Source organism: Theobroma cacao, chromosome 5 (assembly GCF_053813885.1).
Source record: "Theobroma cacao isolate CCN51 chromosome 5, ASM5381388v1, whole genome shotgun sequence".
In the NCBI taxonomy this organism is placed as follows: domain Eukaryota; kingdom Viridiplantae; phylum Streptophyta; class Magnoliopsida; order Malvales; family Malvaceae; genus Theobroma; species Theobroma cacao.
Window position 1 is genome coordinate 10,670,750 of NC_142643.1, and position 72,089 is coordinate 10,742,838.

Below are 72,089 nucleotides of genomic sequence, written 5' to 3' on the forward strand. Positions count from 1 at the left end.
GTACCGCACCTATTTCTATCCCTCCATATAGAATGGCTCCGACAGAGTTGAAGGAGTTGAAAGTACAATTGCAAGAGTTGGTGGACAAGGGTTTTATACGCCCTAGTATATCTCCGTGGGGAGCACCGATTTTATTTGTGAAAAAGAAAGACGGTACACTTCGGTTATGTATCGATTACCGACAGCTTAACGGAATGACCATTAAGAACAAGTATCCGTTACCGAGGATTGATGATCTTTTCGATCAATTACAGGGAGCTACAGTGTTTTCCAAGGTTGATCTAAGGTCTGGGTATCATCAGTTGAGGATTAAAGAACAGGATGTACCCAAGACAGCGTTCAGGACTTGGTACGGTCATTATGAGTTCTTGGTCATGCCTTTTGGGTTAACTAACGCACCGGCAGCTTTTATGGATCTCATGAATAGGGTGTTCCACCCTTACTTGGACAAGTTTGTTATTGTGTTCATTGATGACATATTGGTTTACTCGAGAGATAATGATTAGCACGCTGCCCACTTGCGTATAGTATTACAAACTTTGAGGGAAAGACAATTTTATGCAAAGTTTTCGAAGTGTGAGTTTTGGTTACAGGAAGTGGTATTCTTGGGACACGTAGTATCGAGAACTGGAATATATGTTGATCCTAAGAAAGTAGAGGCAATTTTACAATGGGAGCAACCTAAGACAGTGACGGTGTCACGACCCGGAACTCCCCATCGAGCTCGTGACAACCGCCGCGAAGCCTCGACAAACATTCTTCACCCCGAATGTCGATCGAAACCTCACAAGGCTCTCGTATCAGCTTTCGCACTTCCCCGGTGAGCAATAGTTATCAAATAATCAAAATACGAAGGATTACAAATCATTTCCAAATTATAACATAACATATTGTTTTTTTTTTGCTCACAGGGGCATTTTCGTCATTTTTATCGAAAACCTCGAAACTTGCTAAAAATGTAGTAGGTAAGCCGAAAATATATATTTAATGATTAAAAAAAATTAAGTATCTAAAACGTTCATTTGAAGTGAAAATTTGACCATTTGAATATGATAAAAATATTCAATAAAATAAACTATTTTCTTGTAAAATAATTTTCATAAAACTATCGGTACATAATTCTTATAGCGTAAAAGATAATTATATTCATATATACTATAAAGCAAATAGCCAAAGCATAAAATTTCTTTTACAATGACACGTGGGCCCATATCTATCCAAAATGCATCGGAAGCTGGAAACCTACAGCTTTTACCGATTCGAGTCCAAATGAAGGTCCTTGTTCAAGTCAGCTAACTACGAAATTCCCTGAGCCTGAAATTTGAGGAAATGAGGGTGGTGAGATTATAAAATCCCAGCGAGTAAACAGACACCATCTAAACTATCTAAAGTCGAGTAAATGGAGACAATTAAAATAAATCATCATACTGTAATTTCATTACCATTCAACTCATTTCAACCAAATAAAATCAATCCATAAAAATCGAGTAATCAACTTGGCTTATGAATTTCTTAAAACTTTGGCTCGTGCCAAAACTCATACTCGGTGATACCTTACGCAGGGCATCTAACCGAGTCCGCCAAGGCTGTTAAAATTTTGTGTACACTTAAAATATATTTTTGTTTGAAAAAATTACAGCCGTTCCTTGGCGTTGGCTGAGTTCCCTTTCACGTGGTGGTTTGGCGTGAAGTGAACCCTAAGCTATACCCCAGGAGATACCCTACGCGCCTCTCCGTTCGAGGTAATAATATAATGGAGTTTACCATGCCCCTCTAATAGGCTGGTCCACGGAACCCCCTCTGTAGTAAATAATTAATATATAATCCACCAATCAATAAAATTCATTCTAGCATGTCATGGTAATTTATCACAACCTAGCCTCTCAAGGCTGAATACACAGTATAAATAATTGTAACACCAAAATCAGTTTAGCCATTCATGCTCATTTATTGTCATAAGCCATTCAATTCAAAACCATAAATTTGCAACACAAACTAGCAGTCTCCAATTACTCTATTTTCAAAACCAATATTCGATTTTTCAGAAAATTTATAAAATCATTTTATAAAATCACAATTTCCCTTAAAACATAACAATTTACCATTTAAACCCATTTTTCATAAAATCACATAGTTGTATAAAACTACTCTAGATAATTAAGACGATAATAAGTTTACTCACAATGTCTAGAATGCAGACTTTCGAAGCACTCTGTCTACTGGTCCTCAGATGTAATTTTCTTGCCTTTATTAGAGGACTCACCACCTTGACACAGTACAAAATCGAGAATTCACTAAGTTGGTACTAAATCAAAATTAAACTAATTTGGACTACCAATGCATGATATGGAATGCAAAAATGCACTGGTAACTATCTAAATCCGGTATTAGCCTAATTCGTCTTATCACCCGATTAAATTCCTAACGGGTTCGTTTAAACTCCAATTTAATTCTTTTCAGTTTCTATACCTCAATTGCACCCAAATTAACTTAATGTCCCTCAGTGTGATGCAATTTATCAGTCCCAATAGCAAATTACGAAAATACCCCTAGTGGGTAAAAATTCGTATTTTTGCTCCGAAAATTCCCATTATTTTTCTAGGCTCATAATTCATTATTCCTTAACCAATTCTCCTAGAATAAAATCAAACTCATCCTCACTCACTACATGGTAAATTCAGCCATTAATGGTTGGGGGAGAAAATAAATTCTTTTCTTGTTGTTTTGTTTCTAAATATGCTAAACTAACTAAAAACACTAACATAAATTAAAATCAAATAAATCCAACAACTTTCTCTCTCCTAACCCATTTTTTCAGAATTGAATTCATCATGAAAACATGTAATTTAATCATGGAAAATAAAGAGAAATGCTTGGGAATAAGAAAACTCAAGCTTAATAGAAAAAATCTCACCTTTTTCACTTAATTTCTTTGAAAATTCACACTTTTTCTTTGATTTTCTCTCTCTAGGGTTTTGTTTTCTCCTTTCTCTCTCTTGTTTCTTGCTTGGCCGAATGTTGAAGAAGAAGAATGGGTGGGCTGATTTTTTTTATGCATTTTTATTGTTTAATGAAATAATATTATTTTATTCATATTTTAAATATTTTATTAATTCATTTCTTTTTTCTAGCCATCCACTTGTCCTATTTTCTTTCACCATGCATTCCCTTTGACTTATCCAAGTCTTAAGTGATATTTCCAGATTTTTCCAAAGTTTTGGTGGAGCAAATTTTTCAAAATTACACTTTTGCCCCTGAACTTTTCAAAAATTACATTTTTACCCCAAAAATTGAAAATTTTCCATAATGCATAATTTTCACTCCTCATACTCATTTCACACTCCAAATAATTAAATTTGATCAAAATCCTTTCAAAAAATTAAATTTTCGATTCCGAATGGTAAAATTACCATTTTACCCTTTTACTCCAAATTATACCGAAATTAAAATTTTTCACTTCTAAACCTCAAATCTTACTCCAATAAGTCAAATGGGGCCAAAAATCTTTTCTAAAAATTACCATTTTGTCCTCAGGTGGCAAATGACCATTTTACCCCTGGATAGCGAAAATTTCGATTGGACTCCAAATTGATCCTCGAACTCCGAATCACCATATTAAACCATTATGGGACTTTAAAATTCTTAATTTCATCGTGAATTCTATATTTGATCTAGTTCGAGGCTTAAATCAACTTTGTTGTACGTCTAGGTACAATATCGACTTTTGTAATTAATTTAATTTTTTTTTTGGGACTCTCCTAGTATGCAAACATGCTATCCATCACATGTATGTCATGATAAATATTTTTATAGAGTCGGGCTTGTCATCTTCTCCCCCACTTGGATCAACCATATGATCTTTCTTCTTGATTGATTTCGACATCCGGCTAAATATTAATATTTTAAAAATTTTATCTTGTCTCCTTGGTACCTGAAATACCTTATTATGCCTCACTTGACTTCTGAATCGCCTTGTATCTCACAAATTCTCCTCTGATAAAATTATTATTATTTTATTATTATTTTCTCACTTGCGAAATATTTTATCCTAAACTACTACTTTCGTCTTTTATCACTTCTAAACATTTTAATTGACTTCAATTTGTATTCGATCAACTTTATTTATCACCATATCAAAGTATGGGGTATTTCAATCTCCCCCACTTAAATAGAATTCGTTCTCGAATTCCCATCGATGTTGCGTTATCAATATCTTTCTATGATCCTACTCCTTGTTCCTTCTATAGGGACATTTAATTTATTTACCTCGTTCACCTTCAGTTCAATTAAATGCTTTATTTATGGCAATTATCATCCTTTGGAACCGGATCAGTAATACTTTTCACAACCATGATCTCTATATCTAGACACTAAGCATGCCTTTATCACCATTATTAAATTTGAACCATAACTTCACCTCAATTATACTGATTTTGATCACATATCATACTTACTTATGTATACCTAATCATCGTTTTATTAATTTGCTCCATACCAAATTTCTCAACCTTGATTCATCCATCTTATACTGGTCTATACCCTTCCTTTATTAGAGTTCCATTAAGAACTTAAACAATCCAAGGTTTACCTTCAAAGTCATTCATAACTTTAATCGTTCATTACATGTTCCTTAACACTTTAGCTCACTGACCTCTCTGGACACTATTTCAAAATCTCCCAATTACTGATAACCATTCTTCACTTTAGTTAATAAAATTATCAATTTCATATATACATAGATACATGCATTTTCAAATGTCAACATCTCTCTTTATATATAGGAATCCATGTGTTCACATGCCTTGGACTACATTCCCCCTTTATTCATCCGTATCCCAATCCTAGTTTCAATATAATAATTCTTATAGTGCATGTCAACCTTCTTATTATACTTGTGTATAACTTCATATCATTCATATCATTTCCAACCATATGTTTGAGTTTCCTTATACTATATATCATTCATCACAATGTCATCTCCATTGAATTATAATCCATTATGCGTGTATGCTTTATAATCCTATTGATGCCTCAAAGATTTATCTCAACTTGATCATTGCATCTCATGCAATACCACAATTCCTAAGAGTCATCCTTTTGTCCATAATCATCTTTCATGCCTCTATATTACCTTGTATCTTTCTTGCATTACGATATTGATTTGTCACTTAAGACTCGAACCCATTTGAATCATGTATGCCTTAAGCATTTTCGAATTCCAATTTCCATAATATATTAGGAAAGTTTCATTATCTGACTTCATTTTCAAGGTCAACTTCTATCATCCTTTGTTCCACTCCTTCATATGAACATAACATCATTCTTCCTTAACTAATTTATAATTTGTACTTGAAATTGTAAAACTTAAAACTAGATTCTTCTCAAGTATTTTTCAATACTAATATTAATATCACTCTCAGCTTACAACTTCCTTTTTATAATCACATAACTTAGTGCTTGCTTTAACGAGATCCAGAGCAAAACTTCTCTTGAGTATTTCCTTGGGAATATCTATCTTAAACTTATGTCTCACAGCATGTGATCCCTTAACTTGTGATTTAGCCGTTAGGCTTCTCAGCAAGTTTTAAAAATTTTACGTTTCATACTTGTTGTGTATGATTAGAATCTCTTCTCAAAGATGTTTATGTATTCCTAAAACACTTACTCTTAAAGATATATAAATACGTACTCATCCATTCAATCCCTAACTCATCTTCATAGGTTTCTAGGGTGTCACACAATTAGCCTCATGTTGTTTCTAACTCTTGTCATTTTACTGTATCAAAACAGATATTACAAATTCTCGTAATGATATTCTATATAAACTGATTTCCTATACCAGTCTCGTAATTCTTCCTTCACACTTTCATTATTTGGTATCTCATCTCAATATAGTCATCTCAAGAATCTTTCAAATTTTTTTCTTTTAATTATATGCCTATATACAAGGCAATAAAGAAGTTTTTCAATTCATTTGGGTAAACATTCTCCAAAATATTTAAGACTCCTAGATAACAAAACACAATGACCAACAACCAAAATTCAATTTGTAAGCTCATTATCGTGTCACTCTCATCTTACTCATGCATCATAGGCGTGAGGTATTTGAAGTAGTATAGCGTTGAACAGTCAATGCTGAAGTATTGTAGCTATAAAAATTTTCTCATCAAAGCTATTTGTTTGCATTCAAAGTCACCACATCAATCATTCTCAACCAGTGGTTTCCCTTTTAGATATATATCATGAGTTCCATAAGTATAGGTACCTTCTATTTTCTTGTCATACACACTAAGCCAGATTAATACTTTCATCTCATGTCATCTTTTGACGTTTATCAACATTCATAAAATTCCACCTCAAAACATCCTTTCCATACAGTGTAATAAATTCATGATACATATACCACTCCACACATAAGTTGCTTACTATCTACAACTTTCCTCAAATTTATTGTCATCCTTATCCCATTTATCTTCTTTGTCTTATACTCCAATAATCTTATTGACTTTCGGTATAATTAACTACGAAAACAGCTCAGCTTCCTCCTTATTTTATTCTCACAATCCTTACTGAATCAAAATTTTATATTCCCCATATTCCATAATTTAACTTCATTGGGTTATATTTGTGCCCGACTATTACCTCATAGTGTCATAACATCACTGAATAATCCCCTTCATGCTTAAATTACAATCATTAACTTAATCACATTATCCATTCCGAATGTCATTTATAACCTTATTGCTTCCTTCTATAACCTTCCTCAATAATTATATTACCAATTTATCCCTATCATACTAAAGATTCCCATATACTTTCAGTTACTTAAACAACCATTTTATAATACATTCTAGTCCTATACTTTAAAAGCCAAACTATTTTTACTTCCTTGTATAGATAATTATTATCTCTTTTACACAACATCTACTTAGAGTTAAGGTAGTTTAAAATCCTATGAAAATATTACATGTCTTTGGGATCATCATCTTAATCTGATATTATCGGAAGATTCTACTCCGAGTCCTCCTAAAGATCCTCTTCTGGGTTTTCCTCATCCTGAGATTTTTTTCTTTGCTCCTTAATCCAGGCTTGTTGTATTCTCCTATATTCTTCATCACTCACCGGTGTAGCATTTCTTCCACAACCAGGAGGAAAATGTCGTACACCTGACACTTTTCTAAGGGGTTTACTCGCCACTGTTACTTTCTCCTTATCCTTTTCTGGTTGTCCCCTTACATTTCTCCCACAGCCTGGTGAAAAAGTGTCGGACTACTGTCACGCTCTTCCTAGAACGAATACCTCCTTCGGCTATCCTTAATTTCCCCCTTTCTTTAACATGTTCCTTAGATTCTCTCAAAAGGGAACCTCTCATGCTTACATTAATATTATTACTATCTGCACTTTTTGGACAACTCGGTTCGGTCTGCTATCGGCTCCTAGCAGTAGAATCTAGCGATCCCTCGCTAATACTATGAGAGGTATCGGGACTACCACCTCTTCTAGACATGGTGTGTATATCACCAGTGTACCTCAAAACCTATATGCAATCAAATAGTAATTATTTAATTATTTATGCATCTCAAAAGTAGGCAGATTTCTATATGTAGATGCATACATTCTATTCAATCTAACCTAACATAACTTATCTTAACTTAATTGGACTTGGGGCCACGCAGTGTCAATGTGAATTTCTTAAAACAACCTTAAAATCAAAAACTTTAAAATCCAAAGCTTTAAAACCAAAATCTTTGATCTTTAAACCATGCTCTGATACCAATCTAAATTGTCACGACCCGGAACTCCCCATCGAGCCCGTGACAACCGCCGCGAAGCCTCGACAAACATTCTTCACCCCGAATGTCGATCGAAACCTCACAAGGCTCTCGTATCAGCTTTCGCACTTCCTCGATGAGCAATAGTTATCAAATAATCAAAATACAAAGGATTACAAATCATTTCCAAATTATAACATAACATATTGTTTTTTTTTTTTTTTGCTCACAGGGGCATTTTCGTCATTTTCATCGAAAACCTCGAAACTTGCTAAAAATGTAGTAGGTAAGCCGAAAATATATATTTAATGATTAAAAAAAATTAAGTATCTAAAACGTTCATTTGAAGTGAAAATTTGACCATTTGAATATGATAAAAATATTCAATAAAATAAACTATTTTCTTGTAAAATAATTTTCATAAAACTATCGGTACATAATTCTTATAGCGTAAAAGATAATTATATTCATATATACTATAAAGCAAATAACCAAAGCATAAAATTTCTTTTACAATGACACGTGGGCCCATATCTATCCAAAATGCATCGGAAGCTGGAAACCTATAGCTTTTACCGATTCGAGTCCAAATGAAGGTCCTTGTTCAAGTCAGCTAACTACGAAATTCCCTGAGCCTGAAATGTGAGGAAATGAGGGTGGTGAGATTATAAAATCCCAGCGAGTAAACAGATACCATCTAAACTATCTAAAGTCGAGTAAATGGAGACAATTAAAATAAATCATCATACTGTAATTTCATTACCATTCAACTCATTTCAACCAAATAAAATCAATCCATAAAAATCGAGTAATCAACTTGGCTTATGAATTTCTTAAAACTTTGGCTCGTGCCAAAACTCATACTCGGTGATACCTTGCGCAGGGCATCTAACCGAGTCCGCCAAGGCTGTTAAAATTTTGTGTACACTTAAAATATATTTTTGTTTGAAAAAAATACAGCCGTTCCTTGGCGTTGGCTGAGTTCCCCTTCACGTGGTGGTTTGGCGTGAAGTGAACCCTAAGCTATACCCCAGGAGATACCCTACGCGCCTCTCCGTTCGAGGTAATAATATAATGGAGTTTACCGTGCCCCTCTAATAGGCTGGTCCACGAAACCCCCTCTGCAGTAAATAATTAATATATAATCCACCAATCAATAAAATTCATTCTAGCATGTCATGGCAATTTATCACAACCTAGCCTCTCAAGGCTGAATACACAGTATAAATAATTGTAACACCAAAATCAGTTTAGCCATTCATGCTCATTTATTGTCATAAGCCATTCAATTCAAAACCATAAATTTGCAACACAAACTAGCAGTCTCCAATTACTCTATTTTCAAAACCAATATTCGATTTTTCAGAAAATTTATAAAATCATTTTATAAAATCACAATTTCCCTTAAAACATAACAATTTACCATTTAAACCCATTTTTCATAAAATCACATAGTTGTATAAAACTACTCTAGATAATTAAGACGATAATAAGTTTACTCACAATGTCTAGAATGCAGACTTTCGAAGCACTCTGTCTACTGGTCCTCGGATGTAATTTTCTTGCCTTTATTGGAGGACTCACCACCTTGACACAGTACAAAATCGAGAATTCACTAAGTTGGTACTAAATCAAAATTAAACTAATTTGGACTACCAATGCATGATATGGAATGCAAAAATGCACTGGTAACTATCTAAATCCGGTATTAGCCTAATTCGTCTTATCACCCGATTAAATTCCTAACGGGTTCGTTTAAACTCCAATTTAATTCTTTTCAGTTTCTATACCTCAATTGCACCCAAATTAACTTAATGTCCCTCAGTGTGATGCAATTTATCAGTCCCAATAGCAAATTACGAAAATACCCCTAGTGGGTAAAAATTCGTATTTTTGCTCCGAAAATTCTCATTATTTTTCTAGGCTCATAATTCATTATTCCTTAACCAATTCTCCTAGAATAAAATCAAACTCATCCTCACTCACTACATGGTAAATTCAGCCATTAATGGTTGGGGGAGAAAATAAATTCTTTTCTTGTTGTTTTGTTTCTAAATATGCTAAACTAACTAAAAACACTAACATAAATTAAAATCAAATAAATCCAACAACTTTCTCTCTCCTAACCCATTTTTTCAGAATTGAATTCATCATGAAAACATGTAATTTAATCATGGAAAATAAAGAGAAATGCTTGGGAATAAGAAAACTCAAGCTTAATAGAAAAAATCTCACCTTTTTCACTTAATTTCTTTGAAAATTCACACTTTTTCTTTGATTTTCTCTCTCTAGGGTTTTGTTTTCTCCTTTCTCTCTCTTGTTTCTTGCTTGGCCGAATGTTGAAGAAGAAGAATGGGTGGGCTGATTTTTTTTTATGCATTTTTATTGTTTAATGAAATAATATTATTTTATTCATATTTTAAATATTTTATTAATTCATTTCTTTTTTCTAGCCATCCACTTGTCCTATTTTCTTTCACCATGCATTCCCTTTGACTTATCCAAGTCTTAAGTGATATTTCCAGATTTTTCCAAAGTTTTGGTGGAGCAAATTTTTCAAAATTATACTTTTGCCCCTGAACTTTTCAAAAATTACATTTTTACCCCAAAAATTGAAAATTTTCCATAATGCATAATTTTCACTCCTCATACTCATTTCACACTCCAAATAATTAAATTTGATCAAAATCCTTTCAAAAAATTAAATTTTCGATTTCGAATGGTAAAATTACCATTTTACCCTTTTACTCCAAATTATACCGAAATTAAAATTTTTCACTTCTAAACCTCAAATCTTACTCCAATAAGTCAAATGGGGCCAAAAATCTTTTCTAAAAATTACCATTTTGTCCTCAGGTGGCAAATGACCATTTTGCCCCTGGATAGCGAAAATTTCGATTGGACTCCAAATTGATCCTCGAACTCCGAATCACCATATTAAACCATTATGGGACTTTAAAATTCTTAATTTCATCGTGAATTCTATATTTGATCTAGTTCGAGGCTTAAATCAACTTTGTTGTACGTCTAGGTACAATATCGACTTTTGTAATTAATTTAATTTTTTTTTTTGGGACTCTCCTAGTATGCAAACATGCTATCCATCACATGTATGTCATGATAAATATTTTTATAGAGTCGGGCTTGTCATCTTCTCCCCCACTTGGATCAACCATATGATCTTTCTTCTTGATTGGTTTCGACATCCGGCTAAATATTAATATTTTAAAAATTTTATCTTGTCTCCTTGGTACCTGAAATACCTTATTATGCCTCACTTGACTTCTGAATCGCCTTTTATCTCACAAATTCTCCTCTGATAAAATTATTATTATTTTATTATTATTTTCTCACTTGCGAAATATTTTATCCTAAACTACTACTTTCGTCTTTTATCACTTCTAAACATTTTAATTGACTTCAATTTGTATTCGATCAACTTTATTTATCACCATATCAAAGTATGGGGTATTGCAGACGGAGATTCGTAGTTTCCTTGGATTAGCCGGTTATTATCGGAGGTTTGTTCAGGGGTTTTCCTTAATAGCAGCTCCTTTGACCCGTCTAACTCGTAAGGGAGTTAAGTTTGTGTGGGATGATGTTTGTGAGAATCGATTTCAGGAGCTAAAGAACTGGTTAACCTCCGCTCCCGTTTTAACACTTCCTGTTAATGGTAAGGGATTTGTAGTATATAGTGATGCTTCAAAGTTGGGGTTGGGGTGTGTATTGATGCAGGATGAAAAAGTTGTGGCTTATGCTTCTAGACAACTAAAGAGGCATGAAGCAAATTACCCTACCCATGATTTAGAGTTAGCAGCAGTGGTGTTTGCTTTAAAAATCTGGAGGCATTACTTGTATGGTGAGCATTGTCGGATATTTACGGATCACAAGAGTTTGAAATATTTGCTCACCCAAAAGGAGCTTAATTTGAGGCAAAGGCGATGGTTGAAGTGGATAAAAGATTATGACTTGGTGATAGACTATCATCCGGGAAAGGCGAACGTTGTAGCTGATGCCTTAAGTCGTAAGTCTTCATCGTCTTTAGCAACACTTCAGAGTTGTTATTTTCCAGCATTAATAGAGATGAAATCTCTTGGGGTCCAGTTGAGAAATGGTGAGGATGGATCCTTATTGGCAAACTTCATTGTGCGACCTTCGTTACTTAATCAGATCAAGGACATTCAGAGGTCTGATGATGAGTTAAGAAAAGAAATTCAAAAACTGACCGATGGGGGAGTCAGTGAGTTCAGATTTGGAGAGGATAACGTCTTGATGTTTAGAGATCGAGTTTGTGTTCCTGAGGAAAACCAGTTAAGACAGGCGATCATGGAAGAAGCCCATTCATCTGCCTATGCATTACATCCCGGAAGCACCAAGATGTATAGGACTATCAGGGAGAATTATTGGTAGCCGGGTATGAAGCGAGACGTAGCAGAATTCGTAGCAAAGTGTCTCGTATGTCAGCAAGTTAAGGCGGAGCATCAGAGGCCAGCAGGTACACTTCAGTCTTTACCTGTTCCCGAGTGGAAATGGGAGCATGTAACTATGGATTTTGTTTTGGGATTACCGCGGACACAGAGGGGAAAGGATGCGATCTGGGTGATCGTAGATCGGTTGACTAAGTTCGCTCACTTTTTAGCTGTCCATAGTACATACTTTATTGAGAAGCTGGCTCAGCTCTATATAGATGAGATTGTGAGGCTACATGGAGTTCCCGTTTCTATAGTGTCAGACCGAGATCCTCGATTCACTTCTCGATTCTGGCCGAAATTTCAAGAAGCTCTCGGAACCAAATTGAAATTTAGCACTACTTTTCACCCACAGACGGATGGTCAGTCAGAGAGGACTATCCAGACCTTGGAGGATATGTTACGGGCTTGTGTCATTGACTTTATTGGGAGTTGGGACAGACATTTGCCATTGGTGGAATTTGCTTACAACAATAGCTTTCAGTCTAGCATTGGTATGGCACCATACGAAGCTTTATATGGAAGGAAATGTCGTACTCCACTTTGTTGGGATGAAGTGGGTGAAAGAAAGTTAGTGAGTGTGGAATTGATCGAGCTAACTAATGACAAGATCAAGGTTATACGAGAGAGGCTAAAGGTAGCCCAGGATAGGCAGAAGAGCTATGCAGATAAACGAAGAAAAGACTTGGAGTTTGAGATCGATGATAAAGTTTTTCTTAAAGTTTCTCCTTGGAAAGGTAATAATTTGAATACTTTGAAGTATTAAATCTTATTGATTATATTATCATTATAAATTATGGTGTTTTATTGGATAATGAAAGGTGTGATTCGATTTGCGAGGAGGGGAAAGCTCAACCTGAGATATATTGGACCCTTTCATATCATTGAAAGGATTGGGCCAGTGGCTTACAGACTTGAATTACCCCCGGAGCTAGATCGAATCCATAATGTCTTCCACGTCTCGATGTTGAAAAAGTATGTTCCCGATCCTTCCCACATTCTAGAGACACCACCGATTGAACTGCATGAAGATTTGAAATTCGAGGTGCAGCCGGTACGTATTCTAGATCGAAAGGATCGAGTGCTGAGGAACAAGAGCATTCCAATGGTGAAAGTATTGTGGAAGAGTGCTCGAATGGAGGAAATGACGTGGGAAGTAGAGCATCAGATGAGGAACCAATACCCGCATCTATTTGTCGAATCTGGTAAGTGAAATTTTGAGGTCAAAATTTTATTTTAAGGGGGGTAGAATTGTAAAACCCGACCCTATAAATACATGTCATGACATACATGCACTGAGTAGTATGTTATTATGCTAGGAAAAGCACCTAAGAATAGACGAAACTCGGTATTGTACCTAATGGTACACTTGAGTTGATTTAACCTCGAACTAGTTCAAATAGGAATTGTAGGATGAAATTTAATATTTTATAGTCCAGCAATGACTAAAAATGATTGTTCGGAGTTCGATGGTTCATTTGAGGTAAAATTAGAAATTTTGATATTCAAGGGTAAAATCGTCATTTTGCCACCTAAGATAATAATTTGATCATGGAGTGAAATTTTTGATGAAGATTAACTATTTGGAGTATAATTTAATGATAGGAAGTGAAAAAGTTTAATTCTGGTGATTTTTGGAGTGTAGGGGAAAAATCGTAATGTTGCCACCCATGGACAAAATTTGAGATTTTGAGAGAATTTAGATCAAATTTGACAAATTGGAGAATGGTATGAGTATAAGGGATGAAAAATATGTCTATGGGCAATTTTTCAATTTTTGGGGCAAAAATGTAATTTTTGACTTTTACGGGGGTAAAAGTGTAAATTTAAAAAATTACTCCACCGAAACTTTGGATGAGTCTGAGAATTTTATCTAAGCTATGAATATATGAGACAAGTGTATGGTGAAAATTTGGAAACAAATGGATGAAATTTTAAAAATGGGCCAATGGGAAAGTGACATGTGGCATTTTTTTAATGATATAATATTATTTTAATGAAAAGTCAGCCCATTTAAACCAAAATTTTAAGTGCTGGCCGGCCATAAGGAAGAACAAGAGAGGAAATAGAGAGGAAAGGAAGAAAAGAAGAAAAACCAAAGAGAAACAAGAAAATTCAAAGGGAAATTCGTGGTTTTCGATCATTTACGCGTCTAACGGTAAGATTTTTCGATTTTAGCTTGATTTCTACCTTTCCTATGCCTTTATTTCCATTTAGCATGCTTGAGGAGAGAGATCAAAAGGTGATATCAAGGGCTGGACAAAATTCTAGGGGAGAGAAATTGAAATTTTTAGGTTTTGATTTTTAGTTAAATTGATAGTTTTAATTAGTTAAATGTGTTTAGAAATTAAATTGGGCAAGAAATCATTGAATTTTCACAATACCCACTCTTGGCTGGATGCTTAATGCTGTACAATGATGATGAATTGATTTTATTCTAAGGAAAATGAAGAGAAAATGATGAAAAACGATTAAACGTGATAGAAAAACAAAGTAGAAAATTAACCGACTTAATGTCCCATTTTTGGCCGAATTTTCCAAGGAAGGGAGTGAGCTGATTTTGTTGTTTTTAGAAGGTTATTGGCTGATATTTAATGGTTAGAAATGTTGGAGAGAGAATAGGATGATTTAGAGCTAAAATGGAGCGCGTTAGCAATTTATCGAGCAAAGTGCCAAAAATAGGTTAATACCGCGTTTAAGCCGTTTTAGGCTATTGCATTTCATACCATGCATTAGTATAGGATTTAAGTTAATTATATAGTGATTTAGCATCAATGTGATGAATTGTGTAAATTTTTGTAATGTGTCTAGGAGGAGAGCCTTCTGGAAAAGGCAAAGATGTCGTACCCGACGAGTAGTGATCGGGGCGCTTAGAAAGCTTTTAGTTTGTACAAACGGTGAGTAAACTTATTATTATTGTAAATTATCTAGAGTTTATTTTTAAATGCCCTTTATGTATTTTATGAAATGAAAACGAGATTAAAACGGGATTTTTGATGTTTTAGGAATAAATGTGACAAATAAAATTATATTGTGTTGATTATGAAATTGAGTAATTGGAGGCTGCAAATTTACTTGAAAAATATATATTTTCCTAAGAATGGCTTATGAGAAATGAGTATATGTGGCTATATTTTGTGAGTGCATTGGGAAATTTATGTAAGTTGTTTTTACTATGCAGGCTGGATAAATAAATAAAAGCCACGTTATACTGTCGAAATTTTATTAAGATTGGTGGGTTAGTCACTGCAGTGACGAGTTTCCGTGGATTGCCTATTAGAGGGGCACGATAAACCCAGTTATATAGTTACTCCGGTTGTAGAGGCGAGGAGGGTAACTCCCGGGGTAGTATTAGAGCTCACTTCAAGTCGAACACCCACGTGAATGTGTAACTCGGCCAACGCCAAGGAACGGCGGGTTTTAAAAATAAAAATGTATTTCACGTGTGAATATTTTAACACCCTTGGCTGACTCGATTAGATGCCTCGGCCAAGGTATCCCCGAGGATTAGTTTTGGCTTGAGCCTTGTTTTAATAAAAGACATAAGCCTTAACAACTGTTTTGGTAAATTACAAATATTTTATGATTTAAGAAACAAATTGAAAACATTATGAAATGGGTTGAAATTTGTTGTTTAAACTTGCCTCCATTTTACTCGCCTTTAGATAGTTATGATAATGTCTGTTTACTCATTGGGATTTTATAATCTCACCACCCTCATTTCCACTAATTTCAGGTTCAGTATAGACTGTAGATAGCTGATCTCATCGAAGACTACCATTGGATCTGCATTTTCCAAACCGTAGGTTCACAGTCCTCTTTACTTTTGTTTATTTGGGGGCCCTCTTGTTATTGTAAATTAAATTAAATATTTTGGCTTACTGTATTTCAGTATGTATAAATTTATTTAGCTTTTACGCTATAAAATTTATTCACGTATAACTCTATAAATATTGTTTTATAAGAAAATAGAATATTTTCCTTAATATTTCTTTTATTTTCTTATTATATTCAAATAACCGTAATTTCGTTTTAAATGAAGATTTTAGACTTTTAAACTCATTTTGAATATGAATTATGTGTTTTGTACTTGTATATTATGTTTTAGCCAGTTTTGAAATTTTTGAGAAAAAAATGACCAAAATACCCCTGTGTGGCGAAAATTTTATTTTGATTGTTTTTGATCTAAAATAGTGTATATTCTCTAAAAACTCGATATTTAACAACGATTGCTCACAGGAAAAGAAAGAAACTGATATGTAAGCCTTGCGGGGTTCCGGTTGGCATTCCGGATAATGAGTGTCAATAAGGGACGTTGCGGCGATTGTCATGGGCCTGAGGGAGGTTCCGGGTTGTGACAAAAATAAATTCATACATGCAATAATTTACAAAGTTATAATGTACAATAATAATTACAATGACAAGTGACCCCTAAATACACCAAGTGTTAGTGATAATAACCTACTGTCTGTGATATAGAGGGGTCAACTAGAATCCTCGACAAAATCGGTATCTACAAGCTACCACAGGCCTGAAATATAGCAAAAATAAGCTAGAGAAATAATTTTCTCCCATTGAAACCCATTATGCCGAATTTTCTAGGGGGATATTGGCTGCTGATCTTGATGTTTATTTGAGGAATTATGATGAATAATGATGAATTATGAGCCTAGAAAAATAATAGGAATTTTTGGAGCAAAAATATGAATTTTTACCCACTAGGGGTATTTTTGTAATTTGCTCTCGAGACTGATAATTTGCACCATACTGAGGAACATTAAGTCAATTTGGGTGCAATTGAGGTATAGAAATTGAAAAAAATTAATTTGGAGTTTAAATGGATGCATATATCGATTTATCGGGTAAAAGATCAAAATAGGGTAACATCTCGTTTAGGCAAAATTTAGATATTTTGCACTTCATATTATGCATTAGTAGTATAAATTAGTTTATTTTGGTTTAGTACCAAAGTTGTAAACCTCTTAATTGTACAATTTGTCAAGGTGGCGAATCCTCTAGCAAGGGCAAAGAAATCGCACTCGAGGAGTAATAGTTGGAGTACCCGAATTTAGTTTTCAGAAACTGTGAGTAAACTTATTATCGTCTTAATTATCTAGAGTAGTTTTATACAATTGTGTGATTTTATGAAAATGAGTTTAAATGGTAAATTGCTATGTTTTAAAAGAAATTGTGATTTTATAAAATGATTTTATAAATTTTCTGAAAAATCGAATACTGGTTTTGAAAATAGAGTAATTGGAGACTGCTTGCTTGTGTTGCAAATTTATGGTTTTAAATTGAATGGTTTATGACAATAAATGAGCATGAATGGCTAAACTGATTTTGGTGTTAGAATTATTTGTATTGTGTATTTAGCCTTGAGAGGCTAGGTTGCGATAAATTGCCATGTCATGCAGAAAAAGATTTTATAAATCAGGTGGTAGATAAAAGATTAGCTACTGCAGTGGTGGGGGGTTCCGTGGGCCAGCCTATTAGAGGGTTACGGTAAACTCCTTTATATTCTCACCTCGATCGTAGAGGCGCGTAGGGTATCTCCTGAGGTGGGCTTTTTGAGTGCACTTCACGTGGACCACCGCGTGAGAGTGAGACTCAGCCAATGCCAAGGAACGACTATGTTTCAAAATAAAAATATGATTTATGCGAAATATGAATTTTTAACAGCCTTGGCGGACTCGGTTGGATACCCTTGGTCCAGGTGTCACAGAGTACAGGATTTGGCATGAGCCAAGTTTTGAGTAATTCACAAGCCATATTGATTATTTGGTTGAGATGAATATTCGTGATGTGAAAAATTTACTGAAGTTAATTATTTTTTAATTGTCTCCATTTACTCGCCTTTAGATAGTTTAGATGGTGTCTGTTTACTCACTGAGATTTTATAATCTCACCACCCTCAATTCTCCACATTTCAGGTTCGGGATAGCCGGTAGATAGCCGATTGCATCAAGAACTTCTGTTAGTATTGCATTGACAAAATTATAGGTTCACAGACTCGCATCTTATTGATTAGTTGGGGGCCCATGTGTCGTTGTAAAAGTAATTTTATACTTTAGTTATTTGATTTAAAATATGTATGAACATATTTAGCTTTTACACCATGTTTTTGGCGGGTTTCGGTATTATAGAAAAAAAATGACGAAAATGCCCTTGTGAGCCAAAAAATAATATTTTATTATTTTGATTTGGAAACGATTTATGATTTCTTGAAATGCAAGATTTAATAACTATCGCTCATCGAGGAGATGCGAAAGCCGATGCTAAGCCTTGCGGGGTTCCGATTGGCATTCAGGGTAATGAGTGCCTATCGGGACGTCGCGGCGATTTTCACGGGCTAGATGGGAGTTTCGGGTCGTGACAATTTATTTCTTAAACCATAAAATATTTGTAATTTACCAAAACAGTTGTTAAGGCTTTTGACTTTTATTAAAAACAAGGCTCAAGCCAAAACTAATCCTCGGGGATACCTTGATCGAGGCATCTAACCTAGTCCGCCAAGGTTGTTAAAATATTTACATGTGAAACACATTTTTATTTTTAAAACAAGTCGTTCCTTGGCATTGGCCGAGTTACACATTCACGTGGGGGTTCGACGTGAAGTGAGCTCTAACACCACCCCGAGAGTTACCTTCTTGGCCTCTACTACCGGAGTAACTATATAACCGGGTTTATCGTGCCCCTCTAATAGGCAGTCCACGGAAACCCGTCACTACAGTGACTAAACTCACCAATTTTAATAAAATTTCGACAGTATAACGTGACTTTTATTTATTTACCTAGCCTGCATAGTAAAAGACAGCTTACATAAATTTCCAATGCAATTATAACATATAGCCACATATACTCATATATCATAAGCCATTCATAGGAAAATATATATTTCAAAATAATTGGTAGCCTCCAATTACTCAATTTCATAATCAACACAATATATTTTTATTTGTCACATTTATTTCTAAAACATCAAAAATCTCATTTTAATCTCATTTTCATTTCATAAAATCCATGAAGAGCATTTAAAATAAACTCTAGATAATTTACAATAATAATAGTTTTACTCACCGTTTGTACAAACTAATTGCTTTTTAGGTGCTTCGATCACTGTTCGTCGGGTACGACTTCTTTGCCTTTACCGAAAGGCTCTCCTCCTAAACACATTGCAAAATTTACCCAATTCACGACATTGATGCTAAATCACTATATAATTGACTTAAATCCTACACTAATGCATGGTATGAAATGCAATAGCCTAAAATGGCTTAAACGCGGTATTAACCTATTTTTTGCACTTTACCCGTTAAATTGCTAACGCGCTCCATTTTAGCTCTAAATTGTCCCATTTTCTCTCCAACATTTCTAACCATTAAATATCAGCCAATAACCTTCTAAAATCACCAAAATCAGCTCACTGTCCTCCTTGGAAAATTCGATCAAAAATGGGACATTTACTCGGTTAATTTTCCACTTTATTTTTCTATCACATTTAACCATTTTTCATCATTTTCTCTTCATTTCTCTTAGAATAAAAATCAGTTCATCATCATTGTACATCAATGCATATTCGGCCAAGGGTGGGTATTGTGAGAATTTCATGTTTTCTTGCCCAATTTGATTTCTATACACATTTAACTAACTAAAACTACTAATTTAACTAAGAATCAAAACCTAAAATTTTCAAAATCTCTCCCCTTGAAATTCGGCCAGCCCTTGGTTTCACTTTTTGATCTCTCTCCTCAAGCATGCTATGTCACGACCCGAAACTCTCCATCGGGCTCGTGACAACCGTCGCGAGGCCTCGACAAACATTCTTCACCCCGAATGCCGATCGAAACCTCACAAGGCTCTCGTATCAGCTTTCGCACTTCCCCGATGAGCAATAATTATCAAATATCAAAATTCGAAGGATTACAAATCATTTCCAAATCAGAACATAACATATTATTTTTTGGCTCACAAGGGCATTTTCGTCATTTTTGTCAAAAATCTCAGACCTTGCTAAAAATGTAGTAGGTAAGCAGAAAATATATATTTAATGATTTAAAAACAAATTGAGTATCTAAAACGTTCATTTGAAGTGAAAATTTGACCATTTGAATATAATAAAAATATTCAATAAAATAAACTATTTTCTTGTAAAATAATTTTCATAAAGCTATCGGTACATAATTCTTATAGCGTAAAAGTTAATTATATTCATATATACTATAAAGTAAATAACCAAAGCACAAAATTTCTTTACAGTGACACGTGGGCCCACATTTATCCAAAATGCATCGGAAGCTGGAAACCTACAGCGTTTACCGATTCAAGTCCAAATGAAGGTCCTTGTCAAAGTCAGCTAACTATGGAATTCCCTGAGCCTGAAATGTGAGGAAATGAGGGTGGTGAGATTATAAAATCCCAGTGAGTAAACAGATACCATCTAAACTATCTAAAGTCGAGTAAATGGAGACAATTGAAATAAGTCATCATACTGTAATTTCATTACCTTTCAACTCATTTCAATCAAATAAAATCAATCCATATAAATCAAGTAATCAACTTGGCTTATGAATTTCTTAAAACTTTGGCTCGTGCCAAAAATCATACATGGTGATACCTTGCGTAGGGCATCCAACCAAGTTCGCCAAGGCTGTTAAAATTTCGTATACACTTAAAATATATTTTTAGTTTGAGAAAAATACAGTTGTACCTTGGCATTGGCTGAGTTCCCCTTCACGTGGTGGTTTGACGTGAAGTGAACCCTAAGCTTTACCCCAGGAGATACCCTACGCGTGTCACGACCCGGAACTCCCTATTGAGCCCATGACAACCGTCGCGAGGCCTCGACAGACATTCTTCACCTCGGATGTCGATCGAAACCCCGCAAGGCTCTCGTATCAGCTTTCGCACTTCCCCGGTGAGCAATAGTTATCAAATAATCAAAATACGAAGGATTACAAATCATTTCCAAATCATAACATAACATTTTTTTTTGCTCACAGGGGCATTTTTGTCATTTTTGTCGAAAACCTCGAAACTTGCTAAAAATGTAGTAGGTAAGCCGAAAATATATATTTAATAATTTAAAAAAAAATTAAGTATCTAAAACGTTCATTTGAAGTGAAAATTTGACCATTTGAATATAATAAAAATATTCAATAAAATAAACTATTTTCTTGTAAAATAATTTTCATAAAACTATCGGTACATAATTCTTATAGCGTAAAAGATAATTATATTCATATATACTATAAAGCAAATAACCAAAGCATAAAATTTCTTTTACAGTGACACGTGGGCCCACATCTATCCAAAATGCATCGGAAGCTAGAAACTTACAGCTTTTACCGATTGGAGTCCAAATGAAAGTCCTTGTCAAAGTCAGCTAATTATGGAATTCCCTGAGCCTGAAATGTGAGGAAATGAGGGTGGTGAGATTATAAAATCCCAGTGAGTAAATAGATACCATCTAAACTATCTAAAGTCGAGTAAATGGAGACAATTAAAATAAATCATCATACTGTAATTTCATTACCTTTCAACTCATTTCAACCAAATAAAATCAATCCATGTAAATCGAGTAATCAACTTGGCTTATGAATTTCTTAAAACTTTGGCTCGTGCCAAAACTCATACTCGGTGATACCTTGCGCAGGGCATCCAACCGAGTCCGCCAAGGCTGTTAAAATTTTGTATACACTTAAAATATATTTTTAGTTTGAGAAAAATACAGCCGTTCCTTGGCGTTGGCTGAGTTCCCCTTCACGTGGTGGTTTGGTATGAAGTGAACCCTAAGCTTTACCCCAGGAGATACCCTACGCGCCTCTCCGTTCGAGGTAATAATATAATGGAGTTTACCATGCCCCTCTAATAGGCTGGTCCACGGAACCCCCTATGCAGTAAATAATTAATATATACTCCACCAATTCAATAACACTCATTCTAGCATGGCATGACAATTTATCGCAATCTAGCCTCTCAAGACTGAATACACAATACAAATAATTCTGACAGCAAAATCAGTTTAGCCATTCATGCTCATATATTGTCATAAGCCATTCAATTTAAAACCATAAATTTACAACACAAGCAGGCAGTCTCCAATTACTCTATTTTTCAAAACCAATATTCGATTTTCCAGAAAATTTATAAAATCATTTTATAAAATCACAATTTCTCTTAAAACATAGCAATTTACCATTTAAACTCATTTTCTATAAAATCACACAATTGTATAAAAGTACTTTAGATAATTAAAACGATAATAAGTTTACTCACAGTATTAGGAGTAGAAATACTCCTATCTTTCGCTTTCGGGTGCAGTCTCTTACCCGAAACAATTGACTCACCACCTATCCATAATCCATGATACAAAATTCAATAAATTGTGTCAATTTATCATAAATTATTTCAGGCTCTTATCCATGCGTGTGCACTAGATAGGATTTGAAATGTCTAGACAATCGCTTAATTGCGGTGTCCGACCTAACTCGCCTATACACGGTGTAAATTCCTAAAATCCCAAATTCGACTCCAATTCCATCCATTTCAATTTCAATTATCCAATTATATCCACAATACCTCAATGACTGTGAATTTCGTTCAATTTATCAGTCCGGACTATAAATTACGCTTTTACCCCTAGTGGGTAAAAATTTCAATTTATTGCACTGAAAATTTCCATTTAATTTCCAACCTCATAATTCATCATTTTTCCACTCAATTCTCTTAAAATAAAGTCAACCTCATCCTCACATACCATTGGCTAGATTCGGCCTAGAGAAATTCATGGAGAAGATAAATATTTTTCTTGTTGTTTTGCTCATAAACATGCTAAACTAACACTAAACACTAAAATAGCTCAAAATCAAATTAATCTAACAACTTTCTCTCTCCTAACCCATTTTTCAGAATTGAATTCATCCTCAAATCACATGATTCAACCATGGAAAATGATGGGAAATGCATGGGAAAGGTAAAGCACAAGACAAATTTAAGAAATGTTAGCTTTTTTTCACTTGATTTTTGAATTTCCACCTATTTTCCCTTTAAATTTCTTGGCTAGGGTTTTATTTTCTCCTTTCTCTCTCTTGTTTCTTGCTTGCCCGAATGTTGAAGAAGAAGAATGGGTTATGGGCTGATTTTTTTATGCCTTTTTTTATTAGTTTAATGAAATAATATTATTTTATTCATATTTTGAATATTTTATTAATTCATTTTTTTTTCTAGCCATCCACTTGTCCTACTTTTTCCACCATGCATTCCCTTTGACTTATCCAAGTCTTAAGTGAAATTTTCAGATTTTTCCAAAGTTTTGGTGGAGTAAATTTTTCAAAATTACACTTTTACCCCCGAACTTTTCAAAAATTACATTTTTACCCCAAAATTTGAAAATTTTCCATAATGCATAATTTTCACTCCTCATACTCATTTCACACTCCAAATAATTAAATTTGATCAAAATCCTTTCAAAAATTAAATTTTCGATTTTGGATGGCAAAATTACCATTTTACCCTTTTACTCCAAATTATACCGAAATTAAAATTTTTCACTTCTAAACTTCAAATCTTACTCCAATAAGTCAAATGGGGCCAAAAATCTTTTCTAAAATTCTCATTTTGTCCCTAGGTGGCAAATGACCATTTTGCCCCTAGATAGCGAAAATTTCGGTTTGACTCCAAATTGATCCTCGAACTTTGAATCGTCATATTAAACCATTCTGAGACTTTAAAATTCTTAATTTCATTGTAAATTCTCTATTTGATCTAGTTCGAGGTTTAACTCAACTTTATTGTACCTCTAGGTACAATACTGACTTTTGTAAATTTTTTTCGGGACTCTCTTAGCATGCAAACATGCTATCCATCACATGTATGTCATGACAAATATTTTTATAGAGTCGGGCTTGTCATCTTCTCCCCCACTTGGATCAACCATATGATCCTTCTTCTTGACTGATTTCGACATTAGGCTAAATATTGATATTTTAATATTATTTCATTAATAAAATATTATTTTATTCTAAAAATTTTATCTTGTCTCCTTGGAACCCAAAATACTTTATTATACCTCACTTGACTTCTGAATCACCTTTTATCTCACAAATTCTCCTCCGATAAAATTATTATTATTTAATTATTGTTTTCTCATTTGCGAAATATTTTATCCTAAACTATTCTTTTCGTCTCTTATCACTTTTAAACGTTTTAATTGACCTCAATTTGCATTCGGTCAACTTTATTTATCATCATATCAAAGTATGGGGTATTTCATGCTAAATGAAAATAAAGGCATAGGAAAGGTAGAAATCAAGCTAAAGTCGAAAATCTTACCGTTAGAACCGTAAACGAACGAAAAACGCGATTTCCCCTTTGAATTTTCTAGTTTTCCTTTGATTTTTCCCTTTTCTTCCTTTCCTCTCTATTTTCTCTCTTGTTCTCTCCTTATGGCCGGCCATCACTTAATATGGGGTTTAAATGGGCTGACTTTTCATTAAAATAATATTAAATCATTAAAAAGTGCCATGTGTCACTTTCTTGTTGGCCCGTTTTTAAAATTTTATCTTTTAAACTTCAATTTTTCACCACTTAAAATACCATAGTTATTCATACCAAAAATAAATAAATCCTACGATTTTGACAAGTTTTGGGTGGTGAAAATTATGATTTTTACCCCGGGACGACAAAATTACAGTTTTGCCCCTATGTTTCGAAATTTGCCGAAATTGAAAATTTTCACTTCCTATCATTAAATTATACTCCAAATAGTTAAGCTTGGTCAAAAATTTCACTCCATGATCAGATTATTATTTTAGGTGGCAAAATGACGATTTTGCCCCTAAACATCAAAATTTTCAATTTTTTTGCCAAATGAACTCTCGAACTCCGAACAATCATTTTTAGTCATTCTTGGACTGTAAAATATTAAATTTCATCCTACAATTCCTATTTGAACTACCATTAGGTATAATACCGAGTTTCGTCTATTCTTAGGACTTTCCTAGCATAATAACATGCTACTCAGTGCATGTATGTCATGACATGTGTTTATAGGGTCGGGTTTTACAACAAGTGTCATGGTGGTGTAAAATTTCAAAAATTCTAATTACGTCCTTGTGGACACGTGAAATGACTGTTTTGCCCTTATGCTCGAAATTGAAATTTTTCACTTCTCAAATTCAAATTATGTTCCAACTAGTTAAACTTGGTCAAAAATCTCTTCCAACATTCCAATTTTGCCCTCGGGTGGCAAAATGACCATTTTGCCCTTACGCTATAAAAATTTTCGATTGGACTCCAAATCAATCCTCGAACTCCAAATCACCATATTAAGACATTCTAAGGTTCAATAACTCTCAAATACATCATAAAATCTCTATTTGGACTAGTTCGAGGCTTTAATCAACTTAATTGTACCACTAGGTATGATACCGACTTTTAAAAATTTTTCAAGGCATTTTAGTATGCAGATATGCTATCAAGTACATGAATGACATGTCAAGTATATTGTAGAGCTGGGCTTGACATTTTCATTCATTCTGTTACTAAAAACCCATTTAGTGCCTACAATTGGGTAATCATTTGGTCTATGAACTAATTCCCATACTTGGCATCTTTCAAATTGTTTTATTCTTTTTTCATAGTTAGTATCCAATAGTCATCATCTAAAGCTTCATCAATGTTCTTAGGTTCAATTTGAGAGATAAAAGCAACATATTCACAAACATTTGAACTTTAACTCTAGTTCTTACCTTTAGTTGGGATCAACAATGATTTTACTTTCGTCAACCTCTTTTCTTACCATTGGATAGCTAGGCTTACCTTCTTCTACAATTTATTTAAGTTGTTGCTTTTCCTTTGGTGTTGCTTCTTCATTCACTTTGGATCTTTCAATGTTAAGATCAAGCTCCTCTATTTGTTCTTGAAGGATGCTTACATCATTATCATAATTTTCCTCTCTAGGAGGAAGGCTAGCACCATCAAATAAAACATGAATAGATTCTTAAACAATCAATGTCTTTTTATTGAACACTCTATAAGCTTTAGAAGTCAAGAAGTATCCTAAAAAGATTCCTTCATCACTTTTAGCATCAAATTGTCCAAGATTGTGTTTTTCATTGTTCAATATATAGCATTTACAACCAATTGGATGAAAATAAGCAATGTTGGGTTTTTTTCCTTTGTAAAGTTCATAAGGAGTTTTCTTTAATGTTGGTCTAACCATTACCTTATTTATAATTTAACATGAAGTATTAACAGCCTCGATCCAAAAGTACCTAGGTAAATTATTTTCACATAGCATAGTTCTAGCCATGTCTTCTAGAGTTTTAATTTTTCTTTTTACGACTCCATTTTGTTGTGGACTCCTAGGAACTGAACAATTGTGCCTATACCCATTTCCATCATAAAGTTGCTCAAAACCTAAGTTCTCAAATTTCTTTCCATGGTCACTTCTAACATTTATTATTTTGTACCCTTTTCTCATTTTCAACTCTTTTGCAAAAGGAAGTGAAGATTTTTAAAGCTTTATCTTCATGAGCAAGAAAAAAAACCCAAAAAAACCTAGTATAGTCATCCACAATTACTAAACCATAATCATTTCCACCTAAGCTAGTGATCCTAGTTGGTCCAAAAGATCTATGTGAAGTAATTGTAAGGTTCTAATAGTAGTTACATCCTTTTTGGATTTAAATGAACTTTTCTTATGTTTGCCTTTAGCACAAGCATCATAAAGTTGATCATTTTCAAAGTTTAGTTTAGGGAACCTTATTACAAGGTCTAAAGATAATAGTTTTGAAATGGTATTCATGCTAGTATGTCTTAGTTTCCTATGCCATAACCAACTATCCTTATTCTTTTTAGCCATGAAACATACATTGTTAGAAGATAAATCATCCAAAAAAACAACATATGTATTACCTTATTTATGACCAACAAATAGAGTTTCATTTGTCTTAATATCAACAACATGACAAGTCAAAGATTCAAATATGACTCTAAAAGCCTTGTCACAAAGTTGACTAACATTTAACAAGTTATGCTTAAGACCATTTACAAATAAAGCATTTTCAATTTGGGAGGAAGAATTTTTACCAATTGTACCAATACTTTCAATTTGACCTTTTGAGTTGTCACCAAAGGTTACATTCCTCTTTTTTTTTTTTTTTTGCCTTAATTTCTTGAAAGACTCTTTGGTTCTGGTCATGTTCCTAGTGTATCCCAAATTTTCTTGGGTCCATATGAGTTAGTGTCTTTGGTTCTTTTGGGAACCCACTCCAATTTTATTACTTTACTATGTGGAGGTTTGGTTCCTTTTGGAACCCATACACTTTTGATTTTTTTACTTCTATGAATGGTAGTTCTCAAAAGGCAAGAATGAGTAGAATGTCCTACTTTATGATAATAAATACATCTAGTGGATGAGCCACGTTTTTTTATTTCCTTTAATGAAAAAATTTTTGAAATGAGTTTCCTTATGAGTACCATCAAAGCTTATTCCTTCTTTATCAAAGAATGCTCTTTGTTTTTCTAGCATGTCATTTAATTTTGTTGACTTATGTTGAATTTTAAGAATGTAATATGCAAGTTCTCATTTTTTTTTCTTTTTCAGTTCTTTTCTTTCAATTTCCTAGTTTTTGACTATATTTTCTAATTCTATTTTTGTTTTGACTAAGAATTCATTTTTTACCTTAAGCCTAGATATTATGCTTTTGTGTTTCAATGTCTTTTCTTAAAATTCAAATACTAAGCCATCATATGCTTCTTGTAGTTCATCAAATGAATATGGGTCTTGATCTAAAGCGCATGAACTAGAATCATGAAAGGTAGAGCATACCTCGGTGTCTTCATGTGCCATGAAATAAAGGTAGGTAACTTCATCTTTTCATTTTAAGAGTTGTCATTATCACTCCAAGTAGCAACCATGGCTTTCTTTTTGAATTTCTTTGAGACACTCTTCTTGTTTGGGCTTTCATATTTAATGTGTCCTGTTTTTCTACACTTATAGCATTATTAAGTGGTTTTTGCTATGTTCTCCCTTTGGCATATCTCTTTTAGGAGGTTTCTTACCTTTATAGTTCCTTCTCATAAATTTACTAAACTCTTGGCTAGCATTGCTATATCCTTATCTTATTCACTCTAATCTTTTATGTTCCTTTCATCTTCTTCAATTTTGGATTTTAAGGCTATTCCTTTCTGTTGGAGTTCGATCTTAGTAGATTAATATCATTGTGTAAAGCATGGATTTCAAAAATTTCTTTTATAAAGGAAGCAAGCAATCCAATTACACAAGCAGAAACACACATCATTATTATTGCAAGTAACATAATCACATCCTAAAAAAAAAAGAATCTATTAAGTAAGAAAAATCATACCTTTGGTTTTGAGATTCTTATTTTCGGACACCACCACACCAATGAATGATTTCTCGACCAAATAATTTACCATTTATTCTTTAAAAATACTTTCAACTTGAATCTTAAGTGGACAAGGTGTGGAATGCAAGACTACAAGATGAAAACCGATTTTGTCTCTCTTTTTCTTTTTGGAAAAGCTTGGAGGAGGAGAAGAGAAGTGAAGGCTGAAACTATTTCAAGAAAAAGTACGTTCTTTTTTTTTTCTTCAAATCTTTTTTTTTTTTTAAAACTCTTGCCTCAAAGGTTTAATCAAAATGAAACACCTTTAAATCAATCTCGATCATTCATTTAGAGTTATGGAAGCATCAAACATGCTCCATTATTATCAAAAATAAAATTAAAGAATAAATAATTTAATTCTTTAATTATCATTTAGAGTTCTTGATAAAATAAAACTCCTTATTGAATAATAACTCTTATTTTATTATTATCCATCTTTATTTAAAAAGAATTAATAATAAATAAAAGAGTGATAATCAACATAAAGTCTCCGTTTATCAACATAGATGTCTAGATTCATTTTACAAGAATCCTCCTAAGATTATCTTAATTTAAGACAACTCTTATCTTTAATTTAGAAAAAAATATTTTTTTTTGTCCAAATTGAGATAAATATGTTTTCTTGTCTAGATTAAGATAAACAATATTTTTTCTTGTCTAAATTGAGACAAATATATTTTCTTATCTAGATTAAGATAAAAAATATTTTTCTTGTCTTAAATTAAGACAAACATATTTTCCTGTCTAAAGTAAGACCAAACATATTTTCTTATCTAAATTAAGACAAACATGTTAAAATTGTCATTTTGTACACAATTTAATTAATCAAATTAAAACATGCATTCCAACTTAAACGAAAAATTCTGCAGTAAGGTCATATATTTTACCTTACTGTAAGGTCAATTAATAAACACCATTCAATTGAAGAGATTAAATTGTAGCCATTGATTTAAAACTAATAAAGAAACCGGTAAACAAATTCAATCGATTAATAAAAAAATAAAATCAAAAAATTTATAGAGTCAGGAGAGATGAGGACTTTCCCTAATAGAGGAGTCAAGGGAGATGAGGACTCTCCTCGACAGAATGTGTTCTCTCTTAATGGAGGAATTTCTTTTGTAATATTTTAGTGTGAGTTTCCTGGCCAAGTTTATTTTCCTCCACCCTCAATTAGCAAGCAATTTTGTTGTAGCAAGTTTACAATAGCAAGCCATCCTCGGTCTGAAAGTTTCCAATACAAGAGACTCTACCAAGGGCTACTTCTAAGGCAACGCCTACAAGTATGATATATTGCTTGTTATGCCTCATGAACTACCTTTTGTTTTTTCTGTTAAAAGAGTGTAAATTTGCATAGAGAAAGGACATCAAAGGATAGTTTTGTTATGACAATTCTTTTTACCATGTGATCTTTAGTAATTTTTTTGTTTGTTAATTAAGGGAAAAAGTTGTTAAAAGGGGAGGCTTACACTTCAACCTTTTGTCTAGTCAGTCATTATTATCTAGTCAAATTATGTTGCTTTGACCAATGCCTGAACAAGTTTATATAGTCCTTTGATTGTTCTTGCTCAGTATCAACAATTCTTAAGCAAACAAACAAATATTGAAGAACCAGAGGCGAAAATCATTATCATTAGCAAACAAAAAAAATACCAAAGACTATGATAAGGGGCCATTCTCCTTTGCACCGCCTACTCGAAAGTGGCCCCTTGCTGATTAAACAAAATAAATTCATAATTAAACATTTCATGTAACAGTCTAACTTTTAACTAAAACTCCATGCTAGATTTACATGACTTGCATAGATATGTATTTTATTTATAAAATCATAATTTTTTCCCAATTAACATTTCGGTATGTATTAATACACCTTATTTGTCAATTTCACCTTTTTATCCTTATCTTATTTTAGTTTTGTTGTGGGTGTACAAAAGACTATGTCATTTCAAAACTTAGTGGCAATGGCATTAAACAAAACACTTTGTTGTTTGTATTATATTGTAAAGCCCGACCTTATAAAATACTTGTCATGACATACATGTGATGATAGCATGATTGCATGCTAGGAGAGTCTCAAAAAATTTACAAAAATAGGTATTGTACCTAGAGGTACAACAAAGTTGATTTAAGCCTCGAACTAGATCAAATAGAGAATTTGAGATGAAATTAAGGATATTAAAGTACCAGAATGGTTTAATATGGTGATTTGGAGTTCGAGGATCAATTTGGAGTCAAACCGAAATTTTCACTATTCAGGGGTAAAATGGTCATTTGCCATTCGAAACAAAATGAGAATTTTTAGAAAAGATTTTTTGACCCCATTTGACTTATTAGAGTATGATTTGAGTATTGGAGTATGATTTAAGGTTAAAAAGTGAAAAAAAATTATAATTTCTGTATTTTTCAGAGCATATGGGTAAAATGGTAATTTTACCACCCCAGTGGCAAAATTGTAACTTTACACCTGTAAAACCCGACCCTATAAATACATGTTATAACATACATGCATTGAGTAGCATGTTATTACGCTAGAAAAGCACCTAAGAATAGACGAAACCCGATATTGTACCTAACGGTACACTTAAATTGATTTAACCTCGAACTAGTTCAAATAGGAATTGTAGGATGAAATTTAATATTTTATAGTCTAGGAATGACTAAAAATGATTGTTCGGAGTTCGAGGGTTCATTTGGGGTAAAATTGGAAATTTCCATGTTCAAGGGCAAAATCGTCATTTTGCCACCTAAAATAATAATTTGATCATGGAGTGAAATTTTTGACCAAGATTAACTATTTGGAGTATAATTTAATGATAGGAAGTGAAAAAGTTTAATTCTGGTGATTTTTGGAGTGTAGGGGGAAAATCGTAATTTTGCCAACCGCAGACAAAATTTGAGATTTTGAGAGAATTTAGATCAAATTTGACAAATTGGAGAATGGTATGAGTATAAGGGATGAAAAATATGTCTATGGGCAATTTTTTAATTTTTGGGGCAAAAATGTAATTTTTGACTTTTACGGAGGCAAAAGTGTAAATTTCAAAAATTACTCCACCGAGAGTTTGGATAAGTCTGAGAATTTTATCTAAGCTATGGATATGTGGGACAAGTGTATGGTGAAATTTTGGAAACAAATGGATGAAATTTTAAAAATGGGCCAATGGGAAAGTGACACGTGGCATTTTTTTTAATGAAATAATATTATTTTAATGAAAAGTCAGCCCATTTAAACCCAAATTTTGAGTGCTGGCCGGCCATAAGGAAGAACAAGAGAGGAAATAGAGAGGAAAGGAAGAAAAAAAGAAAAACCAAAGAGAAACAAGAAAATTCAAAGGGAAATTCGCGTTTTTCGCCCGTTTACGCGTCTAACAGTAAGATTTTTCGATTTTAGCTTGATTTCTACCTTTCCTATGCCTTTATTTCCATTTAGCATGCTTGAGGAGAGAGATCAAAAAGTGATATCAAGGTCTGGACGAAATTCTAGGGGAGAGAAATTGAAATTTTTAGGTTTTGATTTTTAGTTAAATTGATAGTTTTAGTTAGTTAAATGTGTTTAGAAATTAAATTGGGCAAGAAATCATTAAATTTTCACAATACCCACTCTTGGCTGGATGCTCAATGCTGTACAATGATGATGAATTGATTTTATTCTAAGGGAAATGAAGAGAAAATGATGAAAAACGATTAAACGTGATAGAAAAACAAAGTAGAAAATTAACCGAGTTAATGTCCCATTTTTGGCCGAATTTTCCAAGGAAGGGAGTGGGCTGATTTTGTTGTTTTTAGAAGGTTATTGGTTGATATTTAATGGTTAGAAATGTTGGAGAGAGAATGGGATGATTTAGAGCTAAAATGGAGCGCGTTAACAATTTATCGGGCAAAGTGCCAAAAATAGGTTAATACCGCGTTTAAGCTGTTTTAGGCTATTGCATTTCATACCATGCATTAGTATAGGATTTAAGTTAATTATATAGTGATTTAGCATCAATGTGATGAATTGTGTAAATTTTTGTAATGTGTCTAGGAGGAGAGCCTTCCGGAAAAGGCAAAGAAGTCGTACCCGACGAGTAGTGATTGGGGCGCTTAGAAAGCTTTTAGTTTGTACAAACAGTGAGTAAACTTATTATTATTGTAAATTATCTAGAGTTTATTTTAAATGCCCTTTATGTATTTTATGAAATGAGAACGAGATTAAAACGGGATTTTTGATGTTTTAGGAATAAATGTGACAAATATAAATATATTGTATTGATTATGAAATTGAGTAATTGGAGGCTACAAATTGACTTGAAAAATATATATTTTCCTAGTAATGGCTTATGAGAAATGAGTATATGTGGCTATATTTTGTGAATGCATTGGGAAATTTATGTAAGTTGTTTTACTATACTGGCTGGATAAATAAATAAAAGCCACGTTATACTGTCGAAATTTTATTAAAATTGGTGGGTTAGTCACTGCAGTGACGGGTTTCCGTGGACTGCCTATTAGAGGGGCACGGTAAACCCAGTTATATAGTTACTCCGGTTGTAGAGGCGAGGAGGGTAACTCCTGGGGTAGTATTAGAGCTCACTTCACGTCGAACCTGTCACGACCCGGAACTCCCATCGAGCCCGTGACAACCGCCGCGATGTCTCAATTTACATTCATTACCCGGAATGTCAACCGAGACCCCGCAAGGCTTTAATATCAGCTTCTCATTTCCCCTGTGGGTAGCTGTTTCCAAATACCACATTTTAAAAGATTTTAAACTGTTTCCAACTTAAACAAATGAAATAATAATTTCCGTCTCACAGGGGTATTTTTGTCATTTATCCCAAAAATCTCAAAAATCATCTAAAAATATAGTATGTAAGTGGAAAACACATATTTCTTAATCAAAAATAATTTTGGATGTCTAAAACATTCGTTTAAAATGGAATTATGACTGTTATAATAAAATAAAAATATTCAATAAAATATTCAATTTTCACATAAAACGATATTTTAAGAACACTGCATAAATAATTTTTATAGCGTAAAAGCAAAATAAATTCTTACATACCGTAATACAAATAACCAAAGTATAGAATTTAATTTCAGTGACACGTGGGCCCACGAATGACCAAAAGTATTAAAAGAAATGAACCTACAGTCTTTGGATGTGGCAAGTTCAACTGTAATCCTTGCCGATATCAGTTATCTACAATCTATTCTGAACCTGAAATGGGTGGAAATGAGGGTGGTGAGATTATAAAATCCCAGTGAGTAAACAAACATCACTCAAAATATCTAAAGTCGAGTAAAAGGAGACTATTAAAACATTTCATCAAACTGTAATTTATCATCTTTCAACTTATTTCAACCAAATGAAATCAATTTATTTAAAGCAAGTAATCAGTATGGCTTATGAATTTCTTAAAAAGCTTGGCTCATGCCAAAAATTATTATCATACTCAGTTATTTGGGATACCTTGGCCGAGGGCTATCCCAACTGAGTCCGCCAAGGCTATTAGAAAGTCATGTTTTTATTTTGAAAACATAGCCATTCCTTGACGTTGGCCGAGTTCCCCTTCACGAGGTGGTTTGGCGTGAAGTGAACTCTAAAAGTTATACCTCAGGAGTTACCCTACTCGCCTCTCCAACCGAGGTAAAAATATAACAGGATTCCGTGCCCCTCTAATAGGCTAGTCCACAGAATCCAGCCCACTGCAGCAGGTCAAACCCACCATACAATAAAATTTTGACAGCATGACAGGGCTAATATATTACTACCCAGCCTGCAAGGGTAAAATAAAGCAATTCATATAATTCATAAAAACACAGCCCAGCCAGTCATGCCAATACAATAACATAAGCCATTAATTCAATTTTAAATTTACAACATATCAGTGGTCTCCAATTACTCTATTTTCAAAATCGTTATTTCGTTTCAAGACAATTTATAAAATATTTTCATTTAAACTCATTTTGTTTACAAAACATAAAAATTTACCATTTGAACTCATTTTCATAAAATTCACCAAAACCGAATAAAAACATACTTTAGATAATTAAAATGATGGTAAGATTACTCACCGTGTCTAGAGTGAGGATTTTCGAAATACTCAGACTATTGGTCCTCGGGTGCAATTCCCTTGCCTTTATCAGAGGACTCACCACCTTGACATAGTACAAAATCGAGAAATTCACCACATTGGTACTAAATTGAAATTAAACTAATTTAGACTACTAATGCTTGATATGGAATGCAAAAATGTCTAAATTTTTGCCTAAATGCGGTGTTAGCCTATTTCGGTCTTTTACCCGATAAATTGATATACGCGTCCGTTTAAACTCCAAATTAATTTTTTTCAGTTTCTACACCTCAATTGCACCCAAATTGACTTAATGTCCCTCAGTGTGGTGCAAATTATCAGTTCCGATAACAAATTACGAAAATACCCCTAGTGGGTAAAAATTTATATTTTTGCTCCGAAAATTTCCATTATTTTTCTAGGCTCATAATTCATCATTATTCATCATAATTCCTCAAATAACCATCAAGATCAGCAGCCAATATTCCCCTAGAAAATTCAGCATAATGGGTTTCAATGGGAGAAAATTATATTTCTAGCTTATTTTTGCTATATTTCAATATAACTTAACTAAAATCACTTAATTCAATTAAAATCAACCAAAAATCAAGCTCAAAACTCATCCATGGAGGTTTGGCCAGCATGGGTGTCCATACCCACTTTCTAATTTTGCATGGAAATGAGAAAAAAATGCATGGGTAGTGAAAATCACAAGGAAAATCAATGAAATTTACCTTTTTAATGCTTGATTTCTTGATTTCTCTTGATTTTCTCCAAATTTTTCAGGTAGGATTCTTGTTTTTTTTTTTCCCCTTTTCTCCCCTGGTTTGGACAGCTGAAGAAGATGAGAATTCCGGAATTTTTACCTTTTTAAAGGCTAAAATAATATAATATTATTTTATTCATTTTTTTAATGTTTTATTAATTCCTTAAATTCTAGCCATCCATTTGTTTCCAAATTTTCACCATACACTTGTCCCAAATATCCATAGCTTAGGTAAAATTCTCAGACTTATCCAAAGTCTTGGTGGAGTAATTTTTGAAATTTACACTTTTACCCCCGTAAAAGTCAAAAATTACATTTTTGCCCCAAAAATTGAAAAATTGCCCATAGACATATTTTTCATCCCTTATACTCATACCATTCTCCAATTTGTCAAATTTGATCTAAATTCTCTCAAAATCTCAAATTTTGTCCGCGAGTGGCAAAATTACGATTTTGCCCCTACACTCTAGAAATCACTGGAATTAAACTTTTTCACTGCCAAACCCTCAAATTATACTCCAATACTCAAATCATACTCCAATAAGTCAAATGGGGCTAAAAAAATTCTTTTCTAAAAATTCCCATTGTGTCCTTGGGTGGCAAATGACCATTTTGCCCCTGGACAGTAAAAATTCTAGTTTGACTTCAAATTGATCCTCGAACTCCAAATCACCATATTAAACCATTCTGGGACTTTAATATTCTTAATTTCATTTTAAATTCTCTGTTTGATCTAGTTCGAGACTTAAATTAACTTAATTGTACCATTTGGTACATTGTCGTCTTTTAACGATTTTTCTTTCAGGGCTTTCCAAGTATGCAAGCATATTGTCAATCATATGAATGACATGGAAAGTATTTTATAAGATCGGGCTTGACAACACTATCCCCCTTAAAATAAAATTTTGACCTCAAAATTTCATGTACTGAACTCAGAGAAAATGTGGGGGTATTGTTTTCTCATATAATGCTCGAATTCTTATGTCTTCCCCTTTATAGGGAATTTCGATTTGTTCACCTCATTTACCTCCAATTCAACTCAAGTATTTCGCTTATGTCTATTATTATCCTTTAAAATCAGATCAACAATAACCTTCACAATTATGATATCTTATATTGAGACATGAAGCATGCTTCTATTACTATCATTAAGCTTGAACCATAACTCCATCTCAATCATACCAATTTCGATCGCATTTTATTCTTATTTAGGTATACCAATCACTATCTTATTACTTCATTCCATATCAAACTTCTCGACTTTCATTCATTCATCCTATCCTCATACACTATTGTGTAGTTTACAACATCATTAACACGCCATACTCATTCCTGTACATATCCTCAGCGTTCAGGAAAATTAATGGCTTTAATTATTTCTACTTATTTCATGTTTACTTTGCATTTAGGAAATTTCAATCTTCTTAATCCTATTAATCCATCTCATATGGCTTAATCGTACTATAGATTATATTCCCTTAACTATTTCTCCAAAATTCCTTAGGTCACCATAAATCGTCTTCTGATAAGATTCTTAATCGTTACATTATCTATACAACTCATCAAATATATTGAGTTCAAATCTTGAACCACTAAAACCATTATTCATTTAGTTGGGTACATCACTACTCCACACATACATAAACATATACATTCAAATGTCTATATTCCTCATTATGTATACGAGTCTCTATTTTCAAATGCCTTCAGACTAATTTCTCTTAATTCATTCCCATCCACAATCAAGATTCAATAGAATAAGCTTCATAATTCATACAAATTCTCATCATGCCTGTGTATAGTTCCTCATCATTTATATACTTATATTCTCTTCTTATCGTTTCCAATTATATGCTTAAGTTTCCTTGTACTGTATATCATTGCATCACAATGTCATCTCCATTGAATTATAATCTATTATGCGTGTATGTTTTATAATCCCATTGGTATCTCAAAAATTTATCTTGACTTGATCATTGCATCTTATGCAATACTACAATTCCTAAAAGTCATCCTTATTCCTCGATTATCCTTCATGTCTCCTATATATTGTATCCTTATTGCATTTCGATATTGATTTGTCACTTAAAACTCAGATTCATTTGAATCATGTATGCCTCACGCATTTTCGAATTCCAATTCCCATAATATATTAAGAAAGTTTCATTATCTGACTTCATTATCAAGGTTAACTTCTATCATCCTTTATTCCACTCTTTCATATGAATATAACATCATTCTTCCTTAACTAATTTACAAATTGTACTTGAAATTACAAGACTTGAAACTAAATTCTCCTCAAGTACTTTTTAATGTTAATACTTATACCACTCTCAGCTTATAGCTTCCTTTTTATAACTACATAACTTAGTGCTTGCTTTCACAAGATCCATGGCAGAACTTCTCTTGAGTATTTCCTTAGGGATATTTATTTTAAATTTATGTCTCATAACATATGATCATTTAACCCGTAACTTAGCCATTTGGCTCCTTAGCAAGTTTCAAAGTCACGCATCTTATGCCCATCATGTATAACTTATAATTCTTTCTCAAGGGCGTGTAAACATTCTTGAAACACTTAATCACTTATTTACTCTTTTATACACCAAGTATATCATTTCCATAAAGGCATGCCCAACTACTCATGCTTCAATTTATCTCCATGGGTTTCTAGCATGTCACCTAGTTTACTTGTGTTGTTACTAATCCTTTCCTTTCAACAAGGTCAAGACAAGATCAGTATATTCTCATAACAATATTCTATATAAACTCATTTGCTATATCATTATTGAAATCTTTATTTACATTTTCCTCACTTGCTATTGACATCTCTTATCAGTATCTCATACATTCATCTAACCTTTCGCTCGCTTCCTCTTTAGTCTTTAACAAGACTTAATCTCTTGTCTTCTTTATTTCTTAAGATTTGACTTCAATCATCATATTATTCATCTTAACACTCCACATGTTAATTTATTTTTATGTAGCCATCTCAAAAATTCTCTAACTTTTCTTTCTCTTACATGCCAATATATATAAGGCAATAATAAAAAAATAAAAAAAAAACTTTGCAATTTCACTCATCATCTTTATCTTAATACCTCCCAATGCACTTAAGACTCCAAACAACAAAGCTTAGCATGAAAACCAATGACCATTCTTCAACTCGTGTGTTTCATCTTCATGCCACTCTCAATTTGCTCTGTTTTCTAGCCATTAGGGGTTCTTAACGTGACAGCGTTTGATAGTCAGTACTGTGGCGTTGCAACGGTTTGAATTCACTTTATCTTAGCAACTCTTCCACCTTTAAAGCTACTACCTCAATTATTCACAATCGTGTGGCTTCCCTTCGAGTCTATACCACAATTAGCAAGACTAACTTTCTATCACAAGTGTGAAATCAAAACATTGATTTAACGTATTTTTTTTTTGCCACTAGCATTTATATATCTTTACCATAACATTTAATACGAGTTTGTTTAAGCAAAGATCTCCAAATTTATTCATAGCTACATGTATCTCAAATTGCTCATCACTTATCATCAGTCCATAAATCCCACTCGAAAATACCCTTTCCATATTGTATAGTGATTTCACCATATAGCATCACTGCACGATGTTCCTCCATTCTACTATCATGGATACTCCATAGAAATTAATTAAAAGATTTACGTACCCTAACTAATGCTAATTCCATTTAATCATATCTTAAATACTTCAAACTTATAAATTACAACTCCAAATGTATGTCCATATATTGATAATCTTTATATATTTCATGATCATGAAAACTACAACTTACAAACTAGCTTTCTATCATACGTACTTTATTAGAGCACTAATTTCAACTTATTTAATCTACCCTTGGTGGTATGTCAAAATCATCCCTGTCTCGGTTGCAATCCAGAGGAATCTTTCCTCTGTATATCCGTATGAGCTGGTGGAGATGGAGCAGCTACCATAGCCCGTCCTAACTGTGGACAATCTCTCCTAATGTGACCCAGTTGATCACAATGAAAACATCGTGCAGGCCCTCTGCACGGCCCAACATGATAATTCCCATAATTTCTGCATCTACGTGAACTTCCTGAAACAGAGGAGTTTTTGCCCCTGTTTGGTGGCTGACTAGAAGATACACTTAGATTTCTCCTTTTTGCTAACTCAGCTCGCAGACTCTTATTTTCATTCGCAAGCTTCTCGGCTCTTAAAGCCATTCGCACCACCTCTTTAGCCACGGTTGCGTCCGACTCACCCATAAAAGAAACACAACTATGTTGCCTAGCCTCTTTAAGCTTCTTAGAATCAGAAACATCCAGCACTGGTGGTGGGACAGGAGGTGGGGATGGTGGTACTAAAGGAGCAGCCAGAGGAACTGTAGGAAGAGCTTGACCAGCCTGAGCCTGGCCAGCAATAGCAGTAAAGAAGGCTGCTAATGCCTGAACTGCCTCAAGAGGCATAGCAGGAATACTAGTAAGTGGTAGAGGAGGTGGAGGATGTGGAGGAGTCTCGGTTTGTTCAGCAGCAGGTGCTGCCCGAATGGTGGATGCAGTCGATTCCTCCTCTATTGCACCTAACTGACGACGTTGAAAACAACCTCTTCCCCTCCCAACTGATCTAGTGAAAGGTGGTTGTTTGCGTCGATGAGACATAATAATCTATAAGAGGGAACAAAGTGAGTTTAGGCAACCTCAGGCTCTATATGCTTATGCATGTATTTTATTCAACCTAACCTAACTTAACTCGGGGCCACACTGACACTGTAAATTTTTAAAACAGCTTTAAAATAACTTTAAACCCAAAACTCTAATCTTTCAAACCAACAGCTCTGATACCAACTTAATTGTCACGACCCGGAACTCCCATCGAGCCCGTGACAACCGCCGCGATGTCTCAATTTACATTCATTACCCGGAATGTCAACCGAGACCCCGCAAGGCTTTAATATCAGCTTCTCATTTCCCCTGTGGGTAGCTGTTTCCAAATACCACATTTTAAAAGATTTTAAACTGTTTCCAACTTAAACAAATGAAATAATAATTTCCGTCTCACAGGGGTATTTTTGTCATTTATCCCAAAAATCTCAAAAATCATCTAAAAATATAGTATGTAAGTGGAAAACACATATTTCTTAATCAAAAATAATTTTGGATGTCTAAAACATTCGTTTAAAATGGAATTATGACTGTTATAATAAAATAAAAATATTCAATAAAATATTCAATTTTCACATAAAACGATATTTTAAGAACACTGCATAAATAATTTTTATAGCGTAAAAGCAAAATAAATTCTTACATACCGTAATACAAATAACCAAAGTATAGAATTTAATTTCAGTGACACGTGGGCCCACGAATGACCAAAAGTATCGAAAGAAATGAACCTACAGTCTTTGGATGTGGCAAGTTCAACTGTAATCCTTGCCGATATCAATTATCTACAATCTATTCTGAACCTGAAATGGGTGGAAATGAGGGTGGTGAGATTATAAAATCCCAGTGAGTAAACAAACATCACTCAAAATATCTAAAGTCGAGTAAAAGGAGACTATTAAAACATTTCATCAAACTGTAATTTATCATCTTTCAACTTATTTCAACCAAATGAAATCAATTTATTTAAAGCAAGTAATCAGTATGGCTTATGAATTTCTTAAAAAGCTTGGCTCATGCCAAAAATTATTATCATACTCAGTTATTTGGGATACCTTGGCCGAGGGCTATCCCAACTGAGTCCGCCAAGGCTATTAGAAAGTCATGTTTTTATTTTGAAAACATAGCCATTCCTTGACGTTGGCCGAGTTCCCCTTCACGAGGTGGTTTGGCGTGAAGTGAACTCTAAAAGTTATACCTCAGGAGTTACCCTACTCGCCTCTCCAACCGAGGTAAAAATATAACAGGATTCCGTGCCCCTCTAATAGGCTAGTCCACAGAATCCAGCCCACTGCAGCAGGTCAAACCCACCATACAATAAAATTTTGACAGCATGACAGGGCTAATATATTACTACCCAGCCTGCAAGGGTAAAATAAAGCAATTCATACAATTCATAAAAACACAGCCCAGCCAGTCATGCCAATACAATAACATAAGCCATTAATTCAATTTTAAATTTACAACATATCAGTGGTCTCCAATTACTCTATTTTCAAAATCGTTATTTCGTTTCAAGACAATTTATAAAATATTTTCATTTAAACTCATTTTGTTTACAAAACATAAAAATTTACCATTTGAACTCATTTTCATAAAATTCACCAAAACCGAATAAAAACATACTTTAGATAATTAAAATGATGGTAAGATTACTCACCGTGTCTAGAGTGAGGATTTTCGAAATACTCAGACTATTGGTCCTCGGGTGCAATTCCCTTGCCTTTATCAGAGGACTCACCACCTTGACATAGTACAAAATCGAGAAATTCACCACATTGGTACTAAATTGAAATTAAACTAATTTAGACTACTAATGCTTGATATGGAATGCAAAAATGTCTAAATTTTTGCCTAAATGCGGTGTTAGCCTATTTCGGTCTTTTACCCGATAAATTGATATACGCGTCCGTTTAAACTCCAAATTAATTTTTTTCAGTTTCTACACCTCAATTGCACCCAAATTGACTTAATGTCCCTCAGTGTGGTGCAAATTATCAGTTCCGATAACAAATTACGAAAATACCCCTAGTGGGTAAAAATTTATATTTTTGCTCCGAAAATTTCCATTATTTTTCTAGGCTCATAATTCATCATTATTCATCATAATTCCTCAAATAACCATCAAGATCAGCAGCCAATATTCCCCTAGAAAATTCAGCATAATGGGTTTCAATGGGAGAAAATTATATTTCTAGCTTATTTTTGCTATATTTCAATATAACTTAACTAAAATCACTTAATTCAATTAAAATCAACCAAAAATCAAGCTCAAAACTCATCCATGGAGGTTTGGCCAGCATGGGTGTCCATACCCACTTTCTAATTTTGCATGGAAATGAGAAAAAAATGCATGGGTAGTGAAAATCACAAGGAAAATCAATGAAATTTACCTTTTTAATGCTTGATTTCTTGATTTCTCTTGATTTTCTCCAAATTTTTCAGGTAGGATTCTTGTTTTTTTTTTCCCCTTTTCTCCCCTGGTTTGGACAGCTGAAGAAGATGAGAATTCCGGAATTTTTACCTTTTTAAAGGCTAAAATAATATAATATTATTTTATTCATTTTTTTAATGTTTTATTAATTACTTAAATTCTAGCCATCCATTTGTTTCCAAATTTTCACCATACACTTGTCCCAAATATCCATAGCTTAGGTAAAATTCTCAGACTTATCCAAAGTCTTGGTGGAGTAATTTTTGAAATTTACACTTTTACCCCCGTAAAAGTCAAAAATTACATTTTTGCCCCAAAAATTGAAAAATTGCCCATAGACATATTTTATATCCCTTATACTCATAACATTCTCCAATTTGTCAAATTTGATCTAAATTCTCTCAAAATCTCAAATTTTGTCCGCGAGTGGCAAAATTACGATTTTGCCCCTACACTCTAGAAATCACTGGAATTAAACTTTTTCACTGCCAAACCCTCAAATTATACTCCAATACTCAAATCATACTCCAATAAGTCAAATGGGGCTAAAAAAATTCTTTTCTAAAAATTCCCATTGTGTCCTTGGGTGGCAAATGACCATTTTGCCCCTGGACAGTAAAAATTCTAGTTTGACTTCAAATTGATCCTCGAACTCCAAATCACCATATTAAACCATTCTGGAACTTTAATATTCTTAATTTCATTTTAAATTCTCTATTTGATCTAGTTCGAGACTTAAATTAACTTAATTGTACCATTTGGTACATTGTCGTCTTTTAACGATTTTTCTTTCAGGGCTTTCCAAGTATGCAAGCATATTGTCAATCTTATGAATGACATGGAAAGTATTTTATAAGATCGGGCTTGACAGAACCCCCACGTGAATGTGTAACTCGGCCAACGCCAAGGAACGGCTGGTTTTTAAAAATAAAAATGTGTTTCACGTGTGAATATTTTAACACCCTTGGCGGACTCGGTTAGATGCCTCGGCCAAGGTATCCCCGAGGATTAGTTTTGGCTTGAGCCTTATTTTAATAAAAGACATAAGCCTTAACAATTGTTTTGGTAAATTACAAATATTTTATGGTTTAAGAAATAAATTGAAAACATTATGAAATGGGTTGAAATTTATTGTTTAAACTTGCCTCCATTTTACTCGCCTTTAGATATTTATGATAATGTCTGTTTACTCATTGGGATTGCAAAATCTCACCCAACTCCTTTCCACCCATTTCAGGTTCAGTATAGACTGTAGATAGCTGATCTCATCGAGGACTACCATTGGATCTGCATTTTTCAAATCGTAGGTTCACAGTCCTTTTACTTTTGTTTATTCGGAGGCCCTCTTGTTATTGTAAATTAAATTAAATATTTTGGCTTACTATATTTCAGTATGTATAAATTTATTTAGCTTTTACGCTATAAAAATTATTCACGTATAACTCTATAAATATTGTTTTATAAAAAAATAGAATATTTTCCTTAATATTTCTTTTATTTTCTTATTATATTCAAATAACCGTAATTTCGTTTTAAATGAAGATTTTAGACTTTTAAACTCATTTTGAATATGAATTATGTGTTTTGTACTTGTATATTACGTTTTAGCCAGTTTCAAAATTTTTGAGAAAAAAATGACCAAAATACCCCTGTGTGGCGAAAATTTTATTTTGATTGTTTTTGATCTAAAATAGTATATATTCTCTAAAAACTCGATATTTAACAATGATTGCTCACAGGAAAGGAAAGAAACTGATATGTAAGCCTTGCGGGGTTCCGGTTGGCATTCCGGATAATGAGTGTCAATCGGGACGTCGCGGCGATTGTCATGGGCCTGAGGGAGGTTCCGGGTCGTGACAACACCACCATGACATTTGTCAAGCTCCAGAATTCTACCTATTATTATTTTATGCTATGGATAAATATTAGAGCATTTGTGGTGGTGAGAAAAGGCTTAAAATTTAAGTTAAAACAAGTGGACCAATAAAAAGGTGACATGTGTCAAAAATTTAATATTTTTATATTGCCATTTAAAAACCAGCCCACACTCTTCCACTCAGCATTTCAAGGCCAACCAGCACCTGCAGAAAAGAGAAGAAAAGAAAAGAAAAACCCTAGGGAGGAAAAACTAAGGAAAATTTGTTGAATTTTCAAGAAATTGGTGACTAAAGGTAAGATTTTTAATATTAAGCTTGAAATTCATCTTGCCCTTGCATTCTTTTCCATTTTCCATGAATTAAATTAAAGTTTTCATTAGGGGCAATATGCTGGCCAGATTTAGAGAGAGAAAGTTGGTGGTGAATTTAGTTGAATTTCAAAGTAATTTAGTGTTTTTAGGTGTTTAGTAACATTTAGTATGAAAATTAAGCAAGAAATCCACATGCCCATTATAGAACCTATCTTGGCTGAATTTTATGGGTGAGGATTGATGATGAATTTGGTTGTTTTTCATGCCATTTAGATGTATTTGGTGCTTAGGAAAACCGAAAATCGAAAATGGGTACCGAAAAATTTTACTCGCGTTAGTTAGCAATTTGCACCATAATGAGGGATATTTTGCTAATTGCACTTAGAATAGATTTTTATTGAAGTGTGTGGAATTTTGGGGAGTACTGGAAGTGCAATAAATTAATTGGAATCGAATTAGATGTTTAGACCGATTAAATAGTGTATAGTGTGCGATAGGCCGAACACCTCCCATTTCATTGCATGCATTCATATAGAACATAGAATAGTTTTGTGACGGTTTAGCATAAGTATATTAAATTTCCTGTTGCACATTATGTATAGGTGGTGAGCCCTCGGATAAGGGCAAAGGTATTGCACCCGAGGATCGAGACTAGGAGTGTTGTAAATTCCCGTCAAAGTGAGTAACCACTATTCATCTTATCTATCTAAAGTATTTTTACAATCGATTTTATGATTTTAAGAATATTGAACCTAAATGAATTTTATGTTCTATGACTAGTAATCGATTTAAGGAATAAGGTTTATGAATTATTTTACAATTCAATAATGTTTTTGAAAATGAGAATATGTGGAGACCAACCTTTGATGTTGCCTATATATTTAAGTTTACGTACCAATGTTTGGAATTGATGATTTATGAACTGATACGTGATGACATATGTGGCTGGGTTTTTGAGTTGTGAAATATATAAACTATTGTTTTCCTTTGACAAGCTGGGTAGTATTATGTTAGCCACGTTATGCTGTCAAAATTTTATTGATTGGTGGGTTATTTAATTAGCCACTGCAGTAGGTGGGTTTTCGTGGATCAGCCTATTAGAGGGGCACGGTAAACCCCGTTATATTTACCTTACTATGAGAGGCGCGAAGGATATCACCTAAGGTACGATAGAGTTCACTTCACTTTGAACCACCACTTGAGGATGAACTCTGCCAACGCCAAGGGATGGCTAAATTATGTTTTTATGAGTAGTTGTTAACTTAATAACCTTGGCTGTAAAACCTGACCCTATAAACACATGTCATGACATACATACACTGAGTAGCATGTTATTATGCTAGGAAAAGCACCTAAGAATAGACGAAATTCGGTATTGTACCTAATGGTACACTTGAGTTGATTTAACCTCGAACTAGTTCAAATAGGAATTGTAGGATGAAATTTAATATTTTACAGTTAATGAATGACTAAAAATTATTGTTCGGAGTTCGAGGGTTCATTTGGGGTAAAATTGGAAATTTGGATGTTTAGGGGCAAAATCGTCATTTTGCCACCTAAGATAATAATTTGATCATGGAGTGAAATTTTTGACCAAGATTAACTATTTGGAGTATAATTTAATGATAAGAAGTGAAAAAGTTTAATTCTGGTGATTTCTAGAGTGTAGGGGTAAAATCGTAATTTTACCACCCACGGACAAAATTTGAGATTTTGAGAGAATTTAGATCAAATTCGACAAATTGGAGAATAGTATGAGTATAAGGGATGAAAAATATGTCTATGGACAATTTTTTAGTTTTTTGGGCAAAAATGTAATTTTTCACTTTTACGGGGGCAAAAGTGTAAATTTCAAAAATTACTCCACCGAGACTTTGGATAAGTCTGAGAATTTTATCTAAGCTATGGATATGCAGGACAAGTGTATGGTGAAAATTTGAAAACAAATGGATGAAATTTTAAAAATGGACCAATGGGAAAGTGACACATGGCATTTTTAAATAAAATAATATTATTTTAATGAAAAGTCAGCCCATTTAAACCCCATTTTAAGTGCTGGCCGGCCATAAGGAAGAACAAGAGACGAAATAGAGAGGAAAGGAAGAAAAAAAAGAAAAACCAAAGAGAAACAAGAAAATTCAAAGGAAAATTCACGGTTTTCGACCGTTTACGCGTCTAACGGTGAGATTTTTCGATTTTAGCTTGATTTCTACCTTTCCTATGCCTTTATTTCCATTTAGCATGCTTGAGGAGAGAAATCAAAAAGTGATATCAAGGGCTGGATGAAATTCTAGGGGAGAGAAATTGAAATTTTTAAGTTTTGATTTTTAGTTAAATTGATAGTTTTAGTTAGTTAAATGTGTTTAGAAATTAAATTAAGCAAGAAATCATTAAATTTTCACAATACCCACTCTTGGCTGGATGCTCAATGCTGTACAATGATGATGAATTGATTTTATTCTAAGGGAAATGAAGAGAAAATGATGAAAAACGATTAAACGTGATAGAAAAACAAAGTAGAAAATTAACCGAGTTAATGTCCCATTTTTGGCCGAATTTTCCAAGGAAGGGAGTGAGCTGATTTTGTTGTTTTTAGAAGGTTATTGGCTGATATTTAATGGTTAGAAATGTTGGAGAGAGAATGGGATGATTTAGAGCTAAAATAGAGCGCGTTAGCAATTTATCGGGCAAAGTGCCAAAAATAGGTTAATACCGCGTTTAAACCGTTTTAGGCTATTGCATTTCATACCATGCATTAGTATAGGATTTAAGTTAATTATATAGTGATTTAGCATCAATGTGATGAATTGTGTAAATTTTTGTAATGTGCCGAGGAGGAGAGCCTTCCGAAAAAGGCAAAGAAGTCGTACTCGACGAGTAGTGATTGGGGCGCTTAGAAAGCTTTTAGTTTGTACAAACTGTGAGTAAACTTGTTATTATTGTAAATTATCTAGAGTTTATTTTTAAATGCCCTTTATGTATTTTATGAAATGAGAACTAGATTAAAACGGGATTTTTGATGTTTTAGGAATAAATGTGACAAATAAAAATATATTGTATTGATTATGAAATTGAGTAATTGGAGGCTGCAAATTGACTTGAAAAATATATATTTTCCTAGGAATAGCTTATGAGAAATGAGTATATGTGGCTATATTTTGTGAGTGCATTGGGAAATTTATGTAAGTTGTTTTTACTATGCAAGCTAGATAAATAAATAAAAGCCACGTTATACTGTCGAAATTTTATTAAAATTGGTGGGTTAGTCACTGCAGTGACGGGTTTTCGTGGACTGCCTATTAGAGGGGCACGGTAAACCCAGTTATATAGTTACTCCGGTTGTAGAGGCGAGGAGGGTAACTCCCGGGGTAGTATTAGAGCTCACTTCACGTCGAACCCCCACGTGAATGTGTAACTCGGCCAACGTCAAGGGACGGCTTGTTTTAAAAATAAAAATGTGTTTCACGTGTGAATATTTTAACACCCTTGGCGGACTCGGTTAGATACCTCTGCCAAGGTATCCCCGAGGATTAGTTTTGGCTTGAGCCTTGTTTTAATAAAAGACATAAGCCTTAACAACTGTTTTGGTAAATTACAAATATTTTATGGTTTAAGAAATAAATTGAAAACATTATGAAATTGGTTGAAATTTGTTGTTTAAACTTGCCTCCATTTTACTCGCCTTTAGATATTTATGATAATGTCTGTTTACTCATTGGGATTTTATAATCTCACCACCCTCCTTTGCACCCATTTCAGGTTCAGTATAGACTGTAGATAGCTGATCTCATCGAGGACTACCATTGGATCTGCATTTTCCAAATCGTAGGTTCACAGTCCTCTTTACTTTTGTTTATTCGGGGGCCCTCTTGTTATTGTAAATTAAATTAAATATTTTGACTTATTGTATTTCAGTATGTATAAATTTATTTAGCTTTTACGCTATAAAAATTATTCACGTATAACTCTATAAATATTATTTTATAAGAAAATATAATATTTCCCTTAATATTTCTTTTATTTTCTTATTATATTCAAATAACCGTAATTTCGTTTTAAATAAAGATTTTAGACTTTTAAACTCATTTTGAATATGAATTATGTATTTTGTACTTGTATATCACGTTTTAGCCAGTTTCGAAATTTTTGAGAAAAAAATGACCAAAATACCCCTGTGTGGCGAAAATTTTATTTTGATTGTTTTTTATCTAAAATAGTGTATATTCTCTAAAAACTCGATATTTAACAACGATTGCTCACAGAAAAGGAAAGAAACTAATATGTAAGTTTTGCGGGGTTTCGGTTGGCATTCCGGACAATGAGTGTCAATCGGGACGTCGCGACGATTGTCATGGGCTTGAGGGAGGTTTTGGGTCGTGACAACTCTATTGGTATCAGAGCTTTTGGTTTTAAATATAAGAGTTTTTAGTTTTAAAGTGGTTTTAAAAATTTACAGTATCAGTGTGGCCCCAGATTAAGTTAGGTTAGGTTGAATAGAATGCATGCATTTTCATATAGAGCCTAAAGTTCCCTAAGCTTGCTCGTTTTCTCTTATAGATTATTATGCCTCCTCGACGCGGACGCCCACCTCTCACTAGATCGGTTGGGAGGGGAAAAGGTCGTTCCCAACGTTGTTAGCTAGATGCAGTAGGGGAAGAATCGGCTGCGTCTACCATTCGGGCACCACCTACTGCTGAGCAGGCCGATAGTCCTCCACATCCTCCACCTCCTCTGCCACCTACGGGTATTCCCACCATGCCTACTGAGGCAGCACAAGCATTGGCAGCTTTCTTTACCGCAATGGCTGGTGGAGCTCCGACTGGTCAAGTTCCACCTATAGTACCACCAGTTACTCCTTTAGTTCCACCACCGGTACAAGATGTATCCATTTCCAAGAAGCTAAAGGAGGCTAGATAGCTCGTTTGTGTGTCTTTCACGGGTGAGTTGGATGCCACTGTGGCAAAGAACTGGATTAATCAGATTTTAGAGACTCTCTCTTATATGAGATTAGACGACGACATGAAGCTGATGGTGGCTACGAGATTATTAGAGAAGATGGCTCGTACTTGGTGGAATTCAGTGAAATCCCGTTCCACTACTCCTCAGACGTGGTTCGATTTTCTCAGGGAATTCGATGGTCAGTATTTCACTTATTTTCATCAGAAAGAAAAGAAGAGAGAATTTCTGAGTTTGAAACAAGGGAATCTAACTGTAGAGGAGTACGAGACTCGTTTTAACGAGTTGATGCTATATGTGTCGGATCTGGTGAAATCTGAGTAGGATCAGGCCAGTTATTTCTAGGAAGGGCTCCGTAATGAGATTAGAGAGCGGATGACAGTGACTGGTAAGGAGCCACATAAGGAGGTGGTACAGATGGCTTTAAGGGCTGAGAAGCTCGCGATTGAGAATATGAGGATTCGAACTGAGTTTGCAAAAAGGAGGAATCCTGGTATGTCTTCTAGTCAGCCAGTAAAAAGAGGCAAGGACTCAGCGATTTCAAGGAGTACTACTTCTATTTCCGTGACATCTCTTTGACCTCCATTTCCACCATCACAATAGAGACCTTCGAGGTTTAGCAGATCTGTTATGACTGGTTCTGGGAAGAGTTTCGGAGGTTCTGACCGATGCAAAAATTGTGGGAATTATCATGTAGGCTATGTAGAGGGCCAACAAGATGTTTCCAATGTGGACAGACGGGTCATATTAGGAGTAATTGCCCACGGTTAGGACGAGCCACGGTAGTTGCATCATCTTCACCAGCTCACACTGATATGCAGAGGAGAGATTCTTCTAGGTTGCCACCGAGACAGGGAGTGGCCATACGGTCCGGTGTGGAGAGTAATACCCCGGCACATCCACCTTCCAAACCACAGACTCGTACCTCGACAAGAGTTTTCGCTGTGACGAAAGATGAGGCACGGGTCCAACTTGGAGTAGTGACAGGTACTATGTCTTTATTTGATAAAGATGCTTATGTTTTGATAGATTCTGGCTCAGATAGGTCTTATGTGAGCACCACATTTGCATCAATTGCTGATAGAAACCTGTCACCATTAGAGGAAGAAATTGTAATTCACACCCCTTTAGGAGAAAAGCTAGTTAGAAACAGTTGTTATAGAGACTGTGGGGTCAGGGTAGGCGAGGAAGAATTTGGAGGTGACTTAATTCCTTTAGAGATCTTGGATTTTGATCTAATATTGGGTATGGACTGGTTAACTGCACATCGGGCGAACGTGGATTGTTTCCGAAAGGAAGTTGTTCTTCGAAATTCGAAAGGAGCAGAGATTGTGTTTGTAGGGAAACGCCGAGTATTACCATCCTGTGTAATCTCGGCCATCAAAGCTTCAAAATTAGTGCAGAAAGGGTATCCGGCTTATTTGAAATACGTGATTGATACTTCAAAGGGGGAACCTAAGTTAGAGGATGTCCCGATAGTAAGTGAGTTTCCTGATGTATTTCCTGATGATTTACCGGGACTGCCTCCTAATCGAGAGCTTAAGTTCCCTATTGATTTACTTTCTGGTACCGCACCTATTTCTATCCCTCCATATAGAATGGCTCCGGTAGAGTTGAAGGAACTGAAAGTCTAGTTGCAAGATTTAGTGGATAAAGGTTTCATTCGCCCTAGCATTTCTCCTTAGGGAGCACCAGTTCTATTTGTCAAGAAGAAGGATGGCACTCTTCGATTGTGTATTGATTACCGTCAGCTGAACCGAGTGACCATCAAGAATAAATATCCTTTACCCCGGATAAATGATCTGTTTGATCAATTACGAGGTGTTATGGTATTCTCTAAGATTGATTTGAGATCTGGGTACTATCAGTTGAGGATTAAGGAGCAGGATGTACCCAAGACTGCTTTCAGGATGCCTTATGGGCATTATGAGTTTCTAGTGATGCCGTTTGGTTTGACTAATGCCTCGACAGTTTTTATGGATCTTATGAATAGGGTGTTCCATCCACACTTGGATAAGTTTGTGATAGTATTCATAGATGACATCCTGGTTTATTCGAAGAATGATGATGAACATGCTGTCCATTTGCGCATTGTGTTACAAACTTTGCGCGAGAGACAACTCTATGCCAAGTTCTCTAAATGTGAATTCTGGTTGAAGGAAGTGGTTTTCTTGGGACATGTGGTGTCTGGAGCTGGAATTTATGTCGATTCCAAGAAGATTGGGGCAATTTTACAATGGGAGCAACCGAGAACGGTAACTGAGATTCGTAGTTTCCTTGGCTTAGCTGGTTATTACCGGAGATTTGTTCAGGGATTTTCTTTGATAGCAGCTCCTCTGACCCCTCTAACTCGTAAGGGAGTTAAGTTTGTGTGGGATGATGTTTGTGAGAATCGATTTCAGGAGCTAAAGAACCGGTTAACCTCCGCTCCCGTTTTAACACTTCCTGTTAATGGTAAGAGATTTTTAGTATATAGTGATGCCTCAAAGTTGGGGTTGGGGTGCGTATTGATGCAAGATGAAAAAGTTGTGGCTTATGCTTCTAGACAGCTAAAGAGGCATGAAGCAAATTACCCTACCCATGATTTAGAGTTAGCAGCAGTGGAATTTGCTTACAACAATAGCTTTCAGTCTAGCATTGGTATGGCACCGTACGAAGCTTTATATGAAAGAAAATGTCGTACTCCACTTTGTTGGGATGAAGTGGGTGAAAGAAAGTTAGTTAGTATGGAATTGATTGAGCTAACTAATGACAAGATCAAGGTTATACGAGAGAGGCTAAAGGTAGCCCAGGATAGGCAGAAGAGCTATGCAGATAAACGAAGAAAAGACTTGGAGTTTGAGATCGATGATAAAGTTTTTCTTAAGGTTTCTCCTTGGAAAGGTAATAATTTGAATACTTTGAAGTATTAAATCTTATTGATTATACTATCATGATAAATTATGGTGTTTTATTGGATAATGAAAGGTGTGATTCGATTTGCGAAGAGGGGAAAGCTCAACCCAAGATATATTGGACCCTTTCATATCATTGAAAGGATTGGACCAGTGGCTTATCGGTTAGAATTGCCTCCGGAGTTAGATCGGATCCACAACGTTTTCCATGTCTCCATGCTTAAGAAATATGTACCAGATCCCTCTCACGTCCTCGAAGCACCTCCGATCGAGTTGCATGACGATTTGAAGTTCGAGGTACAACTTGCGAGTATCTTGGATCGAAAGGATCGAGTACTGAGAAACAAGAGTATTTCAATGGTCAAAGTGTTGTGGAAAAGTGCTCGAATGGAGGAAATGACATGGGAAGTAGAGCATCATATGAGGAACCAATACCCGCATCTATTCGTCGAATCTAGTAAGTGAAATTTTGAGGTCAAAATTTTTTTTTTAGGGGGGTAGAGTTGTAAAACCTGACCCTATAAACACATGTCATGACATACATGCACTGAGTAACATGTTATTATGCTAGGAAAAGCACCTAAGAATAGACGAAACTGGGTATTGTACCTAATGGTACACTTGAGTTGATTTAACCTCGAACTAGTTCAAATAGGAATTGTAGGATGAAATTTAATATTTTATAGTCAAGGAATGACTAAAAATGATTGTTTGGAGTTCGAGGGTTCATTTGGGGTAAAACTGGAAATTTGGATGTTTAGGGGCAAAATCGTCATTTTGCCACCTAAGATAATAATTTGATCATGGAGTGAAATTTTTGACCAAGATTAACTATTTGGAGTATAATTTAATGATAGGAAGTGAAAAAGTTTAATTCTGTTGATTTCTGGAGTGTAAGGGCAAAATCGTAATTTTACCACCTATGGACAAAATTTGAGATTTTGAGAGAATTTAGATCAAATTTGACAAATTGGAGAATGGTATGAGTATAAGGGATGAAAAATATGTCTATGGGCAACTTTTCAGTTTTTTGGGCAAAAATGTAATTTTTCACTTTTACGGGGGCAAAAGTGTAAATTTCAAAAATTACTCCACCGAGACTTTGGATAAGTCTGAGAATTTTATCTAAGCTATGGATATGTGGGACAACTGTATGGTGAAAATTTGGAAACAAATGGATGAAATTTTAAAAATAGACCAATGGGAAAGTGACACGTGGCATTTTTAAATAAAATAATATTATTTTAATGAAAAGTCAGCCCATTTAAACCCCATTTTAAGTGCTGGCCGGTGATAAGGAAGAACAAGAGAGGAAATAGAGAGGAAAGGAAGAAAAAAAGAAAAACCAAAGAGAAACAAGAAAATTCAAAGGGGAATTCGCGGTTTTCAACCGTTTACGCGTCTAACGGTAAGATTTTTCGATTTTAGCTTGATTTCTACCTTTCCTATGCCTTTATTTCCATTTAGCATGCTTGAGGAGAGAGATCAAAAAGTGATATCAAGGGCTGGACGAAATTCTAGGGGAGAGAAATTGAAATTTTTAGGGTTTGATTTTTAGTTAGTTAAATGTGTTTAGAAATTACATTGGGCAAGAAATCATTAAATTTTCACAATACCCACTCTTGGCTGGATGCTCAATGCTGTACAATGATGATGAATTGATTTTATTCTAAGGGAAATGAAGAGAAAATGATGAAAAACGATTAAACGTGATAGAAAAACAAAGTAGAAAATTAACCGAGTTAATGTCCCATTTTTGGCCGAATTTTTCAAGGAAGGGAGTGAGCTGATTTTGTTGTTTTTAGAAGGTTATTGGCTGATATTTAATGGTTAGAAATGTTGGAGAGAGAATGGGATGATTTAGAGCTAAAATAGAGCGCGTTAGCAATTTATCGGGCAAAGTGCCAAAAATAGGTTAATACCGCGTTTAAACCGTTTTAGGCTATTGCATTTCATACCATTCATTAGTATAGGATTTAAGTTAATTATATAGTGATTTAGCATCAATGTGATGAATTGTGTAAATTTTTGTAATGTGTCTAGGAGGAGAGGCTTCCGGAAAAGGCAAAGAAGTCGTACCCGACGAGTAGTGATTGGGGCGCTTAGAAAGCTTTTAGTTTGTACAAACTGTGAGTAAACTTATTATTATTGTAAATTATCTAGATTTTATTTTTAAATGCCCTTTATGTATTTTATGAAATGAGAACGAGATTAAAACGAGATTTTTGATGTTTTAGGAATAATGTGACAAATAAAAATATATTGTATTGATTATGAAATTGAGTAATTGGAGGCTGCAAATTGACTTGAAAAATATATATTTTCCTAGGAATGGCTTATGAGAAATGAGTATATGTGGCTATATTTTGTGAGTGCATTGGAAAATTTATGTAAGTTGTTTTTACTATGCATGTCACGACCCGGTACTCCCCTCGAGCCCGTGACAACCGCCGCGGTGTCCCGGTAGACACTTATTGCCCGAAATGTCAACCCGAAACCCCGCAAGGCTTTACTATCAGTTTCTCTGTTCCCTTGTGAGCAACCATTGTCAAATATCGTGTTCTAAAATATTTTAAGCTGTTTCCAACTTTAAACAAATAAAATATTAATTTTTCGTCTCACAAGGGTATTTTGGTCATTTTTCTCAAAAATTTTAAAACTGGCTAAAACGTAATATACAAGTACAAAACACACAATTCATATTCAAAATGAGTTTAAAAGTCTAAAATCTTCATTTAAAACGAAATTATGGTTATTTGAATATAATAAGAAAATAAAAGAAATATTAAGTAAAATATTCTATTTTCTTATAAAACAATATTTATAGAGTTATACGTGAATAATTTTTATAACGTAAAAGTTAAATAAATTTATACATACTTAAATACAGTAAGCCAAAATATTTAATTTAATTTACAATAACAAGAGTGCCCCCGAATAAACAAAAGTAAAGAGGACTGTGAACCTACGGTTTGGAAAATGCAGATCCCACTGTAGTCCTCGATGAGATCAGCTATCTACAGTCTATACTGAACCTGAAATGGGTGGAAAGGAGGGTGGTGAGATTATAAAATCCCAATGAGTAAACAAACATCATCATAAACATCTAGAGTTGAGTACATTGAGACAATAAAGTAAATCATCATAAACTGGGTTATAGCATTAGAACACATTTTGTTCAAAACACGTAAAGAGGCTTATGAATCTCATAAAAATCTAGGCTTGTGCCATAAATCCATTCTCGGGGACAGCTTGGCCGAGGCATCCTACCGAGACCGCCAAGGCTATTAAAATTCACATTTCACATAAATCATGTTTTTGTTTTGAAAACATAGCCGTTCCTTGGCGTTGGCTGAGTTCCCCCTCACGTGGTGGTTTAGCGTGAAGTGAACCCTAAACTTTACCCCAGGAGATACCCTACGCGCCTCTCCGTTCGAGGTAAGAATATAATGGGGTTTACCGTGCTCCTCTAAAAGGCTGGTCCACAGAAACCCCCTACTGCAGTGATTAATTAATATATAATCCACCATATAATAAAACTCAATAACATGATATGACAATTTTGTAATTCGTAGTTTTTCAAGGTAACCAAACAATTCGCATTTCAATACAATTGCCAATTAGCCAATCATGCTCGATTTATCATAAGCCAGTTAATTTAAACAATCAAATTGTCACAATTAACAGTCTCCGTGTACTCTATTTTTCAAAATCACTATTAATTTCAAAATAATTTATAATTTAATTTCATTGAAACTCATTTATTCATAAAACATGAAAATTTATCTTTTTAAATTCCTTTTTTCATAGAATTCATGAAAGCATCTAAAAACCACCCTAGATAATTAAAATGACAGTAAGTTTACTCACAATGTCTAGAATGCAGACTTTCGAAGCACTCTGTCTACTAGTCCTCGGATGCAATTTCCTTGCCTTTATCGGAGGACTCACCACCTTGACACAGTACAAAATCGAGAGTTTCACCAAGTTGGTACTAAATCAAAATTAAACTAATTTAGACTACCAATGCATGATATGGAATGCAAAAATGCACTGGTAACTATCTAAACCCGGTATTGGCCTAATTCGTCTTATCACCCGATTAAATTCCTAACGGGTCCGTTTAAACTCCAATTTAATTCTTTTCAGTTTCTATACCTCAATTGCACCCAAATTAACTTAATGTCCCTCAGTGTGCTGCAAATTATCAGTCCCAACAGAAAATTACGAAAATACCCCTAGTGGGTAAAAATTCGTATTTTTGCTCTGAAAATTCCCATTATTTTTCTAGGCTCATAATTCATTATTCCTTAACCAATTCTCCTAGAATAAAATCAAACTCATCCTCACTCACTACATGGTAAATTCAGCCATTAATGGTTGGGGGAGAAAATAAATTCTTTTCTTGTTGTTTTGTTTCTAAATATGCTAAACTAACTAAAAACACTAACATAAATTAAAATAAAATAAATCCAACAACTTTCTCTCTCCTAACCCATTTTTTCAGAATTGAATTCATCATGAAAACATGTAATTTAATCATGGAAAATAAAGAGAAATGCTTGGGAATAAGAAAACTCAAGCTTAATAGAAAAAACTCACCTTTTTCACTTAATTTCCTTGAAAATTCACACTTTTTCTTTGATTTTCTCTCTCTAGGGTTTTGTTTTTATTTTCTCTCTCTTCTTGCTGGTTTGGCCGGCCATGGGGTGGAAGATGGGCTGATTTTGTGCCTTTTAAAAAGGAAAATAATAAATTAATAAAGGCATGACACATGGCATCATGTCATTGGCCCGTTTTTAAAATTTTAAAAATTTAAACATTTTATCTCCACCACATGTTTAGTCAAGGTTCAAAGATGAAGACAAAGGAAGACCATGTGCTGGAAAAAATATCCTGGTGGTGGAAAATTACAATTTTGCCCCTGAGGTGGCAAAATTACCATTTTACCCCTATACTCCAAATTATACCGAAATTAAAATTTTTCACTTCTAAACCTCAAATCATACTTCAATAAGTCAAATTATACTCTAATAAGTCAAATGGGGTCAAAAAAATCTTTTCTAAAATTTTCATTTTGTCCCCAAGTGGCAAATGACCATTTTGCCCCTAGTTAGTGAAAATTCCGATTTGACTCCAAATTGATCCTCAAACTCCAAATTACCATTTTAAGTCATCCATGAACTGTGAAACTCTTAATCTCACCTTAAAATTCCTATTTGATCTAGTTCAAGGATTAAATAAACTTTGTTGTACCTCTAGGTACAATACCGACTTTTGTAATTTTTTTGGGACTCTCCTAGCATGCAATCATGCTATCATCACATGTATGTCATGAATAGTATTTTATAAGGTCGGGCTTTACAATGCAGGCTGGATAAATAAATAAAAGCCACGTTATACTGTCGAAATTTTATTAAAATTGGTGGGTTAGTCACTGCAGTGATGGGTTTTCGTGGACTGCCTATTAGAGGGGCACGATAAACCCAGTTATATAGTTACTCCGGTTGTAGAGGCGAGGAGGGTAACTCTCGGGGTAGTATTAGAGCTCACTTCACGTCGAACCCCCACGTGAATGTGTAACTCGGCCAACGCCAAGGGACGACTTGTTTTAAAAATAAAAATGTGTTTCACGTGTGAATATTTTAACACCCTTGGCGGACTCGGTTAGATATCTCTGCCAAGGTATCCCCGAGGATTAGTTTTGGTTTGAGCCTTATTTTAATAAAAGACATAAGCCTTAACAACTGTTTTGGTAAATTACAAATATTTTATGGTTTAAGAAATAAATTGAAAACATTATGAAATTGGTTGAAATTTGTTGTTTAAACTTGCCTCCATTTTACTCGCCTTTAGATATTTATGATAATGTCTGTTTACTCATTGGGATTTTATAATCTCACCACCCTCCTTTCCACCCATTTCAAGTTCAGTATAGACTGTAGATAGTTGATCTCATCGAGAATTACCATTGGATCTGCATTTTCCAAACCGTAGGTTCACAGTCCTCTTTACTTTTGTTTATTCGGGGGCCTTCTTGTTATTGTAAATTAAATTAAATATTTTGGCTTACTATATTTCAGTATGTATAAATTTATTTAGCTTTTACGTTATAAAAATTATTCACGTATAACTCTCTAATTATTGTTTTATAAGAAAATAGAATATTTCCCTTAATATTTCTTTTATTTTCTTATTATATTCAAATAACCGTAATTTTGTTTTAAATGAAGATTTTAGACTTTTAAACTCATTTTGAATATGAATTATGTATTTTGTACTTGTATATTACGTTTTAGCCAGTTTCAAAATTTTTGAGAAAAAAATGACCAAAATACCCCTGTGTGGCGAAAATTTTATTTTGATTGTTTTTGATCTAAAATAGTGTATATTCTCTAAAAACTCGATATTTAACAACGATTGCTCACAGGAAAGGAAAGAAACTGATATGTAAGCCTTGCGAGGTTCCGGTTGGCATTCCGGACAATTAGTGTCAATTCGGACGTCGCGACGATTGCCATGGGCCTGAGTGAAATACCCCATACTTTGATATGGTGATAAATAAAGTTGATCGAATGCAAATTGAGATCAATTAAAATGTTTAGAAGTGATAAAAGACGAAAGGAGTAGTTTAGGATAAAATATTTCGCAAGTGAGAAAATAATAATAAAATAATAATAATTTTATCGAAGGAGAATTTGTGAGATAAAAGGCGATTCAGAAGTCAAGTGAGGCATAATAAGGTATTTCAGGTACCAAAGAGACAAGATAAAATTTTTAAAATATTAATATTTAGCCGGATGTCGAAATCAGTCAAGAAGAAAGATCATATGGTTGATCCAAGTGGGGGAGAAGATGACAAGCTCGACTCTATAAAAATATTTGTCATGACATACATGTGATGGATAGCATGTTTGCATGCTAAGAGAGTTCCGAAAAAAAATTTACAAATGTCGGTATTATACCTAGAGGTACAACAAAGTTGAGTTAAACCTCGAACTAGATCAAATAGAGAATTTATGATGAAATTAAGAATTTTAAAGTCCCAGAATGGTTTAATATGGTGATTTGAAGTTCGAGGATCAATTTTAAGACAAACCGAAATTTTCGCTATCTAAGGGCAAAATGGTCATTTGCCACCTGGGGACAAAATGAGAATTTTTAGAAAAGATTTTTGGCCCCATTTGACTTATTCGAGTAAGATTTGAGGTTTAGAAGTGAAAAATTTTAATTTCGGTATAATTTGGAGTAAAAGGGTAAAATGGTAATTTTGCCATCCAAAATCAAAAATTTAATTTTTGAAAGGATTTTGATCAAATTTAATTATTTGGAGTGTGAAATGAGTATGAGGAGTGAAAATTATGCATTATGGAAAATTTTTAATTTTTGGGGTAAAAATGTAATTTTTGAAAAGTTCGGGGGTAAAAGTGTAATTTTGAAAAATTTGCTCCACCAAACTTTGGAAAAATCTGGAAATTTCACTTAAGACTTGGATAAGTCAAAGGGAATGCATGGTGGAAAAAGTAGGACAAGTGGATGGCTAGAAAAAAAAATGAATTAATAAAATATTCAAAATATGAATAAAATAATATTATTCATTAAACAATAAAAAGGCATAAAAAAATCAGCCCATAACCCATTCTTCTTCTTCAACATTCGGCCAAGCAAGAAACAAGAGAGAGAAAGGAGAAAATAAAACCCTAGCCAAGAAATTTAAAGAAAAAATAGGTGGAAATTAAAAAATCAAGTGAAAAAAGGTAACATTTCTTAAATTTGTCTTGTGCTTTACCTTTCCCATGCATTTCCCATCATTTTCCATGGTTGAATCATGTATTTGAGGATGATTTCAATTCTGGTCATATAGGTTTAGAGAGAGAAAGTTGTTAGATAAATTTGATTTTGAGCTAAGTTAGTGTTTAGTGTTAGTTTAGCATGTTTATGAGCAAAACAACAAGAAAAATATTTATCTTCTCCATGAATTTCTCTAGGCCGAATCTAGCCAATGGTATGTGAGGATGAGGTTGACTTTATTTTAAGAGAATTGGGTGAAAAAAATGATGAATTATGAGGTTGAAAATTAAATGGGAATTTTCGGTGCAATAAATTGAAAATTTTACCCACTAGGGGTAAAAGCGTAATTTATAGTCCAGACTGATAAATTGGACCAAATTCACAGTCATTGAGGTATTGTGGATATAATTGGATAATTGAAATTGAAATGGGTGGAATTGGAGTCAAATTCGAGATTTTAGGAATTTACACCGTGTATAGACGAGTTAGGTCGGACACCGCAATTAAGCGATTGTCTAGACATTTCAAATCCTATCTAGTGCATACGCATAGATAAGAGCCTGAAATAATTTATGATAAATTGACACAATTTATTGAATTTTGTGTCATGGATTATGGATAGGTGGTGAGTCAATTGTTTCGGGTAAGAGACTGCACCCGAGGGCGGAAGATAAGAGTATTTCTACTCCTAATATTGTGAGTAAACTTATTATCGTCTTAATTATCTTGAGTAGTTTTATACAACTGTGTGATTTTATGAAAAATGGGTTTAAATGGTAAATTGCTATGTTTTAAGAGAAATTGTGATTTTATAAAATGATTTTATAAATTTTCTGAAAAATCGAATATTGGTTTTGAAAATAGAGTAATTGGAGACTGCCTGCTTGTGTTGTAAATTTATGGTTTTAAATTGAATGGCTTATGATAATAAATGAGCATGAATGGCTAAACTGATTTTGGTGTTAAAATTATTTATACTGTGTATTCAGCCTTGAGAGGCTAGGTTGCGATAAATTGTCATGTCATGCTAGAATGAATTTTATTAAATTGGTGGAGTATATATTAATTATTTACTGCAGAGGAGGTTTCGTGGACCAGCCTATTAGAGGGGCACGGTTGTAAAGCCCGACCTTATAAAATACTATTCATGACATACATGTGATGATAGCATGATTGCATGCTAGGAGAGTCCCGAAAAATTTACAAAAGTCGGTATTGTACCTAGAGGTACAACAAAGTTTATTTAATCCTCGAACTAGATCAAATAGGAATTTTAAGGTGAGATTAAGAGTTTCACAGTTCATGGATGACCTAAAATGGTAATTTGGAGTTTGAGGATCAATTTGGAGTCAAATCGAAATTTTCACTAACTAGGGGCAAAATGGTCATTTGCCACCTGGGGACAAAATGGGAATTTTAGAAAAGATTTTTTTGACCCCATTTGACTTATTAGAGTATAATTTGACTTATTGAAGTATGATTTGAGGTTTAGAAGTGAAAAATTTTAATTTCGGTATAATTTGGAGTATAGGGGTAAAATGGTAATTTTGCCACCTCAGGGGCAAAATTGTAATTTTCCACCACCAGGATATTTTTTCAGCACATGGTCTTCCTTTGTCTTCATCTTTGACCCTTGACTAAACATGTGGTGGAGATAAAATGTTTAAATTTTTAAAATTTTAAAAACGGGCCAATGACATGATGCCATGTGTCATGCCTTTATTAATTTATTATTTTCCTTTTTAAAAGGCACAAAATCAGCCCATCTTCCACCCCATGGCCGGCCAAACCAGCAAGAAGAGAGAGAAAACAAAAACAAAACCCTAGAGAGAGAAAATCAAAGAAAAAGTGTGAATTTTCAAGGAAATTAAGTGAAAAAGGTGAGTTTTTTCTATGAAGCTTGAGTTTTCTTATTCCCAAGCATTTCTCTTTATTTTCCATGATTAAATTACATGTTTTCATGATGAATTCAATTCTGAAAAAATGGGTTAGGAGAGAGAAAGTTGTTGGATTTATTTGATTTTAATTTATGTTAGTGTTTTTAGTTAGTTTAGCATATTTAGAAACAAAACAACAAGAAAAGAATTTATTTTCTCCCCCAACCATTAATGGCTGAATTTACCATGTAGTGAGTGAGGATGAGTTTGATTTTATTCTAGGAGAATTGGTTAAGGAATGATGAATTATGAGCCTAGAAAAATAATGGGAATTTTCGGAGCAAAAATACGAATTTTTACCCACTAGGGGTATTTTCGTAATTTACTATTGGGACTGATAATTTGCACCACACTGAGGGACATTAAGTTAATTTGGGTGCAATTGAGGTATAGAAACTGAAAAGAATTAAATTGGAGTTTAAACGGACCCGTTAGAAATTTAATCGGGTGATAAGACGAATTAGGCCAATACCGGGTTTAAATAGTTACCAGTGCATTTTTGCATTCCATATCTTGCATTGGTAATCTAAATTAGTTTAATTTTGATTTAGTACTAACTTGGTGAAACTCTCGATTTTGTATTGTGTCAAGGTGGTGAGTCCTCCGATAAAGGCAAGGAAATTGCATCCGAGGACCAGTAGACAGAGTGCTTCGAAAGTCTGCATTCTAGACATTGTGAGTAAACTTACTGTCATTTTAATTATCTAGGGTGGTTTTTAAATGCTTTCATGAATTCTATGGAAAAAGGAATTTAAAAAGATAAATTTTCATGTTTTATGAATAAATGAGTTTCAATGAAATTAAATTATAAATTGTTTTGAAATTAATAGTGATTTTGAAAAATAGAGTACACGGAGACTGTTAATTGTGGCAATTTGATTGTTTAAATTAACTGGCTTATGATAAATCGAGCATGATTGGCTAGTTGGCAATTGTATTGAAATGCGAATTGTTTGGTTACCTTGAAAAACTACGAATTACAAAATTGCCATATCATGTTATTGAGTTTTATTATATGGTGGATTATATATTAATTAATCACTGCAGTAGGGGGTTTCTGTGGACCAGCCTTTTAGAGGGGCACGGTAAACCCCATTATATTCTTACCTCGAACGGAGAGGCGCGTAGGGTATCTCCTGGGGTAAAGTTTAGGGTTCACTTCACGCTAAACCACCACGTGAGGGGGAACTCAGCCAACGCCAAGGAACGGCTATGTTTTCAAAACAAAAACATAATTTATGTGAAATGTGAATTTTAATAGCCTTGGCGATCTCGGTAGGATGCCTCGGCCAAGGTGTCCCCGAGAATGGATTTATGGCACAAGCCTAGATTTTTATGAGATTCATAAGCCTCTTTACGTGTTTTGAACAAAATGTGTTCTAATGCTATAACCCAGTGTATGATGATTTACTTTATTGTCTCCATGTACTCAACTCTAGATGTTTATGATGATGTTTGTTTACTCATTGGGATTTTATAATCTCACCACCCTCCTTTCCACCCATTTCAGGTTCAGTATAGACTGTAGATAGCTGATCTCATCGAGGACTACAGTGGGATCTGCATTTTCCAAACCGTAGGTTCACAGTCCTCTTTACTTTTGTTTATTCGGGGGCACTCTTGTTATTGTAAATTAAATTAAATATTTTGGCTTACTGTATTTAAGTATGTATAAATTTATTTAACTTTTACGTTATAAAAATTATTCACGTATAACTCTATAAATATTGTTTTATAAGAAAATAGAATATTTTACTTAATATTTCTTTTATTTTCTTATTATATTCAAATAACCATAACTTCGTTTTAAATGAAGATTTTAGACTTTTAAACTCATTTTGAATATGAATTGTGTGTTTTGTACTTGTATATTACGTTTTAGCCAGTTTTAAAATTTTTGAGAAAAATGACCAAAATACCCTTGTGAGACGAAAAATTAATATTTTATTTGTTTAAAGTTGGAAACAGCTTAAAATATTTTAGAACACGATATTTGACAATGGTTGCTCACAAGGGAACAGAGAAACTGATAGTAAAGCCTTGCGGGGTTTCGGGTTGACATTCCGGGCAATAAGTGTCTACCGAGACACCGCGGCGATTGTCACAGGCTCGAGGGGAGTACCGGGTCGTGACAACGGTAAACTCCATTATATTATTACCTCGAACGGAGAGGCGCGTAGGGTATCTCCTGGGGTAAAGCTTAGGGGTTCACTTCACGCCAAACCACCACGTGAAGGGGAACTCAGCCAACGCCAAGGAACGGCTGTATTTTTTCCAAACTAAAAATATATTTTAAGTGTATACAAAATTTTAACAGTCTTGGCGGACTCGGTTGGATGCCCTCCGCAAGGTATCACCGAGTATGAGTTTTGGCACGAGCCAAAGTTTTAAGAAATTCATAAGCCAAGTTGATTACTCGATTTATATGGATTGATTTTATTTGGTTGAAATGAACTGAAAGGTAATGAAATTACAGTATGATGACTTATTTTAATTGTCTCAATTTACTCGGCTTTAGATACTTTAGATGGTATCTGTTTACTCACTGGGATTATAAAATCTCACCCCTTCTTCCTATACATTTTTCAGGCTCAGGACAGTTTGTAGATAGTCGAGTAGGACGAGAACTAAGCTCGGAACTGCATTATAGAAAGTAAGAGTTCACAGTCTTACATCCTCTTGGTCAATTGGGGCCCACGTGTCATTGCAGATCAAAACTTATATTTTGGTTATCTGTATTTCTATTCATACAATTTTTACTTTACTTTCATGTGCGAAAAATTATTTACGAATATTTCTATAAAAATTTATTTTATGAGAAAATAGAATATTTTATTGATTATTTTTTAATAGTACTAGTTGTTAACAATTTGCTTTCAAATGAACGTTTTATATACTTATTTTGTTTTTAAATCATTAAATATATATTTTCTGCTTACCTACTACATTTTTAGCAAGTTTTGAGATTTTTGACAAAAAATTAAGAAAATGCCCCTATGAGCTAGAAAATAATATTTTATTGTTCTTATTTGAAAATGACTTATGATTTTTTTAAATGCGAGATTTAATAATTGTTGCTCACCGGGGAGATACGGAAGTTGATGCTAAGCCTAGCGAGATTTCGATCGGCATTCGGGGTGAAGAATGTCTGTCGAGGCCTCGCGGCGGTTGTCACGGGCTCGATGGGGAGTTTCGGGTCGTGACACTGAGGGAGGTTCCGGGTCTTGACATTGGCGGACCCGATTGAATGCCTCGGCCAAGGTATTACCGAGTATGATTTTTGGCACGAGCTAAGTTTTTGAGAAAATTATAAGTCGAGATGTGTATTATAATAAAATGTGTTGTTTTATATATATATGATTTGAAACAAGTACAAAATGTTGTGGATTATGGTATGATGAAAAGTTAACTGTCTCCATTTACTCGGCTTTAGAAGTTAATGACGGACTTTGTTTACTCACTGAGTTTATGAAAACTCACCCTTTCTTTTTAACCATTTCAGGTTCAGGATAGTCTGTAGGCAGTCGATTTCATCAAGGATTTCTTTTGGACTTACTTCCTTGAAAATCGTAGGTCTACCTTCTTGCACACTTTTGGTTATCTCGGGGCCCATATGCCACTGTAGGATAATTTTGAATACCTGGTTTACTGTATCACTATGTGTATGAATTTATTTTGTTCTCACGCTATAAAAATTATTTATGCATAGTTCTATAAAAATTGTTTTATAAGAAAATAGAATATATTATCGAATATTTTTATTTAGTCTAATTAGCCAACTTTTCACTCCAAATGGATGATTTAGATTACAAAAATTTACTTTTAATTGGAAATGGATATCTTTCTACCATACGTTGTATTTTTATCAGGTTTCGAAATTTTCAGGTAAAAATTACCAAAATACCCTTGTGTGGTCAAAAATTTGTTTTGATTGTTTTTGATCTAAAATAGTTTATATTCTCTTAAAACTCGATATTTAGTAACTATTGCTCACAAGGGAAGTGGAAAACTGATGCAAGAGCCTTGCGAGGTTTCGGTTGACATACCGGGTAATGAATATTTACCGAGACTTCACGGCTGTTGTCTCGAGCTCGAAGGGAGTGTCGGGTCGTGACATATATGATGCCCAACCACATCAACAAAATTAGCACATTTTTCCCCTCTATATTGCAGTGACTGTAAGTGGCTTGTTCTCTAAGCTAAATAGAGATGCATTTCTATTATTGTGTGTTACTCACAGTAATCATGTATGTGCTTAATTCGCATGTGAAGCTGAGAATCTAATGACTCAACATAACCAAAGTTACATAGCATGTAGCAAACAATGGTTTTGGATCAAACAGCCTGGATACAAGGAAACCAAAATTGCTTGAAAAGAAGTAGTCTTTTCCCTTATTACAAAGCAAATGCCAAACCAGAAATTCTCTTTTCTGTGATGAGAACCAAGCATTTCATGTCATCATCACTTCACAATCTATGAGTAGATTCAAAATGACCCTTGATTTGATTAGATAAAACCATTTAAACCATTTCTCATTACATTAATCCATGAAATCATTGCATTTTCATCATCAAATTGACCTACTTTGTGAATTTTTCTGCAACAAATATTTTATACATTCTCTAGTACCAATTGAAATTGGACATCTCTTGGCATCTCAAAAAAAAAATTATACATCTTTTTGGTGAATTAGCAAAGGATAACAAATGACAAAGAAGTAAAACTACCAAAGATCCCTTTGTTATCACTTGTAAAGAATTGCTCAAATTACTATATTTTCTGTTAATATTCCACCTACGGGAAGAATGTATCACTAACTACTTACTTTTATACATATTGAAAAAATGATCATGTATTATTTGTGGTTCTACTTCAGTATAATATGAAGAGATTTGCAATTAGGCCATCTTCATGGCACAATCAAGAAATGATTCTTGCCTTTTACCTTTTTATTTTATGCAAATGACATTGTAGTCATTCACTTTCTATGGGATTAGCAACTGTAATTTTGCCATAATTAACAAGATGAGATTAATGTCTATGTGGCCAGAACATATATAACACCTCAAATAGAAAACTAGGAGAAAAGAGTTGATATGAGATAGTTTTTTCTTCTTGGTTTGATTGAATTAAATTGTAAACATGATAATGCTATTTAATTCATGGTGTTTTAGAAAATTCCTAGATCATTGTTATTTTCCTATGTTTGAACTCAATGTTCTAAGTATCATTCATATCAATAACTAGATTATGGAAATTAATTTAAAATTTTATGGGGATGGTTTGCATCTGAGCTATTTTTTTTTCTTTTCTTTTCTATTAGATTTTTTAAAAATAATATGGTTTATAAGTTAATAAAAATTTGGTTGTGTTTGAATATCATTACTATATAACTTTTTAATTTATGCTTTGGTATTTGTTATTGATGTTTGTCATAACAATTATTCAATTCATAATCCTGTTTGAGGCTGGTTATATTCACTTTTTAATGCAGTTTTACAGATACAGTTGTTAGAAAATATGTGACAACAATAATGAGAGATGTTGAGACTATGACAAAAACTTCTTGCATGGATTTCGTTTTGGAAAAAGGTGAAAACCATGAAAACATAGATGGCAACAAAGGCCAAGTCATTAACAAATCTTGTTGTCCAAAGCGACCTAAGAATGCCTTTGTTTTTTACTAGTAAGATGTGTACATATGTTGCTTTTTTTTATTTGACATAATTGTAAGTATTATTGTTCATTACATTGTGAGGTTTATTATATATTGATGTTTATATTGACGATTAAATTTAGTTTATAATAATTATTTTTTTTCTTGACAATGAATCCATTTGTGGTGAAAACAAATAGGATAAAAAGATGAAATTGACAAATAAGGTGTATTACTATGCCTTTTTGAAATGTATAATTTTAATATAGTTTCAAATTTGAATGAATGATTGTGAATAATTCTTTTATCTTAATTATCTTTTAATAGGTTAGGGGAGATATTACAAAAACTATTTCATCTCTTCCTGATGAGAGGAAGTTGGTTTTTAAAAATTTAGCAACAGCGAACCGTTTGCGATATCTAGAAGGAAAAAAAATTCAATGTAAAGGTTAATAAGATAAGTGTTATGTTGATTATTTTTGTCACGACCCGAAACTCTCATTGAGCCCATGACAACCGCCGCAAAGCCTCGACAGATATTCTTCACTCCGAATGCCGATCGAAACCTCACAAGGCTCTCGTATCAGCTTTCGTACTTTCTCGGTGAGCAATAGTTATCAAATCTTGCATTTCAAGAAATCATAAGTCGTTTCCAAATCAAACAATAAAATATTATTTTCTGGCTCACAAGGGTATTTTTGTCATTTTTCATCAAAAATCTTAAAACTTTCTAAAATGTAGTAGGTAAGCAAAAAATATATATATTTAGTGATTCAAAAACAAATTAAGTATCTAAAACGTTCATTTGAAGTGAAAATTTGACCATTTGAATATAATTAAATATTCAATAAAATAAACTATTTTCTTGTAAAATAATTTTTATAAAGCTATCGGTAAATAATTCTTATAGCTTAAAAGTTAATTATATTCATATATACTATAAAGCAAATAACCAAAGCATAAAATTATTTTTACAGCGACACGTGAGCCCACATCTAACCAAAATGCATCGAAAGCTAAAAACCTACAGCTTTTGCCAAATCAAGTCTAAATGAAGGTCCTTGTCAAAGTCAGCTAACTATAGAATTTCCCTGAGCCTGAAATGTGAGGAAATGAGGGTGGTGAGATTATAAAATCCTAGTGAGTAAACAAACACCATCTAAACTATCTAAAGGCGAGTAAATGGAGACGAATTAAAATAACTCTTTTCCAATATATGTTTCATAACGTGAATATTCAGTTTACTCAATTAATCAACATGGCTTATATATTTCACAAAACTTGGCTCTTGCCAAAATCATTCTCGGGAATCCTTGGCCTAGGCATCTGACCGAGACCACCAAGGCGGTTAAATGTCTTTACATCCGAAATTCTAGCCATGCCTTGGCGTTGGCTGAGTCTCACTCTCACGCGGTGGTCCATGTGAAGTGCACTCAAATCTTTACCTCCAAAGACACCCTTCACACGGCTCTCAGATCGAGATAAGGTATATATGATTCTGTGCCCCCTCTCTTAGGCTGGTCCACAGAACCTCCACTGCAGGGATTATGGATTATTTTATCTACCACATGATTTATAAAATCTTTATTCGCATGACATGGCAATTTATCACAATCTAGCCTCTCAAGGCTGAATACATAGTCTATATAATTGTGATACAAATACCGACTTTTCCATTCATGCTCACATATTGCTATAAGCCATATAATTTAAAACACAATTTATAACACAAGCAGGCAATCTCCAATTACTCTATTTTCAAAACCAGTATTCAATTTTCCAGAAAATTTATAAAATTATTTTATAAAATCACAATTTCTCCTAAAACATAGCAATTTACCATTTAAACCCATTTTCTATAAAATCACACAATTGTATAAAACTACTCTAGATAATTAAGACGATAATAAGTTTACTCACAGTTCTAGGAGTCGATGTACTCCTAATCCTAGTCTCCAAGCACAATCTTTGTACTTTTACCAATGTAATTTACTCACCACCTATCCACAATGTACAATACATAATTCACCACATCAGTGTTTGACCATTATAAAATCAATTTAGGCTCGGTGTATATGCATGATATGATATGCAACTTATCCGACTACCGCTTAAATGCGGTGCTGACCTAATTCGACCTATTACTCGATTAAATGACAATTGTGTCCTATTTGGCTCCAAATTGCTCCATTTCATTTCTAATATTTCAATTCACTAAATACAATTCCAATACTTTAAAATTCAGCCTAACAACCCTCACAATTCTTCTTGAAAATTTCAGCCATTATGATGCACTATCACTAAAAATTTTCCCATTCCATTTTCTCACCATAAATCATCATTTCATTAATTTTTCAACCAATTCACTTGATCACAAAATCAATTCATTACTTCTACACTTCACATAGGATTCGGCCATTAAAGGTTCATGGGAAAAATGGATTCTTTTCTTGTTGTTTTGCTTTTAAATATGCTAAACTAACTAAAAACACTAACATATCTTAAAATCAAATCAATCCAACATCTTTCTCTCTCCTTACCCATTTTTATCAGCCATGAATTCATCATGAAAACATGTAATTTAAGCATGAAAAATAAGGAGAAATGCTTAAGGAAAATAGATTTCAAGCTTAAGTTGAAAAATCCTACCTTTTTCACTTGTTTTCCTTGATTTTCCACACTTTTTCTCTTGAAATTCTTCACCTAGGGTTTGTTCTTCCTTTCTTTCCCTCTCTTCCTTGCTTGGCCGAATATTTGGAGAGATAATGGGCTGATTTATGCTGATTTTTAAGTTAAATAATAAAATATCCTAAGCTTGACACATGACATGTTTCCATTGGTCCATTTTTAAAACTTTAAAAATTTTTAAACCTTTTATCTCCACCACATGATTAGTCAAAGGTCAAAATGAGGATAAGGGAAGACCATGTACTGGACAAATGTCCTGATGGTTGAAAATTACTGTTTTACCCCTGGAGTGGCAAAATTACCATTTTGCCCCTATACTCCAAATTATTCCATAATTAAATTTTTTCACTTCTAAACCTCAAATCATACTCCAATACTCAAATTATACTCCAATAAGTCAAATGGGGCAAAAAAAAATCTTTTTTAAAATTCTCATTTTGTCCTCAGGTGGCAAATGACCATTTTGCCCCTGGATAGTGAAAATTTCAGTTTGACTCCAAATTGATCCTTGAACTTCGAATTACCATTTTGAGTCATCCCTGGACCGTGAAACTCTCAATTTCACCTTAAAATTCTTATTTGAACTAGTTTGAGGCTTAATCGACTTAATGATACCATTAGGGGCAATATCGTCTTTTAACAATTTTTCAAACTTCCTAAATATGCAACCATTCTATTGAGTATGTAAATGACGTCGTAATTATTTTATAGAACAGGATTTGACAATTTTATTATAATTTAAATATTTGAACAATATACATTTGAAGTGATATATATTTTTAATAATTTATTTAACTTATAGATATGTCTAAACAAAGTTATTGTTTCCTTCTCAATTTTTTGAATGAATTCATTTTTACTTGATTGTTTAATTTTTATCAATTTTATTAAAGATTTATAATTATAAAATTAATAATGTTGGTCAAAAAGGTAAATGGTAAATGCTTCAATATATTTTGTTTATTCATGACACTGATACTATTATATTATAATTTTTAATGTAATGTAGGATTGCGGAGATACACATTGTAGTCCTTTCTTGTTTTACAAGTTATTGGAAAATATGGGTTCTGAATATAATGATTCAATTCGTAGTATGGGACTTGGAGGCTTTATTCATCTACAAGAGTATAAACTAAACAAGGATCTTTGTTTGTGGTTGATTGGTATAGTTCACTTAAACAAGCGGTGTTTGAAATTATATGATTATGAGATTCCATTAACATCTGAGACAGTGTCAATCATTATTGGTTTGTCAGTTGAGGGGACTCCTATTACTTTTGTAAAAGATGATCATACAATTACAAGTTTATGCAATCAATTTGAAATTATTAATAATGGATTCATAAAATTTAGTGATTTAGAAAAGGAATTGCCAATGTTACATAAAGATTCGGATGAGTTCAAAGGTAAATTT

The 72,089-nt window shown here is 33.7% G+C and overlaps 5 long non-coding RNA genes across 5 annotated transcripts; 1 reads left to right on the plus strand and 4 right to left on the minus strand.

Moving 5' to 3' along the window:
* Positions 1-1,195: 1,195 nt before the first annotated feature.
* LOC148762430 (uncharacterized) lies at positions 1,196-3,192 on the minus strand. Its single transcript, XR_016026484.1, has 3 exons — positions 2,915-3,192; positions 2,183-2,266; positions 1,196-1,314 (listed from the first exon to the last, which is right to left on the minus strand). It is a non-coding gene; the product is annotated as an uncharacterized LOC148762430 (long non-coding RNA).
* A 5,103-nt stretch (positions 3,193-8,295) lies between these two features.
* Positions 8,296-10,132, minus strand: LOC148762431 (uncharacterized). Its single transcript, XR_016026468.1, has 3 exons — positions 10,008-10,132; positions 9,276-9,359; positions 8,296-8,407 (listed from the first exon to the last, which is right to left on the minus strand). It is a non-coding gene; the product is annotated as an uncharacterized LOC148762431 (long non-coding RNA).
* A 23,583-nt stretch (positions 10,133-33,715) lies between these two features.
* On the minus strand, positions 33,716-35,574 carry LOC148762432 (uncharacterized). Its single transcript, XR_016026183.1, has 3 exons — positions 35,444-35,574; positions 34,711-34,794; positions 33,716-33,853 (listed from the first exon to the last, which is right to left on the minus strand). It is a non-coding gene; the product is annotated as an uncharacterized LOC148762432 (long non-coding RNA).
* Positions 35,575-55,457: 19,883 nt separating this feature from the next.
* LOC148762433 (uncharacterized) lies at positions 55,458-57,299 on the minus strand. Its single transcript, XR_016026246.1, has 3 exons — positions 57,202-57,299; positions 56,470-56,553; positions 55,458-55,634 (listed from the first exon to the last, which is right to left on the minus strand). It is a non-coding gene; the product is annotated as an uncharacterized LOC148762433 (long non-coding RNA).
* Positions 57,300-62,878: 5,579 nt separating this feature from the next.
* Positions 62,879-66,006, plus strand: LOC148762434 (uncharacterized). The gene is made up of 4 exons (XR_016026493.1): positions 62,879-63,002; positions 63,838-63,903; positions 64,917-65,588; positions 65,830-66,006. It is a non-coding gene; the product is annotated as an uncharacterized LOC148762434 (long non-coding RNA).
* Positions 66,007-72,089: the final 6,083 nt, after the last annotated feature.